At 33.9% G+C, this 68,769-nt stretch overlaps 6 protein-coding genes and 1 pseudogene across 10 annotated transcripts; 3 read left to right on the forward strand and 4 right to left on the reverse strand.

Annotated features, from left to right (window-relative positions):
• The first annotated feature begins 3,970 nt into the window (after positions 1-3,970).
• Positions 3,971-7,144, forward strand: LOC133786298 (acyl-coenzyme A thioesterase 2, chloroplastic). The gene is made up of 5 exons (XM_062225469.1): positions 3,971-4,724; positions 5,273-5,450; positions 5,944-6,416; positions 6,504-6,632; positions 6,801-7,144. Exons 1-5 carry the CDS (start codon positions 4,338-4,340, stop codon positions 6,945-6,947), a joined length of 1,314 nt encoding a protein of 437 aa, XP_062081453.1. The 5' UTR covers positions 3,971-4,337; the 3' UTR covers positions 6,948-7,144.
• A 116-nt stretch (positions 7,145-7,260) lies between these two features.
• On the reverse strand, positions 7,261-12,237 carry LOC133786282 (formin-like protein 1). Its single transcript, XM_062225468.1, has 4 exons — positions 9,577-12,237; positions 9,263-9,462; positions 8,542-8,786; positions 7,261-8,425 (listed from the first exon to the last, which is right to left on the reverse strand). Exons 1-4 carry the CDS (start codon positions 11,979-11,981, stop codon positions 7,616-7,618), a joined length of 3,660 nt encoding a protein of 1,219 aa, XP_062081452.1. The 5' UTR covers positions 11,982-12,237; the 3' UTR covers positions 7,261-7,615.
• Positions 12,238-35,412: 23,175 nt separating this feature from the next.
• LOC133786330 (mediator of RNA polymerase II transcription subunit 19a-like) lies at positions 35,413-39,689 on the reverse strand. Of its 4 annotated transcripts, XM_062225472.1 has the most exons (8): positions 39,405-39,688; positions 39,160-39,294; positions 38,054-38,118; positions 37,054-37,343; positions 36,713-36,922; positions 36,375-36,434; positions 36,075-36,217; positions 35,413-35,892 (listed from the first exon to the last, which is right to left on the reverse strand). In XM_062225472.1, exons 3-7 carry the CDS (start codon positions 38,082-38,084, stop codon positions 36,167-36,169), a joined length of 642 nt encoding a protein of 213 aa, XP_062081456.1. In that variant the 5' UTR covers positions 38,085-38,118; positions 39,160-39,294; positions 39,405-39,688; the 3' UTR covers positions 35,413-35,892; positions 36,075-36,166. The 4 variants fall into 4 exon arrangements, with proteins under 4 accessions (XP_062081456.1, XP_062081457.1, XP_062081455.1 ...); XM_062225473.1 differs by having other exon boundaries at positions 35,413-35,887; positions 39,160-39,689; XM_062225471.1 differs by having other exon boundaries at positions 39,160-39,688.
• A 2,039-nt stretch (positions 39,690-41,728) lies between these two features.
• On the forward strand, positions 41,729-45,759 carry LOC133785293 (ribonuclease 2-like; annotated as a pseudogene).
• A 116-nt stretch (positions 45,760-45,875) lies between these two features.
• Positions 45,876-47,156, reverse strand: LOC133786314 (F-box/LRR-repeat protein 12). The gene has a single exon (XM_062225470.1). It carries the CDS (start codon positions 47,154-47,156, stop codon positions 45,984-45,986), a length of 1,173 nt encoding a protein of 390 aa, XP_062081454.1. The 3' UTR covers positions 45,876-45,983.
• An 11-nt stretch (positions 47,157-47,167) lies between these two features.
• Positions 47,168-48,561, reverse strand: LOC133786376 (uncharacterized protein At4g08330, chloroplastic-like). Of its 2 annotated transcripts, XR_009871554.1 has the most exons (3): positions 48,334-48,561; positions 47,835-47,866; positions 47,337-47,510 (listed from the first exon to the last, which is right to left on the reverse strand). XR_009871554.1 is itself a non-coding variant. In XM_062225475.1 (2 exons), exons 1-2 carry the CDS (start codon positions 48,357-48,359, stop codon positions 47,168-47,170), a joined length of 369 nt encoding a protein of 122 aa, XP_062081459.1. In that variant the 5' UTR covers positions 48,360-48,556. The 2 variants fall into 2 exon arrangements, 1 of the variants encoding a protein (XP_062081459.1); XM_062225475.1 differs by lacking the exon at positions 47,835-47,866 and having other exon boundaries at positions 47,168-47,510; positions 48,334-48,556.
• A 978-nt stretch (positions 48,562-49,539) lies between these two features.
• LOC133786397 (ribonuclease 2-like) lies at positions 49,540-53,525 on the forward strand. Its single transcript, XM_062225476.1, has 9 exons — positions 49,540-49,860; positions 50,017-50,045; positions 50,515-50,588; positions 50,919-51,020; positions 51,138-51,141; positions 51,867-51,958; positions 52,178-52,339; positions 52,748-52,844; positions 53,219-53,525. Exons 1-9 carry the CDS (start codon positions 49,634-49,636, stop codon positions 53,290-53,292), a joined length of 861 nt encoding a protein of 286 aa, XP_062081460.1. The 5' UTR covers positions 49,540-49,633; the 3' UTR covers positions 53,293-53,525.
• The last annotated feature ends 15,244 nt before the right edge of the window (positions 53,526-68,769 follow it).

A 68,769-nucleotide genomic window follows, 5' to 3' on the forward strand; every position in this document is an offset into this window, starting at 1 on the left:
TGTTTGTTAATTTTCTCCATTCTCTTTATTTAAATTCTAACAATTACATTGTCAGACAAACACGTCAAATTGAGTAATTACTCATAATTACATCAAATTTCAATTAGAGGTGGCTTTCCAAACACAATCCGATGATTTAAAATAATAATATATATATATATTAGATAAAACTATATGATATATGACATCTACTAAAGCAGAGACCTCATGCTTGCCTATTTTTATTTTTTAATGGGATTTTACATTAATCTACTCATAACATATTCATTCCAATATAATAAAGCATATAACGAAAAAGCTATCATGGCCTAAAAAGTCTATTTGCAGTATTAGAAAAAAAAAATGACTATCTGTAAGCCGAAAGATGAAAATAAAGATAATATTACTTAACAAATTAGAAAATAGAAGTATACTGACCTTTGAAGACTTGTGCATTGTACGGAGGAAGAGAATCGATAGAGAAAAAAGAAAAGCTGGTAAGGGAGATCTGAGAAGGAAAGGGAAAGTGAAAGTGAAAAGACAATTTATAAATTAAAATAAATTAATAAAAATTAATATTATTTTTAGTTTGTAATTACATAGTTGAATTACACACAATTCTTATGAGAATTTAACCGTGCAATAGGGACGCTAAAATTATCTCAAATTACATAATTATTATAAAATTATTTAGTCAAACAAATACCTTAAAATTTATAATTACTCAGAATTATACTCAGTTTCATTCGGGCCTTGTTTTTCTTGCTTTTTGGAAGTTGATATTGTTGACTTCATTATGACCTGAGTCAACTAATAATAGTGATAATGTTTAATTAATTATTAAAATATTTTGTTAAAGGAAAACGTTATATATTGATTTTTGTAAATTGTGAGGTTTGGGTTGATGTGCATGACTTTGTGTCCCCTTGTGTTTTTACACAAAAACAAGAAAAACCAGATTTGCCTTTTGGTCAATAGAGGCTTGATGTGCTGAAGTTAGTCATGAGTGAAATTGATTATTAATACAACATACATTGTATGCTTAATTTAGATAGTTTTTTTTTCAAAAATAATATAAGATTATTTTATTTGTTATGCATTATAGCTCATATTATTATATGCTTAATCCGAAAGTGAAGAATTTTTTTAAAAAAAATACATATAAATATATTACAAAGATTTGAAAAAGTTTGTGAAGTATTCAAAGTACTATAGTCACCACCCCGTCTGCGAAGCTGTTTATTATTATTAGTGACTTACTTGGGATACATAAACAACATTGTATTATCAACTAATTAAAAAAACGACATGATTATTTTCAGGCAGGCCAAAAAAAATGGGCAGGTTGTTATATAATTTCATAGGTTTAAGTGTTTAACACAGAAGAAAATAATAATTAGTAACAAAACTAATTTTAACTCAACAAACTAATTTGTTTATCGAATATCGTATTTAGCACCCGTTTGGTAAAAATTTTGTTTTTGAATTTTTTAAACATAAAAATGGAAATATTATTTTATTTTTGTTTCTTTATTTTTTTAAAATAAAAAATAATAAACGTGTTTGATAATTTTTATTTTTATTTTTTGTTTAACAATATGATGTGTTGATTTGAAGAAGAGAATAAAAAAAAGAAAAATTGAAAACTATTTAAAAAAAATTTGAAAGTGAAAAAAATTATATTTTCAAAATTTTAATTAAAATTTAAAAAAATAATAAATAAAAATAAAATTACTAAACACATTTTATGTTTAATTGTCAAATAAAAATTTATTTTTTTAAGTGTTACCAATCACTACCTTGGTATGCAAACCCTTGGTTATTAAAATAAAATCTATGTATTATGACATTGTCTGGAAAATTAACCCCATATTCCTCACAAAACAATCATAAAGGCTCTAAATTTGTTGGGAAGAAAAGGCAAGGGAAAGAAAATTAAAGGAAAATAAATATTAAATAAAAATTATTTGGTAGGAGTGAAAAGTGTAAGAAAAAAAAATTGTTTTAACATAATTTAACTAAAAATAAAAGGATCATATTAAAAAAAATGTTAGATTAAAACTAATTAGAGTCGGTAGCTTCTGTAGAAAAAATAATTATTATTAAAATTTCTAAAATATAAAATTAAATATGATATTTAGTTAAAGTTAAAAAAAATCAAATAATATTTAGTTAAAATTAAAAAAAATCAAATAATATTTTATTTATTTATTTGTCTTCACAGCACTCACAATGGATTGAGGTAAACAAGCTAAATTTCTAAACTATAGAGAATAATAGTAAAAATGAGTTTTCAATGGATGAGTTAAATTTGAGTTATTTTACATATTTTTTTACCTTATTGAATAGTATTACTCTACATATAGAGACAACTATTCATTAAGTTAAAATTATCTATTATTTTTTATTTTTTTCTCTTTCAATATTAATTGTATTTTATTTTGTTTCTTTCTTTGAAAAAAATATTTAAATAATGTAAATAAAATATAGAGAATAAATACAGAAGTTTATGTATGGTATAATATAAATGTGTGATGTAAAATAAAAAAACTAAAGTTTTTGTAATGTATTTAGAAAAATAGAGTAGAACATTCATTGGGAGTATGGATGCTCTAAGAACACTCACAACAGCTTCTCTACACTATTTTCAAAATACATAACCAATTTTTTTTTTTTTTCCATTTTATCTTAAATTTTTACATTACACCACATATTAGTTTTTCTACGTTTTCTCTTTACAACATTTAAATATTATACTTCTAGATAATATTTATTTATTTAAATAAAAGAAAATGAGAGAGAAAGAAATAGAAAGAAAGAGAGAAGAATAAAAAAAATTAAATGATAAATAGTATGTAGCTAGGTGGAGAAAGATATACTTTTAATGTAGTTTAGCTAAGCATCTTACTTATTATACATTATTGAAGAATTTTAGTGATTTTAGCTTTGTAACTATTTTACATGATTTATTGTGAATGCCCTTACATATTTGTGTGTTCTTTTTTTTTTTCTTTGTCCAACAATCAAACACAAGATAATTGTTAAGAGACACTAGTGTTATTCAACACCACAAGAATGTGACTATTAATGAAATCATCCTACATATTTTAATTTATTAATTATTATGTAGTATTATTAACTAATTATAAAATGCTACTTCTTATAGTATTGTGCAATTTAAAGTATGGTTTATAATTTTTTAGACCTTGTATTTTTCTTTATTACCTGTTTGGATTTTATGTTTTGATAAATTATTTTTTAGATTATGTATTTTGTAAAATTGTTCAAATAGACCCCTAAATCTGATTTTGATGAATAAAAAATGGAATATAACAACACAGTTTTTAGGCAGAATGACTATATTTTTATTCTGAGTTGTTAGTTTGATGAATTATTTGTGATTTTAGTTCAAAAAAATTTGATCAAAATCGGGTTTATGAGTCTATTTGAACTATTTTAAAAAATATAGGGTCCAAAAGATAATTTATCAAAACACAATGTTTAAATAAATAATGAAACAAAACAAATAGACTAAAAATGTATAAACCTTTTAAATAACAAATATTAACAATCCAAAACCTAAATCTAATCTTCAAAAGAAGACCACGGAAGGTTTGTTAAAGAAAAGAAAAAGAATCCTTCCAATAAAGGAGGGAGAGTGACGTGTGTTTGAATAGGTATATTGGTCAAAAAAGGTCCAAGGCATATTACTTATTAATAATGGTTTTTTTTTTTTACAAAATTATTAATCAAACTTCATTAGAGTGAGAATAAACTAGAAAAAGTTGAACTTATTTTATGGGCTTTTGGGAATATACTTAAATCAACTCACACAACACAATATGCTAATTCAACAAAAGTGTTAAATAATAATAATAAATAAATATATAAAAAGACACGTAGATTAACTAAAATCGTTAAAGTCAAAGCAAAAAAGTATAAAAAAAGTGAAAGTCAAAACAAGAATGCTAGTGAGAGAGAGAGTGACTCCTTGGCCCTCGGCATGCCATCCGAAATGGAAATTGACGAAAAGCACCTTGCCTAATCCCACAATTGTGGAAAAAATTGGAACTTGGCGATGGCTCCAAGTGTTATCATTACAAAGACTTCTGGGTTTTTCTGATTCATTTGCAGAGAATCACTAAAAGCAAGAACTCATTCAGAAAATCCAGCTACCTTACCTGTCTTAAAGACCTCAACCAACCTCCCTACCTATACAACCTACTACATAGATACAAACACATGTAAAGAAAACCCAAGTTCGATTGAAACCCAGTTTTTGTTCTTCCATTTCACTGGGAAAAAAGGGAGCTTTTTTTGGTTAATTAGTTTTGAAAGCCCAATTCCGAGAAGCATCCATGGATTTGAGCTCTTCCCCTAATCACCCCATTACGGTGGTTTCAACCTTCGCTTCGCCGTTTGAGGGTCCTCCTTCAGTTGGGGACTCCAACTCTTCGGCCAGAAAGCCCATAAGTTTGTGGCCTGGAATGTACCATTCGCCGGTGACGAACGCACTGTGGGAAGCCCGCTGTAAGATCTTCGAGAGGCTTCTTGACCCACCTAAGGATGCTCCTCCGCAAAGTGAATTGCTTACCAAGACTCCGTCCCAGAGTAGGACTACCATACTATATAATTTCTCTACGGACTATATCTTGAGAGAGCAGTACAGAGATCCATGGAATGAGGTCAGAATTGGAAAGTTGCTCGAAGACCTTGATGCTTTAGCTGGGACTATCTCCGTTAAGGTACAGCTTTGGTCTTACATTTTTTGTCTTTGTAACAAATTTATGATTGTTTTGGGTGCTTTGTAGGAGAATTGGGTATCTGGGCAGTTGTATAGATGTGTTAATTTGAATACATAGCAAAACCCCAAAGAGAAAGAAGTCTTTTTCAGAATTGGATTATATGTTTGGTGGTGCTGAGATGTAGCTGTATGGGACTTTTTTTTCCCATTTTTTTAATGGTTTTTTTTTTTTGTGAAGGTTATATTTGGAATAGCCTGTTTATGTTTTGATCCAAAATCTTTTATTTTGACTCATAATTTCTTTGGATGGGCCTATCTGAATTGTTTCGTTGGTTTATGTTTGGTCTGGGAGGAGTTAGAAGCCAAAATTATGTGTTCTGATGATTGTTATAATTTTCTTACTTCCATTAAATTTTATTTTTGTGGCACTAACCAAAAGTGTAAACGGCATCTCATGCTAATATGTTTTGTTTTGCAACTTGATTGTGTTGAAATGAGTGTTAGTTTAATCATTTGAAATAAACTAATCTAGATTTCTTTTTTTATTAGCACTGTTCTGACGATGATAGCACAACAAGGCCGCTATTGTTGGTCACTGCTTCTGTTGACAAGATTGTCCTAAAGAAGCCGATTAGTGTTGACATTGATCTGAAAATTGTTGGTGCTGTCATCTGGGTTGGACGGTCATCAATTGAAATTCAACTAGAGGTCTCCCAGTCCACTAAAGGTAATGCTTCAATGTTCCCTGGATAAACGGATCAATGGACTTGGACCCACTTTTTTTTTTCGACAATAGGCTCCCCCGTCTAATTCTACAATATTTAGAGACCAAATAACTATAGCAATTGCTACGTAGGGGTCTAGGAAGGACTCGAATGTCAGACTTTGTAAGAACAAATCACATGCCAGACCATTGAGCTACCCCTCTTGGATGACTTGGACCTACTATATTGATTGTTTTTCTATCCAAATCTCCTTCAACTCTCTCATGCATCCTTGTGAAACTTCTATTTCTATGACCGTGCAACTGAACCTATATTATTACAATATCAATTCCAAAAGCACTATAGCACATGTTTTTGTGGAGTCAAAACAGTTCAATAAAAGCATAAGTTGGTCCAGCTGATGGGTGTTTTTTTTCCTTAATCAAACGCTGCAGTGAAAGAAAGCGGTAAAGATTGAAGAAGGAGTTGTCTAAAATTGAGCTATTTGTTTTGCAGAAGGCTCTAATGCTGCAGATGATGTAGCTCTCTCAGCCAACTTCATTTTTGTGGCTCGTGACTCAAAAACTGCAAAAGCTGCTCCTGTCAATCGACTCTCACCAGAAACCGAACAAGAAAAGTTGCTCTTCGATGAAGCAGAAGCAAGGAGCAGTATGAGGAAAAGGAAGAGAGGAGATCAAGAGAGAAGGGAATTTGAAAATGGGGAAGCAAATAGACTTCAAACACTATTAGCTGAAGGTAGGATATTCTGTGATATGCCTGCTTTAGCAGACAGAGATAGCATTCTTCTAAGGGATACCCGCCAGGAGAACTCTCTGATCTGCCAACCACAGCAGAGAAACATTCATGGTCGAATCTTCGGTGGGTTTTTGCTGCACAGAGCATTTGAACTGGCTTTCTCTACCGCTTATGCCTTTGCAGGCTTGGTGCCTTACTTTTTAGAAATCGACCATGTTGATTTCTCAAGACCTGTGAGTATACTGTATAGTAGACTACAATTATGTAACTTATGTACTACTTTAGCAATAATAACTCTGTAAACACTGTCTTATGAGCAGGTGGACGTTGGAGACTTCCTGCGATTGAAATCATGTGTGCTGTACACAGAACTTCATAATCCTGATCAGCCCCTAATTAATATAGAAGTTGTTGCTCATGTTACTAGGCCAGAGCTCCGGTCAAGTGAGGTAAGACACTATAGAGTAAATGTTCAGAGAATAAGAAAATCTTAGGTTCTTAGGCAGACAGAAAATCTACAGTACCCAGTTAGTCTTTGGTGCTTTTCTGAGTGTTCATGAATTTTCTATTTTACTTGGTTATGTATGGCTTATCTATGTGTTTTTACTATATTGTAGGTATCAAATACCTTTTATTTCACTTTCACTGTGCGACCAGAGGCAAAGGCCACAAAGAATGGCTACAGGATTCGGAATGTGGTTCCAGCAACAGAGGAAGAAGCGCGCCGCATACTGGAACGTATGGATGCTGAGGCCTGCATTTAGTTAAGGCTTTGGCAAAAATTAAATAAATAAAGAAAGCTAACAGAAAGTCTGAAACAAATGGCTTTTGCTTATAGTAAATGTATGAATTTGATCTCCATTGGGAAAGACACTAGTATCTTAAAATGTTGTAGCTTCTCTAATTTGGCTTTGTACCACCTTACTTTATTATTGAATGCAAGGCCGTGTTGCTTTAACTAGTTCGGATGAATGTCAAAAACTTGACTTGGTTCAAGCTTAAAATCCAGCTTACAATGCATTTTTCATACAAAATAATTATTAAGATAATAATAATAAGAAGAAGAAGAATAAGATGTAGTATGTTTATCTTTGGTTTCATTACTCTCGATTAATTGCAAAGCGCGCTTTAAACAATAGCAGCGTTTCTATCTATATATTCAAGTTTTCACAGGGTACATATCCGACTAGTTCCACATACAAGTACAGCTAATTCTACCAAAACAAAATCTGCTATGTATATTATCTATAGAAGGAACTCAATCTTTTACATGGGACTTTTGTACAGGTACAAATCTGGGAAGGGAAGAAAAAGGAAAAAGACAATATATAATATTTATATATAAAGACCTGGCAACATCTTTTACTACCTCAGATTTCAGGCAGTTTCTTGCTAAGCAACAAAAATGCTAACATGAAATGAGACACATATACTAAGGAGATGTGCACTCGTCGTCAGATGAACTGTGGTGCCGCCTATTGGGCGGTACAGGTACAGGTAAAACTTGCGCCAGCAATGGATTCACTGGAACTGGAAATTTATGGGCAGAACTAACGATTGTTCTCTCGTTGATCATACCCACTTCCTTGCAGACCCTATCTAAGACAGTAAGAAAATCCCTCACCACCATGAAGATTCTGAAAGGGTGAGCTTCTTCTTTAGCAGAGTTTCCATGGAAATACTCGGTGATCTCTTTAACAAGAGACAGGGCAACACTTTCTTGAGCTTGAATTCTATAAATTTCCTCCTCAGCCATTTTCATGAATCTCTCCATTGATTCGGAAAACTTTTGGCAGCTTTCATCTGACCCTGTCGTCGCATTTAGTCGCACAACCTCCCTTATGTTGCTGATTCCTCTAGAAAGCTTGGACACATCACTGCTAAGCACATCAGAATCCATGGTTGCAGATTTCTTCACATTGGCGAGCTCAGAACTGAGACTAGAAACAACTTGGAGGCCAAGCTTCCTGCACTTGGCATCTTCACTTGAAGTAGAGCTTGGAGTCTGGTTAGAACCAGAGAAACGAGCACCTTCAGTCCTTATGATTTCTTGTACAACAAAATGCAAAAGTGTGGTTTTTCCATCAGCTCCCTTTACGTCGACCAATTTGAGAAGTGTGTCGAGCTTGAATGCATGAGCCTCACCACGGTTGGTCCCAACATTCATTCTGTTTCCAGTTTTTAGTACAGCTTCTAGGAGCTTCATAAACATTCTACTGTTCCTCAGTTCTTCACAGGCAGCCTATGAAACAGAGAAACTGATGAGATAAGACACTTAAGGAGAGGAAAACAGAAAAGAATAATAAGTAAAACTTGCAATGTCGAATGGATAGAAAGATGAGAGACAATGCACTTTACCTCTAAAGTCTCGAAAGACTTCTTGAGGTAGTCAACCTCAGTCTCAAAATTAGCAATGTAAAGCATTGCATCGACCCTTTTGAATGCAAAGGGTACATCAAGCACTGCCTTCAGAAATTTCTCGGCAGGGCCAAGCTTGGCTGGTGAATCATCTTTGTAATCCTTCAGCTTACGTTCCTCTTCTTTTGTTGGAGCCATCTTCAATAAACTTTCAAGCAGCTCATTCCCGAGTGCATCAGCATTGCCTGTATTACGATCGGAACATTTTAGTTGCATGAAATGCAATTTTCTTTCCTAGAATTAGTAAAAGCATAGCTAACTATGATATTAAGCTAGTTAAGCACTGGGACCTATTCATTACCTCAGCTATTAGAGAAAGAAAAGAAAAACAATGGAAATTTCACGAAGAGAGATATAAAACAATGTATGAAGAATCAAAACAACTAACCATTAAAAAAATGAGCATAAAAAAGGATAATCAAAACATGCAAAATTAGAGCTGACTTTAATTTCATTTAAAAACAACTACTGATGAAGAATGAGCCTCGGGAGAACATATTGCTTTTCTTTTTCTTTTTTTCTCGTAATCATGAACATCAACCACCAAAGAGTACGAAAATAACTTTACGCCAACCTAATCAAGGCATTTCTCACATAATGGAGCTTAAAAAAAGAGAAAAGGAAACTTCAAAATTGTCCTAAAAGAAGTTGGCATATATACCTTCTATAAGGGCTTCACAGACTTCCTCAATTGTCACATTGAGTGCCCTCAACGAAATTGCAATATTTTGTGACTTCTTAGGATCAAGCACTCTATTTTCTGAATTTGGCGAAGGAAGAACTGAGCGTGGAGTTGTCTCCTTTGGTTTTGAGTTGGGGGTGTTCACAACAAACAATGTCTCAATCATTTCTTCATTCAACCTGAAATCAACACAGTCATATAACCGAATTAAGAATTGAAGCAATTTACCAACTAACAATAATACCACAGCAAAAATGGAAACCAGATAAAGAACAGTACAAGTTATATCTTACTTAAATGAGCTTGATCTTAGCTGATCCCACACCATTTCACGATCAGAGCTAGCTCTAACTTTATCCCAATGTAAAGGCTTCAACTTTGGCTTTGTGATCTCCTCTTCATTCTCCACGGAATTAGAAATTGGTGGCAACTCCATTGGAGAAATAGAAACATTTGATGTGTTTTGAAACACAAAAGGCCTCGAAGGTGGTGTAAGAACAGGAGGCTTAGAGATGGGTTGGCCAGTAGGAGTTGCAAGAATTGGAGCTTCCAACTGTCTAAGTGAAAATGGAGGCGGTGGTGGCAACGGGGGCGGCGGCGGCGGAACTGTAAGAGGCTGCGGCTTAAGAGTACTGATAGTTTCCACTAAAGGCTCAACAATTTTATCAGAGTCATTGGATGTTCTTGGTGATTCATCTGAATTGTGAAGGATATCTCTCTCTGGTGATGAAGAGGGAGGAGAAGAAGAAAGAGACCGCCTAGTAAGATCCAAATCGTATAACAAACCATCAGAAGCGTCAGAACTTCTTGGTGATGCATCTGGGTTATTTGGTAAGTCTCTCTCTGGAGATGAGGAAAGCGAAGTCGACGCTGAAGTAACCTGACTGTTATTATCAGAAGCGTTTGGTAATTTTGGAGAATTCTTTGCATAATTCTCCATTACTGCGTCGTCCTCAGATTCTGATAATGATAAAGAAGATAAAGATGGTGATGGAGACAGACGTTTTCGATCTGAAGCAACTGATACTCTAGGTGGTGCATCTTGATTCTTCTCCACACCTCTCATCGGAGACAAAGATGGTGAAAGAGATCCCATATGTGGATCCAAATCAAATAGAAGTGCAGCAGAAGCATCATCTGGGATTTTCGCTACTTCTCTCTCCGGCGACAGGGAAGGTGGAGACGGTGAAAGAAGCTGCCATTTCTTCTCAGAAGCATTCGATACTTTAGGAGATTCTTCTGTGTAATCCTCAACAACTCTCTCCGGTGACGATGAATATAAAGACGATGAACAAGATTGCTGTTTTCGACCCGAAACAGCCGACTCCGTTGGGGACGCAGCATCTGGGTTCTTCTCCAAGCCTCTGACTGGCGACGAAGAAGCCGAAGACAGTAATGGAGACTGTCTAATTCCATCAAAGCCACCTGGGTATTCGTTCAGAGCTATATCTGGAACAGTTGACAGTGGAGACAGCGAAGGAGACAGTACATTTTGATGGGAAACATTGGATACTCGTGGTGTCGATTCAGCTGAATTCTTCTCCACATTGGATACTCTCTCCGGGGACAACGACGGCGAAAGAACATTTGTTTCATTGACCAACGACTTCGTATAATGCAATTGCGGTGGAGGAGAAGGAGTAGCCGGCAAATCTGAAGACTCGGGCGACTTGAACGATTCTGGTCTTACGGGACTCGAGCCAAGAGGGGGAGAGTAACAAATTGAATGTGAACGATCAGGCGAAGCTGAACTCGACGATGAGCATGAGCATGAACTTGAGCCACTGGTTCTTACCGGGAATTTTTCGGAGGCCACAGCGGCGAACACTCTCCGCGAACCCGATCCAGTACCAATGGAGCTTTCACGTCCACCCAAAGACCCTCTAGGCGAGTAAAACTCTTCCTCTTCTTCATCAGCAGTGGAACCCACTTCACCATTCCCATAATTTAACGCCAAACTCTGTCGGGCCAGCGGCGGAAGCGGGTGAAGCTCCGGAGACTCCATTTTCCGGGCATCCAAACGGCTACGCTCACCGCCATTGTTACGCGAGTCCGCTCCCTCTTCGATTCTCCGCGAATCGACCAGAGTACCCAGATAAAGAAACTCAGAGCTCGAGGAGGTAGTTCGCAGCTTGTGAGCTCTATTATTTGTGGAAGTCGTAGTCGTAGTCGTTGCCAAAGTCACATTCGGTTCGGGATTCGCTGGGAACAACCTGTTACTATTCTCCGATCTGTAAGTCTTGTCGTCGGCGAAGTCACGGTTGCGCCTCCGGCGGCAGTAGAAGAAAACGACAATGGCGAGTACGAGTAGAGCAGAAACGACAGCAGCGATGGATAAAGCAACAAGCTTATGAGAAGCAGGTTTTGGAGAAGGAGTCTGGGGCAAGATCAGGGACGATATATTGGCCGGAAAAGAAGCAAAAGTGGCCGGAGAAGGAGGCGGAGGCGGAGCAACGAAAGTAGGGAAGAAAGGAGCGTCAGAGGGAGGAGTAGGGGTAGTGGAAAAAGGGTATTTAGGATTGGGATTCGAATTAGATATCAATGGGGTCGGCGGCTCCGACGGAGGGAGCGAGTCTAGAGGGACGAAAGGCTGGTGAAGAATCCTACGCCGTGAAACGACAACGGTCTCAGCACTGGAACGCAAAGAAAGCAACGAAAACGACAACAAGTAAAACAAGAAGAAAGAGAGAGTGGGCATTGTTTGCCTCCTGGACCTGGACTCCCCAGCTTGAGAGAGAGAAAGTGAAAAATGGGATTGAGATGGAGATGAAGCAGTAATGGCAGATGATTTGGTAGGGACTGTGTGTATTTGCAGATGTAGAGAGAGAGAGAGTGAGAAAGAGAGTGAAAAGGTGAAAAAGACTAATAAAAGAGAGCGTTAGTTGATAATGGAGATGAGCTTCTTCTACTTCATCTGCATCCAGCTAAGATTCTGCTGTTACTCTTTGTTTTAGTTCCCTCCACTGAACCACGCCATTTTTTTTCTTTAAATTATAATTTAAAACTCTAATTTCAATAATTATTAACTCATCAAAATTATTTTTACTTGCTACTCAAATATTTTATTTATCTATTTATTTATTTATTTTTATATTGCTTTTTGTTTTGTGGCTCTATAATACGTACACGGTTAGTGGCTTTTTCGGAGTACTTTCTTGCTCGTTAGGGAATCTATGTGTGATGCAATTTTATTGAATCTTTCTATTTTATTTTTTTTATTAATTTAAAATGGTAATTTAATTTAATGGCGTAACAAACCAACTTCTTGTCCGAAGGAAGGAATTCACAGCTTAATTTAGCACCCAACTCGCAACTCCAATTTTTTTTTTCATTAATTCCCAATAAGTTGATGAAATGAAATGAAGTTAATATTTTTTTAATATAAATTAAAAATTATTAATTAATGGTTAGTATTATATTACGGTAAAAAAGGATCTCACACCGAAAATTTAGAGGTAGATTCGGACCACCTTTTACTAAATAATTACACTAAAGTTTAAGCTTAAATTTTGGAGATAAAATAGATAGACCCTTTTACCACGCTTTATTTTAATAATAATTGGTCATCATATTCATGACCAAAATTATTGTATAAATAATAAAATCATAAAAGTATTTTTTTCAAAAAATAAAATAAAATATTCCTATAACAAATTTCTTATTTTTTAATTTTCAAACATTTTTACCGATGATTGCGATCGTTTTTTGTCAACAAAATTGACTCCCTTTTCAAACTGATCGAGTTTCAATCAATAACAGCTCACGGATTCGGAAAATATATAAATAGTAGCTACACTAGTTTGAATGATAAAAATGGATAAAATATTTTATGTTACCAATTAGAGAAAAAAAAAAGTCATGAAAATTTTCAAATAAAATTCTATTTATAATGTGATTTTGAATTTGTGTCATGTGTGTACTTTATTTATTATATTTAAAGAATTTTGATTATACATGTAATCTTATTTTGTATTTTATTAATTCAAATAAAATAATATATTTTTAAGATTTTATTTCAGTTTTTCACTATTAATTGTGCTGATTAACATGTGTTATGTTGCATGTTATTTCTCTGTTCATAGTAATAAATTTAATTCGATTATATAATTGTCTAAATTATATATTAAGACAAATTAGCTCTCAAAAACCCTCATTATGTAATAAAAAATATATAAGCACACTCGAAACTTAAATAATATAGTATTTCTTTTTATTAACCTTAATCATCATTGTTATAAATATTATTTTCTCTTGAAATACATTTAAACTAAATAGTTCTACTTTATCAAGTTAGAAAATACATTTTCTTCGCCTCACAAATTTTTAGATTAATGGCTAGATTGATTGAAGTGTTATTATTTATTAGAAGATTAAGTACATCAAACATAATCTAAAATACATTAAATATTAATCAAAGTATATAAAAATATAACAAGGTACATTCTATTTTATTTTTATTAAAAAAAAAGGTAAATATACATTTAGTATATGTGTTTTATCGAAATACACAGTTGCAACCCTGTGTTTATGATTATTTGGTACGCTCTATTTGCAATTCGTACAAATTTGGTATCCTCTTTCACTGGACTGTAGCAACTCATTTTTTAAATATGACCATATTATCCATCTTTTTAATGATTTTTTTTATTTTTGTTATTTTAAAATATTTTTTAAATTAGTAAAATAAAAAATTGATTTAACAAATGAATCAATTAAATGTAAATTTTGAAATAAAAAATAATATAAATTAATTTTAAAATAGAAAATATTTAATGAAACTATTTTAATTAATTAAATAAACATAAATATGTTTGATTCGAAATATAAATTAAAAAAATAAACCAATATTTTCAAATTAATTAAAGTAAACTAAGAACTAATAATTTTTTTTAAGTTTTAATTAAATTATTTTTGTTTGAATTTATTATTAAATTTTGACTTTTAAGTTTATGGTGTTGACTTTAATTTTTTGGTTTAAGTTTAGGGGTTAGATTTTTTTTTATTTAAATTATTTCAAAATTTTAATTATACATTTATTAATTAATTCATAAAATATTTTATAATAACAAAAATCATTAAAAGAATACCAATATAGTCATATTTAAAATATGAGTTCACTTTATAAACATAATGCACTAAATATGTATTTCGATAAAACACAATATACAAAATAAATACTTACCTTAAAAAAAATCAACAATTCTTAAAATTAGTTTTCTTAAAATATACACGTGTCCTTCAAAAATATGTATATACACGTGTGAATATATATATATATATATATACATATATATGTATGTTCGTGACATTGTCTACACAAAGTCTAGTCACCACATCAAAACCATTATGAGAAAAAGATTGTGAAAGTGAAAATTATGTCACCATATTGTTTATTGATATGGTCTATACTTCATATAAATATGGGGCTTTGTGCAAAATCAACGTTAACGAGATCTGAAAGTAATTAAATGTCAATATTCTTAGTTTTTGTAGTAAAATAGTCGAATAATTTTTTAATATTACATATTATTAAATATATCAATTAGTTTTTGTAGTAAAATAGTCTAATAATTTTTTTAATAAAGTTATTTTAATTTTTTTTGTTTTTTATTAATTGTTGAATGATATATCATACCACAAAATATATATACTGAGATTAAAAAATAATATACCAACAAAAACTTACAAAATTATTACTAAAAAATTTATATATTATACTAACAAAATTATATACTACCATTAATATAATGTATAAACCATGATATAAAATTATATTCTGTCATTATATACAATAAGATAGAAACTAAATATCATAAAAAAATGATATATTATATCACAAAAAATATATACATTAATTGAAAAATAATATACCAACAACCCATAAAAAAATTTAAAAAAAAACAATACAAATTTAAAATAAAAACTAATTAAACAAAACTAACATACACATACTAATATATTAAAGTCACAAGTTCCTAAATAAATAAAAAAAATTATAAAAAATATTAATTTAGATAATCAATTATGTAAAATGATAATTGAAGACATTAATTTCCTAATGTTATTATTTTTTATCATTTAAAAATTAATATTGATTTACCTTGTATGGAAAGAAAAATTCTAGAAGGAAGGCACGTGAGTCACGTGACATGGGAAGAGGAAGACGAGAGTAGAGGGGTAGGGTTATGTATTGTTTGGTAAGGGCACACGTAACGTAAGTACATGTTGTCACTACGACCGAGAGCGAGATCCTCCGCCCGCCCAGCCACACCCCACGGCGTGTGTACTACTACTACAACCATTTTAAACGCTGTCGTTTTGGAAAACTATGTCTATGTGCAGACACAGTAGTACTATACTAACTAACCACTAAACCCAAAGCAACCTACATTGACTATAATGACCATATGATATCCCTATTCCCTATTCTCTTTACACATTATATTATTATATATATGACCACCACCACCCACCGACGCCTCCTATCCAAAAACAAATTCATTAAATTTTGGCCTAAAAGGGACTAAGTCGGTGGGTCCAACTCTGTGTGTGTTCTTTCTGTTCTGACCAAACGTGGCTGACCTTTTGTTTTTGGGGTACCCTGTTCTCATTTTTCCACCACCAAAATTCATGATTTTGTCTCTTTATATCTAATGCTAAGTGACTCTTTTCTATTCTAAATGTTCTCCTCTTCTTTTTTCCTCAAAAAAATATATTATTATTATAATAAATATCTCACACATTTATGGATCTATATTAATTCTATAAGTATACTATGAGAGATTATATCAATATCACTTAATGTTGCATAAGATGATAGGTTAAATTTAATATCAACCTCTTAACTTTTAATCCTATATTTATATTACGAAAAATTGGTGATAATGACATCTTTTTTTAAGTAATTTTGTACTCTCTCTTACTTTTGATAATCTTTTGCAAAATGATCGCTGTCTAAAATTCGACTAGTTGTTTAAATTTTTCAATTAGGTATCTAAAATTTTCGACCGATTGTTTGAATTTTTCGACTAGGTGTCTAAATTATGAGATGTCATTTGGCTAATAATTATTAAAATTAGGCTAGAGTGCAAAATAACTTTAAAAATAAGTTATTTTGACAAATGACCTTTATATTATAATGTAGTTTATGCATTTTTTGAATTATCTTTGCTCTTTTCAGGCAACAATATTTGTTTTATGCACAAATTTATATACTCTTAGTTTAGGCTATTTTTTCGGACTCTTCTTTAGTTTTGACCATTTAAAAGATTTATTGTCTAATGTTTCGGAAGCAATTCTATTTTATATTGGTCACCTTCGTAATTAAAGTAACCCATGTGTTAGTTAAGTATTGATTTTAAGCTAAACAATAAACTTACTTGAATGGAAAAAAAAAAAACCATCCACCAATCGATAATCTATTTACTTTGCAATCTCATTAATGATTATTTTCTTTTCTTTTTTTATATAAAATATAATATTAAATTACATCAATTATGATATAATAAATTTCGGAGACCGTTATTGTCTCTCCCAACAAATTTCATATTCTATAGTCTCACGTAGCAGTACATCACCATTTGCTATTTTTAAATTATTTAATGAATACATTGTACCATATACTCATACTCGTCCAACCTTACATAAGTTTATAATCATTAATTTAATAATACTAATAATTAATAAATCCATCATTATGGTTGTGATTCTATATTATTAATATGTTGATGACCATCTAAGGTAGTTTTGCTCTGAGTGTGCTAATAATATATATATATATAAATATAAATATATATATAACATAGTAGCATTTTTTTGAGCCGACACCCACCATTTAAATATGCTCTAATAACATGTGGTTGCTATACTAACTCTCTGCTTCATTTTTATTTTTTTTATTATTATAATTATAATTATAATACGCCTCACTTATTAATGTTATAATTAAAGTTAAATATATAGTTTTGTCAAAAAAAAAAAAAAGTTAAATATATAGTCATTGGTAAATAAATGGAGTCAAATTTAGTGTTGACTGAATGTTACCGTATATCTATGTGTTTTGCAGTCAATGTTAGACACTAGACATTCGATATGATATGGTAACAATATTAAACTTATAAATATCGAACATAGTCACAACTCACACAACTTTCTATGTTTAAGGGGGAAAAAGTATTAATTAGTTCTTTAGGAGTAAATAAATATTGTACCTGTAGCATGTTTTTGTAAGAATAAACTTATATTAATCGTTATTTTTTTTTTAAATTTAACTACTACTTTGAGAAATAGTCATAGAATTTTGGAGGAGAGAATTTTATATTTAAATTTGAAACCAGTTTTTATTTTGTTAGGAGATACATTTCGTTTATTTTACAACTCTAGAATCAATTATTTTATTAACTAGTTGGTTATTAGTAATTAAAAGTCTAAATATATCAAACTAAGTTTAAAATACAATAAATTTTAATCTAATTATATATATAAAAAAAACAAAATTTGTGATATATAATGCATTTAATTTTTTACCAAAGAAGACAAAAGGTTAAAGTACATGAAAACTTGTTGTAAAAATAATGTGATATTATCTTAAAATATACATAAATAAAAAAACTATTATCTTAACTTTTTTTTTTTTAACAATGAAACATTTAATTTTTTAGTGTAATATTTGTGTGTAACGATTACTACTTTAATCAATTTATTGGAAATTGTTTAAAATTATAATTAGATTAGTATTTAATAATATTTTTTTTCGTGAATATCTAATTCTGCTATAAATTTTTGTTATCTTGACGGTGAATTTACGTGGTATTTTATTGGTATTATGTTTACGTGTAACTTTTATTATTTTTATGATAGATACTCATAATAATAATATAGAAAAATATATTTTTATGGTCTTAAATGCGCTTTTCTGAATTTTTGTTTTCAATAATATTCATAATTATTGTTACATAAACATATGTATATACGATAAAATTATTTTGTATGGGAGTTATTTTTCCCCAATATATATTTGTTTTTTCTATTATTATTTATAAATAATATAATGTCTTTGATTAGGGGAATATTAATAAAAGCCACGAAAAATATAAAATAAAAATTAAGCTCGGCTTTTAAAGAGTGTTTTATGGCATTTGTCAAAAAAAGAAAGAAAAAAAAAGATGTGTTATGCCACATATAAAAGTATAATATATTGTACTTTATATATATTAAATAAAAATAACGTGCAATATGCACGTTTAGTTTTATTTATAAAATTTATTAATTATTTTTATTAAATTTATATTAATGTTATATAAATTTTAAATAAATATAATATTTTAATTAAATAATTTTTTTTTTAATTTATATGTGTTAAAGGTTTTTAATTTAGGAGTGACAACAATAAATTATATATTATATGTTTAATGTAATATTAAATATTATACGTGAATTTTTAAATTTAAGTTTCTTGCAAATTTAAAAAAAAATTTGTTGCTAATTCATAGTAGATTATATTATATGTTTAATATGATATTATTTTAATAAGTGAGTTTAAGTTTAATTAAATTTTATTTAAGTTATAAAACGTATAATTTTATTATTTTTAAATATTTATCATTGTAAAATATCTCAAAAATATCACATTTTATTTTGTTTAATTATTTATTATTTTTAAATAATTATTATTGTAAAATATCTCAAAAATATCATATTTTAATTTTTTAATTATTTATTTTATTTTATTTAAATTTAAGTGTTTACAAACTACCGTTAAATATAAGAATATTCGGTTAAAATTAACATTAAAAAAATAAAAAACCGTTAAAACCAAAAATTTATGTTATCTACACACTTATTATATAGAAGAGATATATAATTCTGCATAATTAAAAGCAAATATTAATTTTGTTAAGACAATGATACCACAACAAGAATTATTTAACTAATGTCCAATCTAGCTTTATGAAATGGGACATGCAAAGCTTTAAATCAAATATATGCTGTTAATAAACAAATTGACAAAAATGAGATATCAGTATCACTAATAGTATATGCATATATAGCTGTGTGACATATTAGGGTTCTATTATTAAATGTCACAACATGTATATGTAAGAAAATATTGGAAGGTGCTTTTATTGATTTGTGTTATATAATATTAAATACATGCTAAATAATTAAGCATTATTTGACTAAAATGTTAGCTAAAGTGTCATACAGAAATGATATCTTTCAGATACTCATGTCATGCCCAATAATATAAGAGAATTTGAGCTATAAATTTACAATAGAATGGGAAAAGAAACATATTTAATAATATCATTGCTATTAGACATTTTAAGGTGTTACAACACCACATAAAATTGTGTTTTATAAGTGGTTAGCGATTTCTCATATTACTTATAATTAAATCAAAATATGTGGGACTCAATATTGCGCCAATAACAGTATAATATCACTGGTGGCTTTTAACAATTCTCTTTAATAAACACAATATTTGGATTATTATTTATTTTTAATATCAGTTAGCTACTATTTACTATTTTCAAAATAAGAAGATTTAAATAAACTAATTATGTTAAGAATTCATAAATGTTTATTAAGAGATGGTTGTTATTAGACTTGTTCCCTTTATTGCATGCATTAATATTCATTAGTGTTGAAAGTGTGATTTTCATTATATATCAATTTATAGTAGAAGTAGTAAATAATATGTTGTTATTATTTGTTTAAGAGAACTAATATTCTTACCAAAATAACAAGCCACTATTAAAAATTTCATTAAGTGACAATTATTTAATCACAATAAATACTTAAATGAAAAAAATATATATTGTTTGATTTTTAATGATAAAAAAAACCACCATTAATTATTTGATTATAACTTATTATATTATGGTAACATCTTTTAAAATGAATGTGATATTAATAAACATGAGTAATGATATGTGCACCCAAAATATACACTCAAACATTACATACGGTGACGTGTCAGTACTTTTTAAAACAATGGATCTCAATTTTAATAAGTATGATTGGCTAGGTTAAACTGCCACATCAATATGTATAATATTTGAATATATATTTTGAATATACATGACATTATTTTATTAATAATATCTCCCATGTATGATACTATTATTGTACACAATATTAAATAACAATGTTTTTTATTTGACTCAAAATCAATCATATATGTGACATATTCATACTTGGATACTCATAATGTATACATATTGTGCACATGTATGTATGCATATTAATAATATACAATATATATTTTAATTAATGATGGTTGTGATTTCTCTTTCTATCAAGTGTGTAGGTATATACTCCTCCAAAGTCCAAACAATATGTTAGTTAGGTAGTCTTTTATGAAGAAAAAAATGTCACACTCCTGCCAAAAGGCCAAAGCTTAGTACAATAAATATGTCAATATAAGATTAAATTAAAAAATATATATTATATATACAAAGCTTAATTAGTGTATCTTTTGTAATAATAATAATAATAATAATAATAATAACAATAACAATAACAATAATAAAGCCTTTTGGGATATCACAAGAGACCTTTACGACTTTGTCACCTGGTCTTTATATCTTTATGACTTTGATTTCTTCTTTTTAGAGTATGAAATAATTTTTGGGGACTATGATTCTTTAGAATATTAACCTTTAACTAAGCACCAAAAACAAAATTCTTAGTGGGAAAGTGGGGTTTCTTCACAAAAGTTTGTCGATATTTTGAAATTTTTTAAAAATAATAATAATAATAATAAAGCCTCAAAAGCGTGAAAACTATTTTTTTTTTTTGCTTTTTACTTATATATTTCCTAATATTCTTTAGAGAAACGTCATTAAGACAAATTAATTATCTTTTTCACACTACATAAGAATATGTTTTTTCATGTTGATTTTTATACCCAAAAAAAAAAAAATTGTACTGTGTGTCACATGTTAATGTTACAAGTTGTATGGTATATCCTAATTGGACTTTCGACCATTGAATTATTAATTGAAAGTAATTAATAAACAATTATTATATCAAGATGGAATGAAGATGCATATTTTTTTTTTTGATTGTTTATTAGCATTATCAAGCAAACTACATGCTGATAAAGAAGGAATATAACTAAACAAAATAATTTAAAATAATTAATTATCTCCAGTTTGATATTTATATTATGAGATATAATAATGATAATAATAATAATCAAAATAATAATAATAATATGGTAGATGTTTTGGAGCCATGATAAGGCATTGGCCCCCATTGTCTCTTAAAAGACACTTGAAAAAGAAAATGGGCGGTAGCTTTTTGCTTTTCTTTTTCCCCGTAAAACGGTGTCGTCCTCAAGAATCTAATAGTATATGAGAGGTGTCTCTCCCAATTTAATATTATTTCATGAATCTATTACACGTATGAGATTTTGGAGAAAGGCTTGTCTCGCACGGACTCAAGATTCTGTCTCATTTTGCTGTGCTCTTTCTTTTTTTTTTTTTTGAAAAAAAAAATGCTTTTATGCTCATTTATTAGGTCTAATTAATAATTTGAAGTGAAAATAAGTAAGCAATCTAAAAGATTGGTCTAAAGTCATTAAATAATTTATTTTATAGAAAATATCAGTAAGTAGTCTAAAATATTGTATTTAAATTACTAAGTAATTTTTTTGATGGCAAAACTCAGTAAGTAATTTGATATGTTATACTTAAGTTATAAAGTAATTTTTTCTGTTACAAAATGCACATTTTACACCAATTTTATCTCATTTTTAATTAATTAATAAAATCTTATAATTATATTTTTAATATTAAAAAATTTATTTAATTTTACTTAAACTAAGGACTTTTTATTTTTTAAAACATATTTCAAATAAACTTTCAATGTTAGACATATATTTTTTAAGATTTTATTAATTGAGACAAAATTAGTATAAAATATGAATTTTGCAATAGATAAAAAATTATTTAGTGACATAAATACAACATTTCAAACTACTTACACACTTTTGACGAAAAAAAACTTAGTGATTTAAGTGCAACTTTTCACACTAATTACTCATTTTTACAGCAAAAAAAAAAAAACTACTTAGTTATTTATGTGCAAATTTTTAGACTACTTACTAATTTTTATCATAAATTTCTCAATAAATTATAAATCATTTATTTAAATTAATAATTACTAAATTATTATTTTTATTTTATTTAAATATTTTAAATGCCGTGGCATAAATTTATTGGTAAATTAAAATTTAATTTGATTCATCTCACACCTTGATAGACAATCAAAATATTTATTAGCCTAATAAAATACTCTAGAATTACCATATTTAAGCATTGGCTAATAAGAATCAATCTTTGATAGGTTAAGATTTTTTTCAAATAGGTATCTGCCCTTAATGGAGCATGGATTTCCCTTCTAAATGGGAAACGAGGAGGGTACAGTACAGAGAGTGACACTCCCTACCCAAACCTCATACCCATTTATAATTTTTTTCTTTCTTTCAAATATTACATATATATTGTTTTTATTACCCATTATGTTTATAATATATAATGTTTTTATTTTTATTAATATGTATATATTGTTGACTCAAAATTTCTTCAACTAAATTCATAGAAAAAATGATTTATGAGTTATGGAAAACTAAAGATGAGAAAAAAATAAGCATTCCAATTATAGTAGTTTGACTCAAAAAAGCTATCTACGTCTAATGTTTTATTAATTTATCTCTAGTGCAATTTTATCAGCATTTTATTGCACTCAAAGTTGCCCTACATTTTTCACTTTGACTCTTTTATTTATAGAATGGTTGGTGAAAGTGAGTTAACTACTGATACTTATTTACCCATTTAATCAATCAGACAAAAATTAAATTTGGTTCAAGTTTAAGTGCAAGAAAAATTAAAATTAAAATTGACACAATCATTTTTACATAGTTCAACCATCACTTCTCACAATCTGCTTCATGGTACCTAGTCCAGAGATTAAACAAATTTACTAAAATAATCAGAGTTATTACAAGTATATACAACTAGAAAAACAAATTAAAACTATTTTCTAATTTATTTTACAAACAACAAATAGCTCCCTATTTTTGTGAAGATCTTCAAGCAACCAACCTTCCACTGGTTTTGTACGTTGATGGACTCCCTCCAGCTACTGCTCAAGCTCCCCTAGAGACTCAGCTTAAACTACCTTCAAGCTTTACACCAAAAATCGCAATAAGAATAATGAAGAATCACCAAAACGCCATGGATAATGAACAATGAAGCATTAAATGCTTCAGACCTTTTTCAGAGAATGTTTTTTAGAGAAAATATTTTTTAGCTGCTAAAAAAAGTAAAGGAAACACGGACAAAAAGAACATATAAGCTAGGACTCAAAATAGAAAAACCAAGTAAGCAAATCATGTGCTGAAATAGAAATCACGTGCTACTGGACACAAAAATAACACTCACAGTTGGTGCACCAAGTCTTGATACAATCAAGGAAATTGGTTACCTGATTCACATTTCACACATTCAAATTGGAGTAACCGAATCAAATGCATTTAAATATGTTAAATAACAACTTCATATTTTATAAGTTTAACTAATCAATATTAAATGAATCAATAAATACCAGTTGATAAAAATGTGGTGGATTCTACGTCGAACTAGTCACCTTATGTGCTCAAAATCTCCCTCCTGGACGAGCTCGAATGCCAAATCTCATTTGCTGTCTGAGGCACACTTTGAGCATAATCCATCTTTGCATTTTAACAAAGCCACTCACCTTCCTCGAGTTGAGTTTCCGTCCTTGTCAGGCGCATTCACACAAGTGTCGCTTTTTCTTTTTAATTGTTGAAATTCCGTTTTTAGTAATTACCAAATTAATTAAACCATGAATTAATTAAAATGCGGAATGGTAATTAATTGTTTACACAGATACCAGTTCTGTCGGAACAGAATCCGAACTTGTCACGACAGAACTGAACACAATAAATAGACAGTGCAAAAATTAAAGAACACAGCGAATTTTTACAAGGTTCAGAAACCCTTTCGGATAACCTACTCCTTGGGGCCACGCCCAGAGAATAAACCAATTAGTAAAGAAACAAAGTGTACAAAAGCATGGACTTAAACAATGTAAGACTCCCTCTTAAACTATTGCCGCAATCTTGTTGTACTCTTCTCTACGAATCTGGTTTGATGAAACACTGATTCTCTTGAACTCACTTCAAAGAATAGCGAGTGCACACTTCCTCCCGAAGTGAGACTTAGATAGAATCCTCTCCCGAAGATCCTTATGAACACGTTCACAATAGACACTATCTGTTTACAATGGACTAGATAGATATCCACAAGTACACTCAGCACTCTCACAAAGATTAAGGTGAACAAACTTAATCTCTACAAATAAAGACACTCTTCAAAATAATTTTTACAAATATTGAAAATGGAAGAGGTAAAAAATCCAAGGGCCTTGGCAAGGTATTTATAGGAAGGGAAAACGTCCAAGGCCATGATTTTCTGGAATCTTTGAAATCAATTTGCGAATTCCTTTGATTTAGGAAAACAGCCAGCCAGATGGATTCTGAGTCGACAGAAAAGGAAACTGATGAGTCAGCAACGTGATCCGTTTGATCTGGCAGAACGAATATGGTCATTTCTCTTGACCATGTTCATTTTCGACACCTTCTTTATTTCCAGGATAACCATAATCTCATATAATCCCTGAAAATAATCTCAAGATATTTGCACAAATATATTGTTACCAAAAATTGATTATTTGAGATAAAAAAGGTAACAAATATATTCACATGTAGAGATTTTTTCACATTACAAAATCAGCTGAGAATATTGCCAAATAAAACCGAAAATCAATATGGAGATACTACTGATTTTCCTTAATAACTAAAAAATATTTTGTCTAAAATAAAGTTAGCCAAAAAAGGACTTTACAATCTCCCCCTTTGGCAACTTGATAGACAAAAATATTTTAAGAGTTTATTTTGAAAGATCCTGCAAAGACAAACCAGATTAAAGCAAATAGTAATGTTACATTACTCCCCCTGCGAAAAGCATCTCAAAAGTAACAAGGATCAAAACATAAAACAAGATAAACCGATCAAAATGAACCTTTTACTCCCCCTTGTTGTCTATCAATAAGCCAACGGAGTAAAACCAACACAAAACACAATCCAAAGAGTCAAACTACTACTCCCCCTCTTTGTCTAAAAAAAAAACAAAAGACAATGACAACCCAATTTTTCAAGCCTTCTTTGTGTGATCGAGACGGTTGTTACCAATGGGAAATGCATGTACTCCACTGCCTCGAGTTTACACCATAGATGCAACAAGCAAAAACAAAGAGATTTTTTTTTTTTTTTTTTTAAAAGAATGAGAAAATGAGTCTCTCTTTGACCGAATATAAAGAGAAGAAAATGACACTCAGGGATTTGATTTTATTCCTTTTCAAGACAAAATTAATGAATTGATATCCCAAAGAAAAAAAAACTTTGCACAGTCAAGAAAAATAAACCAAAAATAGAAACTTTTGATGTCAAATAATATAATAAGTGACAAAAACAATCAAGATACAACTTACCCTTTTTGACACACGCAGATTTGATTTCCCTCAAAAAGAAATATATATATTTTTTTATTTTTTTTATTATTTTAAGTAGTAAAAACGAATGTACCCAAAAAAATAAAAATATCCCATTTTGATTAGTGTCCAATGTCTTCGTGCCCTTGCATGTGGAGAAAGAAACAATCATTATATCAAAACACATCTTTACTATAAGGTTTAGAAAATATATTTAATATAAATCATGCTTTTAATTTTCAAAATAAAATATCACCAAACATTTATTCCAATCACAAAAAATATTTCACTCAAATCAATCAGTGTGTATGAGACTTACAAATTTTGCCCAACAGTATATCTCAAGCATTTGTGTGTGATTGTGAAAGCAGAGATCATTGCCCTGTATGGCAATTTTTAGCCTTTTTTCAGGGACATTGCCCTATGTGGCAATTATTAGCTTTTTTCTCAATGAGTAACCAAATTAGATGCTTTCACACTACACTGAAGGCTTGTTTTTAATAGTGGTAGAGTATCTTCTACATAATTGTTAGTTACATAGTTCCAACTTACTCAAGGTTAAGCAATTTACACAACAATGTAGGTAGCTCTATTCTAAGATGGAGCTTGAAATATTTTTCGAGGAACAAAAGCTCACACACAAAACCACAGATTGAATTGAAGAAATATTAATTGGAGGGACTATTTGTTTTTTAATTTATTTTGAAGAAAAATAGCATGAGTTATATTAACTATAATTTCTAACCTGAAGTAAAAATATATTTTGACATAATGATTGAAACTTTTTCGATGAGCAAGGACAAGGAGACATCACACAACTTTTTCAAGCACAGGGATATGGTACAGCACAAAACAAATTAATTGGGACAAACCCCCAAGGATTTCCTGAGGGAATCAAACCTGACTGTATCAAGGGCTTTTGTAAAAATATCTGCAATCTGTTTGTCACACTTAGTATATTCTAAGACCAAAGTTTTATTTTCAACAAGATTCTCAGTGTGTCGAGACACATCATCAACACAAAAACATTTTTCATGAGAAATTTTCAAATGTTTTCCCAATCGACCTGGTTCACATTTACCAAAAGAATATTTACTTCAAATCGGTAAATCATGAACATGACTCATACATCCAATTTTTCTCAAATTTTCACAATCCACATGATCATATTTTTCATGACACAAATTAGTATCACTCCTTGTAATTGTGTGACAATTGTGTGATTGAGATAATGTGTAACAATTATCGACAGATTTATAACCCTTCAAAACACAATTTTCATCTTGATCAAGCACAAAACAATTATCAAGAGAAAAATTTACAAACAAGTCTTGGTCACAAATTTGACTTATACTAATTAGATTAGTATTAAGTCCATCAACCAAAAGAACATTTTGCAACTTTGGTAGTCCTTCAGAATTTAGAGTGCCACTACCAAGTACCTTACAAGACTTACCATCTCCAAATGTGACTTCCCCATTTTTCAAAGTCTTGAAGTCAGTGAGTATGCTTTTGTTACCTGTCATATGCCTTGAACAACCACTATCAAAAAACCAAGAGTTAGAAGCACATGTTCTAAGACAAGTAAATGCAGCAAGACATTTGAATTTATTTTTCTTCACCCAAACTTTCTTAGGTGGAGACCTTTTCTTCAAAGGCATTTGTCTCAAATTACCATGATGATTAAAGTAATTTTTGTGAAGAAAATTCATCAAGGTAAAACATTTAGGTCGAATATGACCTTTCACTCCACAGAAATTGCAAATTTGAATAAAATGAGCAGATTTTTTATTCTCGAGAACTTTGTTATTGTTTGCCATCAAACGATTATCTGAACATACTTTCAACCATTGATCATACATGTTTTTGTATGATTCTTTCAAAGAATCCTCATCCAAATCGGATTCATTTGAATCACCATGGGAACCCTCATCTGTTGAAATAGTATTATTTAAACAAACAAGATTCTCATTCACTTGCATAGAAGGAGGTAAGCAAGAAAAAACAGAAGTTAAGGCAAGATTAGACTTTTCTTCCTCATCACTACTTTCAGAGTCTTGGTCACTCCAAGTGACTGCCATGACCTTCTTATTTTTCTTTAAGGTATTGGCACATTCAGTTTGAATATGTCCAAAACCTTCACACTCCCTGCATTGAATACCTTTTTTATTAGTAGATTCAAAAGGTTTTGAAAAATTATTACTTTTGGAGGATTTAGACATGTTTTTCTTGTTACCAATCTTTTTCATAAACTTCTTAAATTTTTCCGATAACAAGATCATTTCATCATCATCTTCCTCATCTGAGCTTTCCATTTTCTCTTTGGAAGATTTCAAGGCAATCGATTTCGCATTCACATCAATTGGTTTCTCTTGGCGAATCTTTTGATTAAGTTCAAAAGTTCGAAGAGATCCCATTAATTCCTCAACTTTCAAGGTGTCAAGGTTCTTTACCTCCTCAATGGCTGTGATCTTGGATTGAAACCTGTCAGGAAGAGATCTAACAATTTTCCTAACCAAAACAGAGTCAGACAACTTTTCTCCTAAAGCAAAATATTCATTAGCAATGTCAGACAATTCTTCATAAAACTCAGTGATGGTTTCTTTTTCAGACATGCGAAGGTTTTCAAATCTTGTGGTCAACATTACAAGCCTAGATTGCTTAACATCAGTGGTTCCTTCAAATTGAGTTTGAAGGATTTCCCAAGCATCTTTGGCAGACTCACAAGATGAAATCAATTTTATATAACTCTCACCAACACCATTAAAAATTGCATGTAAAGCTTTATTATTATAAATTGACAATTTTTCTTCTTCATTAGACCATTCAAGTTCAGATTTTACCTGTGTCTTACCAGATTTCGAATTTATCTCGACAGGTGGTGTCCAACCAGATAATATTGATCTCCAAGCCCTTTCATCCTTACTTTCCAGTATGGATAATTTGTATCATTCAGCAATGGAGGGCGAGTTATAGATCTACCTTCTGCAAAGATAGACATTTCACAAGGCACAAAACAAACGGAAAAATACAAGATCGCACTAAGAGTTTAGTGACCCGCTCTGATACCAATTGAAATTCCGTTTTTAGTAATTACCAAATTAATTAAACCATGAATTAATTAAAATGCGGAATGGTAATTAATTGTTTACACAGATACCAGTTCTGTCGGAACAGAATCCGAACTTGTCACGACAGAACTGAACACAATAAATAGACAGTGCAAAAATTAAAGAACACAGCGAATTTTTACAAGGTTCAGAAACCCTTTCGGATAACCTACTCCTTGGGGCCACGCCCAGAGAATAAACCAATTAGTAAAGAAACAAAGTGTACAAAAGCATTGACTTAAACAATGTAAGACTCCCTCTTAAACTATTGCCGCAATCTTGTTGTACTCTTCTCTACGAATCTGGTTTGATGAAACGCTGATTCTCTTGAACTCACTTCAAAGAATAGCGAGTGCACACTTCCTCCCGAAGTGAGACTTAGATAGAATCCTCTCCCGAAGATCCTTATGAACACGTTCACAATAGACACTATCTGTTTACAATGGACTAGATAGATATCCACAAGTACACTCAGCACTCTCACAAAGATTAAGGTGAACAAACTTAATCTCTACAAATAAAGACACTCTTCAAAATAATTTTTACAAATATTGAAAATGGAAGAGGTAAAAAATCCAAGGGCCTTGGCAAGGTATTTATAGGAAGGGAAAACGTCCAAGGCCATGATTTTCTGGAATCTTTGAAATCAATTTGCGAATTCCTTTGATTTAGGAAAACAGCCAGCCAGATGGATTCTGAGTCGACAGAAAAGGAAACTGATGAGTCAGCAACGTGATCCGTTTGATCTGGCAGAACGAATATGGTCATTTCTCTTGACCATGTTCATTTTCGACACCTTCTTTATTTCCAGGATAACCATAATCTCATATAATCCCTGAAAATAATCTCAAGATATTTGCACAAATATATTGTTACCAAAAATTGATTATTTGAGATAAAAAAGGTAACAAATATATTCACATGTAGAGATTTTTTCACATTACAAAATCAGCTGAGAATATTGCCAAATAAAACCGAAAATCAATATGGAGATACTACTGATTTTCCTTAATAACTTTAAAATATTTTGTCTAAAATAAAGTTAGCCAAAAAAGGACTTTACAATTGTCGTACACAAGTTATTGATATATATGCATATTTTGTTTAGGGGTTTGGATGTTATGTTTTAAAAATTTATTTTTTGGACGTTGTATTTTCTAAATAGTTCAAATAGACCCTTAAATTCGATTTTGATCAAAAAAATTTGAACTAAAATCACAAATAATTCATCAAACTAACAACTCAGAACAAAAATACAGTCATTCTGCCTAAGAACTGTGTTGTTATATTTAATTTTTTGTTCATCAAAATCATGTTTAGGAGTCTATTTGAACCATTTTACAAAATATAGGGTCTAAAAAATAATTTATCAAAACACAGAGTCCAAACAAGTAATGAGACAAAACACAATTTTCTTTTTTTAGTGAAAGTATTTACATATAGATTAATTTTTTTTAATATATAAGGGTCTCTTCTTAGTTCCAACAAATTTGTAAAAAAATTAAATGGAGAGGTGAGACAGGGATAACAAAGGTATTTTCCGTCTTGTTTCCATTCTAAATATATGGAGAACTAATAAAAAAGCAATGGTAAGGTTTTTTTTTTTTTTTTTTTTTTTTTAACTTTTGCTTTTGGTACCATTTTTGTATCATAAATCATATATATTCTTTTTCTTAACCAGACACATAACTGTGTGCTTTACAAAGTGCACACATACACTTTCTAGGATGCCCAAAAAATAAAGGATAAAAGGGTAAAGTTAAGAACCCAACCAGCCCCATTAAAAGGTAGCACAAAATAAATATAAAAAAGGTAATGAAAATATTGAAGCAAATGAGGTTCCTTTACATATTAATTCTTGTTATAGAATCAACAATTTATTCTTCTTCTTTTTTCAAAGTTCCTTATAATTTTGATTATTATTTGAGTTTATAGATTATATAATAGAGAAATTTACATTTCATGTGAGTTTTTGAATTTTAATTCTAAATTTTACCTACAACTTTTTATTTATAATTTTTTTTCACGCAATTTAAAAAATAATATACCTCTAAAGAAAAATTTACAGAATTCGGTAAACTTTTTCATTTTAGGTATATTATTTTTAAAAAGGCTCATTAGTAAAATGACCCATTTTTTAAAGTTATTTTGTACTTTAGCCTAGTTTTAATAATTATTTGCAAAATAACCTCTCATAATTTATAATTTAGACAGCTAGTCGAAAATTTAGATAAGTGGTCGAAAAATTTAAACAGCTGGTCGAAAAATTTAGACAACTGGTCGAATTTTAGACAGATTACAAAAAAAAAAAATACAAAAAATAGGCCAGGGTGCAGAATCACTAAAAAAAAAAAGGTTATTTTCACCAATTTTTCTTTTTAAAATCTATATTTTTTCCCATTACATGACAATGTATTTTTGTAAATAAAAAATTGTAGGTGATTTTTGTAATTATTTTATATTATATGTATTTAAATAAAAAAAAATCCCTTTATAATATTACTCATGGCTAGGCATTAATAATCATCTCAAATTTTATAATTAGCATATTTGGAACCATAATTATTTATATGTACAACCACACAATAAAAATTTATTATAGTTATAAATATATATATTTATTTTTATTATTTTAAATTGAAGGCATTTATTTTATTTTATTTTGTTTTATGCCAATAAAAAAACAATTATGATTAATTAGTAGAATTATTACATTGACTTGGATAATTTTAACATAATGATGAATTATGATTTTCTCACTTAACTATTAGCTAATAATATTAAAATGTATTCAAGATAAGATTATATATAACCCAAAGAACTAGAAGTCAAGAAATCATATGATTTTGTTGGCGTATGTATCTTCATTCATACTCTCCAAAAAATTACCTTTATGATCATAACCCAAAATGAAAGAAAGAAAGAAATATATAAATAAATAAGTAGAGAAATGAGGAGGAAAATGACAAGAGAATAGGGCAAGTTGCTGTCTCAAAGTTTTAGAAAGTGAACCCAATCTTGGTTAATCACAAGAGTAGTTATTAAGCAAAAAAATCTTAATAAGAGTGGGACACACCAAATCTTCCCTAAGACCACACCACATACATATTTGATCAACTACCTACGTACGTATAATAGTGGTTGGGAATCCCTTAACTCATGTAAGTTTGGTTCATATTTCCTAGGTATTTTTTTAGTAGAGAATTGCTAATTAGTGGGGCACCAATGGTATTCAATATTATTTAATATAGTAAATTGTTATTGATGTAATTTAATATCGAGTCTCACATATTTTAATTTAAAATATAATAAGTGAGACTCCATACTAAATTGTATCATTCAATGCTAGACGGTGTTGGGCATTATGGGTGTCTTATAGCAAAATTTTATTTTTAGTAGATAAAAAATATAGCATATTTTAAGACATGGTTATTTAAATTAAATCGTTCCAATCTAATCTATGCTTGTGAATTGTATTAGTCACTTTAATAAGTTTTGTAATCTTAAATTATTTATGAATTTTAATTTATTATCACTAAATAAACTAATAATTTATTTTAATAAAAAAAATTGGCAAAACACTCAAATTTATTAAAACATAACACTTATTTTTAAATTTGATTTATATATATTTTTTTAAAAATTGTAGATTAGGCTAGGTTTTAGATTAATTAAGATTTAAGTTATTTTACTTGTTTTTTAATAATTGAATTATAATAGTCATTTTATGGTCTACCACTTTTTTTTTTTCTTTAAATGTATTAAATATTAAAATATTATTTTTATATATTACTATATAAATAAAGTGTGAACAAAATTAGATGGATTACATAATGTAATTTACATTGACCATAGTACATTCAATCAACACAAGTGTAGATTTTAAATTTTCAATCTAATCTACATAAATGGGGGTGTTCACACTTTGCAAATTGCATCTTGTGAATTGATTTGAGATTTGATAAATTTTTAACACTTCTAACTTTTAATACGGGAATAATTTTTTTATCCTACTAAAAGCATTATTATCTCTAATACATAAAAATTAAAATTTTATATTTAACTACATAATTTTAAAGTATTGCTAAATTATGTTGCGAGACCCATATTGGGACTACAATATCAACGTACCACAAGACTAAACTATTTCTATATATATGCAAATATGTTTTGACCGTTGAGCACCTTGTAATAATTAGAACCTACCCAACTCTTATAGGAAAAGAAAAAAATTAAATCATATTGTTTCAGAGCTAGAACTCTAGGCACTTGCAATAGAGTTTAATTGAGTGGTCCTTATAAGTTCTAATAAAGCAAATTTGGGGTGGCGATAATTATTATACTCAAGGTAATAAATTAGTGCTATTTCTTACTCTTTTTGATTATATATTGACTATATTCATAATCTTGTAATAGAATCAATTAGTAATGATCTTGATCATCATCATCTTTAACTAGGTACAACCTCAAACTCTCTTCCTTCACATGGGAACAACTAACTGATGTTGTATTATGCAATAAAATTGCATTTGATTCCATATATGAGTTTGTCTTTATGTGTTTTCTTTGGATTTAATATCATATGGTATGCTTCCTATATTCAAGACACACATAGCTAAGAGTTTGTATTGATGAGGTAAAATTATATATATATGTATCTATGTATGTACATGATTCCAAACATGGTATGGTTTGGTTTTGGCAAGGGCAAAAGAACCTACCATCTCTATGGTGCTGGACTCAAATTCTCATGGGGCCATAATTAAAAAAATACTTAAATTTTGGAGGCTCACGTGGTAGTGAACATTCACCCCTGGCTTTTAAACATTAGATCATATTCTATTTTTATGTACAATGATAATGCTAATAATGAGTGACTATATAGTATTATGCTTTTTTTAGATAAGGATTGGAGAGAAAAACAACCAAAAGTACTCTATTATTGTTATAGAATAAACATTAACAATGTATGTACATATTTATCAATTGAAATAATCTCTACTTGAATTTATTAAATTATATCAAATTGTAACTTAATCAATAAAAAATGTTAATGTTATGAGATCCATTTGATGGTGGAAGCCCAAAATTTTGGACAACATATGATTAGATTTTTTTTTGCATAAGGGGTACTTATTTTGTTTTATATTGAAAGCTCAGATGTCCTAATGGGGTAATTTGTGTTGTACAAGTAGTCCCTATTTTGTGGTAGATGTTCCTGTTGATAGTTTTGGATTTTAGGGTTTTGAATGGCAAATTGGAAGATAACTAGATTGTTGTGATAGTGCAATGGTCCCCTTTCCCTTCTTCCAACATAAAAGGGTTTGTGATTGCTTGTGATGATACCATGACGACGACGTTTAGGACCAAAGTGACTCCAAAAGAAATTCTCCAATATGGTAATCCTATTATAGATAACTTTATATGGTCAAGAAGATAGAGTGACAAAATATGAGAGGCAAAAAAATCTTTTTGTTTTGATTTTTATAAGGTTCGCAGGTGGAAAAGGAGCTTCATGACTATTTATCCAATTTAGAGGACCAAACTCCATAGTGTTTTTTTCTTTAGGTTCTTTTGGTGGCTTTATTTTTATTTTTTAAGAGGGCATTGTTGTTATTATGTTTATTATTGAAATAAATTTGGTGGCTTTATTAAGAACTTGTATGAATGAATACCAGTCCTCCAATTACTATGTTATTATCCATCTATGACTGCCTGTTTCAGTGTAACGCCAAATGATTACAAGTTAACGAAATTCATGATATTTTTAATAAAGACAGAAAAAAGGTAACTGCCAAAACCCAGAGGACCCTCTACAAAAGAAGATTATAATTCTTCATTAAACATTATAACCCTAATCGTCTCATCATCATCAATATTATTTCACTGTTCGTCCTGACCAAATTGCAATTTTCCATTCTTTGTAAGGATTTGAATCCATGATTGTAGTTGTGCACACACAGGTGCAATGAGAACGATTGGGTATTTTATAGTATAAGTATGGCCCTTGATTGTAATTCACATGCAATTGTGCTTGAGAATAAGTATTCTGTGAATAATAATTTTAAGTGGATGTGGACTACTAAGATTTATAAAAAGAAACCCAACAGAGTGTAGATAAATTTAAAGGAAACTAAAAAGGAAAGAAAGACCCATAAGGCTACAAATATGCCCAGAAACCGAGGCCCAATCTTGACACACATGGCTCCAAAATACTTTTCCTTTTTTGTATTTTCTTCCCGAGTACATGTGCATGGCACTTTGCTCCATTTATTAAAGAGCTTACTTTAAAACATTCCCGAGTCAATTAATTACAAAGGCATAGGGGACGGGAGAGAGAGGGTGGGGAAGAGAGATTTCATGGCTCTGTGATCTGTTAAAAACATTTGAAGAGCCTTCTATACATAGGCTTGAGAGAGAGAGAGAGAGAGCCGAGAATTACAACAGAGTCAAGGTAAAATCTAAGTACCAGGAATAATGAATGTCCCAATGACCTCACAATAACTTAGGACCAGTTCAGCTATAGGTGAATCACTTGTTAATCATACAAAAAACCAAGCCTTCAAAAAACCCTTTTGGACAAACTACCAATAATCTTAGTCATTAATACAATATAAAGAGGATAAAAAGATCATAATACCATCCCTTTATCACCTATTTCTCTACAACTGAAAGCTGCAACTTCTAAGGACAAGTTACGACTCAAATTCTAAAGGGAGGGGAAAATAAGAAAAGCCAGAAAGTCATTTGTGTACATATGACATAAAGTGAAATTAGAGTTCCTTCCAATACAAGCAAATCATATGGGACAACTGTTATTTTACAAAGAGGTTCATTTCTGTCAACTTTTACCTTGACTCCACATACCTCTCAAGAGGTGAATTCACCTTCACAATCTTTAGTCAGTTCAAAGCTACTCTGCACGAAATACAAAGAGGTATAATGTCATTATGGATTCTTGACGAGCCATAATGATGAGAACAAGCTTGGTCCACCGGCCCAACCAAAGAGATACCATTTGCCGTCAAGAGGCATTCCTTTTATACGCACACAACACATTAATAGAAACCAAAGAATATGGTGAAGACGTAGGTTTGTACCTCAAGAAACTTCATAATGAAAATAATAGACCCCTCCCAACTCTAAACGACAAGCATCTGAAGAAAATGAAATACGTATTGGATGCCTCATTTCAGCCTGCTACCTTAATTGCACCGACTTCATCAATTTTTGAGCTCTTATGCTGTGCAAGAGTAAACAGGGACTAGTTAGGAGATAAAATGACCTGAATTAAAGTACTTGTAATAAGTCATAAAAGATCATATAGAAAAAGACTAAATTTAAATGGATATGGAACACCCAATAAGATCTTCAAAAAGAAAGATATCATATCTCATTACCTTACTTTTTTTGTGTCTGTGAATATCGTTAACATCTTCATCTCCGTCATGCTTCCTTTTCTGCAATCATAAAACAGAGAAATATTCATCTATGGCTAGTATTAGTGTAATTAATACCTTTATCTGTCCAAATGGCTTCTTCCAATTCATTGAAAAAACATCACTTAAAATTCAGGAAACGTGATATTTTCAAGCATAGAAACAAAATTTGGCTTATTGCCAATGTTACAAATTAAATAGACATAATAATTATTCTATCAAAATCAATAAAATTTCTTCTTTTTGTTAAAATTTACAAACTAATAGAGAAATATAAAAACAGAAGAGTATTTCCCAACCTTTTCATGGTGTTTCTTAGAGTGGTCAGCACCAGATTCATGATGTCCACTTTTATCCTTCTTTTTATCCTTGTCTTTACTTCGATCCTTGTGGCGATGTTTGTGCTTCTTATGCTCTTTATCCCTGTCCTTGTGCTTTTTATGTTTCCTCTCCTTATCCTTTGACTCGCTCTTTGACTTCCCTGGAATCGTCGGAGTTCCCTTCTCTGACTGAAGAGAAAGAAGCAAATTTAAGACTTTTGAGGAATGCGTGATAAAAGAAAACATAGCAAGATCTCTCTTCAATAATAAGAAAATATCAATAATGCAAAGTCAAGGACTCAAGGTAACAAATATCTTACTGGTGGCAATTCAACAGGACCAGTTTCCCTAAGCTGGAAGGCCTCTTGGAGAACATCTAGGTCAAAAGGCTGTATACGTGCATTAGTGTCTCTTGAGTACGATGTACTCTGAATAAGTTGATCCAATTGCATTCCTTCTCCTTTCCTAATTTCTGTGTCTCCCACCACATTGTGAAGATAGTGTGTATCCGCGATTGATAAAGGAAGTGGCTTCTTGCAAAAAAAATCGTGTTGGGCCTGCAACTTGAAGTGACTTATAAGATCTACAGCGCCAGTCAGCTCCCTCGGTCCTAAAAGTTAAAACGTAAAATTAGGAGATTATCTTAAACAGCATCAAGCTCATACAAATTCACAAAATCACTAATAAGCCTAACATGAAAATACAAGAGCCCACAAAACAACAATACTATAATGGAACACAATTTGAACATGAAATAAATAAATAAATAAAAGATTGAAGACAAAGAGCTGTGTGCATCCACTCTTCCATAAAAAGATTTTTAAGTCTTTCTACCATAACCAAAAACACACAAACGCACATCTTTTCATGTTGTTAACAGCTTCAACCAAATCCCAGTCCAAGAACAAGGGTTTCATTCAAGAGGAAAATCTAAAATGCAAACAATATACATAAACATATCGAACAGTATATAATATTCAACACGTAGAAATTTCTGCAATAGAATTAATTGTCAAATTCTTTGTATTACTACACTTATCTTACAGTGCAAATTTTTAGTTTTTTCCTTTGTTTTTTAAAAAATAATTTAAAGTTCACAGCATAACTGCAAGATGCTTCTGATAAAATTTTAATAATGCAACAATAAAAGAACATACACTTAACGGGATAAGTAATTAAGTATCACTGAATCAGAATGGCAGGTAAAGGATATTCTGTCAGTAATTTAATAACTTTTAACAATAGCTACAAGAAAGCAGGAAACCAACAAGCAATATCAAGATAACTTGAAATGAAATAAATATGCCATAAATATTATACCTCTTCCAAACTTCTTGTATTCAGAGTCCATTGGTCTATCTCATAAAACAGGGAGATTTTATCAACTGCAGTTCCAAGACACGGGAACAATTACAAAACATCAAGCATCAACAGATTTAAAATTTCACAATTACATCAAGCACATCGTAAACTAGGTCTGCAATTTCTTCTCAAGTAGAATACACTTATAGAAAGAAAAGCATATCCCCAAAAAAGGTCCAAAATGCGGAAAAAATAAAAACTTCAACTAGATGCAACACACGTAGTTCTTGATTAAAAAATCCATAATCACTTATGAGTTTAACATTCTTAGTAAATTAGTAATGTGGTATAAAAGCATATTAGTCTTGGCATGGTGTCGAAATCAGTAAGGAACATGTTAGTGGTGGTCGAAAAATTCATGCAGCATGCATCATAAAAAGACAGTATATTTTTTTTAATTCCTTTAGCAATAGGCTGATTCCCAAAACCGCACTTTCTCATTGACGACTTAATTTCCTGTCATGCAAGTAATTATAAGCCCATTTACATTCCAAAATATACCACCAGCACATTTTTGTATGATACTGCTATTGCCTTGACAAGACTTGGGCATGTGTGTTGGAGATCCTATCTGAGCTCTAGTGCCATGCCACGAAAAATTGAATAACCCCTACGTTCCTTTTAATCCTTAGAACTATACCAGGCTTCTAACTTGAAAACCAACACTGTCCACTATCTGAACTTGCTCAACCTCTCCACTAAATCTTTTTCGCCTGAAACATAACCTTACAAATTTCCTTTGAAGCCATAGTTTAAACATTTCCTTACAAGATTGTATTTCAATATATGACTACCGAGTATGAAAGTAAAATCATAGAAACAAATCTGCAACGAAATACAAGGACTTCCAAAAACACCCACAAGAAAACACTCGGGCTTTAGCCATTAAGGTAAAGTTGTCAACTTTTTTTTTCGCGCAAACATTAAGGTTTGATTTTTAAACGTTAAATATTTAAATAATGAAGCAAACTCTCGTGTTTATTCACTCATTTGCGACATGAGCAATCAAAGCAAATAAACACAAAAAAATCCAGAAATAAATAAAAAGTGAGTTAAGCACTTACCTCTGACATGGATCCTGAATTCTACTTCCTCTACTGCTTCAGATCACAAGAAATAAATAGTAAATTCCAGTCTACGGCTTCGTCTTCCTCTCTCTTCCACACGCCAAAAGGGTCTCAAACTCCCAACTCAACTAGCTATAAAATTAAAATCCCAACAGAAATGGGTCACCGAAAAAACAATTAACCCCGAATAAATCAAAGCCCTCGGCTAAAATCTGGACAGAGAGTTAGCCAAAGAATTTGACCTTACGAATTGCGAAAGTCCGGGACGGAGTAAGGAAAAATTATTGGGTTAGGAGATTTTCCGGTAGAAAAAAAAAAGCGCAGAATTGGATAACCGGAGAGAAATCAGAGACGAAACCCTAGACGGAATTCACAGATCAAAGAAGGTTCTAGATAGTTTGCAGTGAAGGGTAATAATAGTACAGACAGAATAGAACTAGGGTTTGGACTTGGGAGGGTTTCGGTTTATTCTTCAGCCTCTCCTCTCTCTCTCTCTTATTTTTGATTTATTTATTTATGTCTTAATATAACCACATTCGTTTCATCCTTGACTTTATATACTCATCGTTAAATGAGTGATGGAAAAACGTGCTCTTCACGTGACCTTGAAAAAAAAATACAAACAAAAGCAATTATTTTTTTATGGTATTAGTCTCTTCTACACACATTAATTAAGGTTTGTTCCTCAAATTTTCATTAGTAACTATTGAATCATTGAATTTTTTTAATTTTTTCTCAATTAAGCTTTTTTTTTTTTGTTTTCTACAAAAAGTCAAGATCTTCACGTGATCAACATATTAGAACACTTTTTTTTTTGTAATTTTTAACTATTGTTGTATAAAATAAAGAAAAATTCTAGAATTATATAAATAAGAGTTTTTTTTTTTTGAAAGAGTATATAAATAAGAGTTTGATTGCTCAAATGTAAACTTTGAGAACTTGTGATTACTTTTGGGATTTTAAAATGAGTGTTTTCTTTTTGGCAATTTTTGTTAATTATGTTCTATATATATATAAAAAAAAATATTTGGACATTTTTTAGTATATATATATTTATAGATTTCTATGTTTTTGTTTGCATTCTGATTTGGTTGATTTGTTTGACATGAACTGGGATTAGGTATTTTTAAGGGTGATTTATTAATAAATTGTAATAATATTTTCATTCATACAAATATACCAACTTTGACTGTATAATTTAAAATGAAAAATAAAGTGATAAATCACAGTCAATTAAGCTAATGAAAAAAAATTAAGCTTTGTACTAATTATAACAATATTTGACATTATGAATTAATATATATTGTAGAGTAAATAAGACACATATTAATTAAACATTCAGATAACATGAATTAGATATTTTGATAATGACATATTTCCTTTACAGTTTTATTAATATTTTTTTTATCAACACTATTTCTCCTAAAAATAAACAAACAGAAGAAAGAAAGAAATGATTTAGACTGAGAGTTGAATTGAACTAATGCAAGTTTCAAAAGACAACTCAATGACAAGTCCTTAAGCTTTCTGTCAGTTGTTTCATATTTTTCTATCTACTTTTTCAATGTGCATATAACAAGATAATTATTTTACAAAACGATATTATAATATATAAAATTAAAAATATATGTAGAAAAATAAATAAATAAATAAACAAAAATGACTTTAACTTTTCTAATTTTTTTTTTGCTGAAGAACTTTTCTAATTTAAGTGTTCATCTAACAAAAATCTACACATGCTATAGAGAATGTTGTGAAATTTATCTAACAACATTATATATATAATTGCAAAAACACTTTTGAGCATTGTTTAAACATGAGATTATTGTGACATTTTGAAGAGCATATTTTTTTTCTTCATATAAACTAAACTTTTAAAAATTATATTTTTGTATGTAAGATTATTCATGAAAAATAAAATTATTTTTTGATCTACTAGTTAAACATGCAAAAATACATTATTTATGACAACGAATCTCATGTACTGTTTTTTATGAGTTGTCTAGTCCCCTAACATTTGAGTGTTTTACCCACATGTTTATTTATAAAATATTCATCATTAATTTGTATTTTTTATTCATTTAATTATAGACAAATGATTTAAAAAAATAAAAATTAAATAAATAAATAATTACTTAACAAAATAATTTATATTTTTTAAAATTATTTTGCACGGTAATCTAATTTTAATAATTTTTTATAAAATAACATTTGATAATTTAGATAGGTTGAAAGAAAGATAACTGATTAAAAAATTCAAATAATTAATAAAATATTTAGATAAATATAATTTTACAAAATATTAATAAAAATAAAACGGAGGACAAAATCACTTAAAATAAATAAAATAATCCAGAAAAATAGAACATAGGCCATAATAAGCAAATGTAGATTTATATTTTTTTAGTTTGTTTTTTCTCAAATTTATATTTTGTTAGTTGATAAGGTCAACTTCATATTTTTTTGGTAGTTGAAACTTGAAACTGTGCTTCGCAGATACCGAGGTAGTTGGTGGTTGGTAGTTACTGATTAATAATTAGAACAATGAGATATTGATTGCTTTGCCATGGAGATCGCAAAGCGGCGCATGCCCATATTGGCTTGTATAACAATGGCTTCCTTGGCCATGGCTACCAGTGCCATCATGGAGATGGAGACCAAACCCAATGGACTCCGAATCTCCGTAAGTAAAAGCACAGAGAGAGTTCGATTACTTTGCCTAGGCTCTGCAATGGCCCGCCACCTACTGTCGCCATTGCTGCTCCTCCAATGCTTGCTGCCGAGGGTTCTTTATGTATCTCTTTCTATCTTTTTCTTTATTTTTTTTCAGAGCGGATGATGAGTGTGCTAAAACCCTTTTGTTTTGTTGGGTTTTTTTCTATTTCTCTAGGTTAAATTCTCCTATTGTGTTATGTGTTATAGAATGTGTAAAGTGGTCTAAAAGTATAATAGGTGCACGAAAGAAGTACGAGGTTTACGTCTCAAAACTAATTGAGGATGAATGGAGTAATTCATGTTCTTATTGAATTAGCCATGTACTTTCCTATGAGATATTTTTCTCTAATAATTTACAATACGTAAGTATGTATAATATATGACATATGTAATTTTCATTATTTTCAAGCTTATTTTCACGTACACTTATATAATTGGTGCATGTAAGGTGACTTACTTATTTGCCTGCAAATGTGTCCATGCCCAAGGTTAACAAAAAAAAATGCTATCGGAAAGGTCACTTCTTTACTTGAGATTCCTCCCATTAGGGAAATGTTTAAAGAGATTATCTTTTTTTCAAAGAAAAAGAAGAAGAAACATCAATCTTGTCATTAATGAAAATAGGGTTGGGTGTGAATAATATCATCTTTGTACTTATATGGCAGATGGGTTGTGGCCTGACTACAATGATGGAAGCTGGCCTGCCTGCTGCACCAAGAAGAGATTTAATGAGAAAGAGGTCTGTATTTGTAATTTTTATTTACTCTTCTAATAGCTATGGTGTGTAAGAAAATAGCTTATAGAAAAGGCTCTTTTCTTTCTATACTTTGGATGTTAATGTTCTTTGTTGTAAATACATCTTGTAACTGTACTATAGTTCAGCAGTTATAATTACTTTCACAACATAATTGTTTTCATATCTCAACTGCTGCCTCAATCTATATCTTAATACAAGTATTTTGCTTTTCATTTTGTAGATTTCAACATTGCTTGATGCTCTAGAGAATTACTGGCCATCCCTAAGTTGTGGTTCACCATCAACCTGCCACGGCTTTGTGCTTGTCATTGTGCATATTGTTGTATAGAACTGACAATGATCCATTTTATGTTTCCATGATGGCTGAATTGGACGTACCTACACTGGCAGTGGGGTAATCCTCCTCATTTGGTTTTTTCTTTCTTTATTGCTATCATTTGTGGCAGAAATTATAGTTTTAATTGGTTTGAATTAAGTCTAATGCCAGTTCATAAACTATTTGTTAGTATACTTTATTGAAATGCTTGTTTTCAAACCTTTATATCTGAAAATTTGATCTCTGTTTCCATTTTTCTGCTTTGTTTCAAACAGACAAATCAAAGTGCACAAGAGTTTGAGAACCATTTCCTCATGAAATTACAACAGAAATTAGATGCATGTTTATGAATATTAATATGATCATTAGCTTTAAATGATTTTTACGCAGATTTTTCTGATATATCTGCCCTTTTTATACTTTTATGAGAGCAACCACTACCAGTAGTCTTACTAGCCTTTTCCTTTGTTCTATTGTATTTGGAGGCTATTCCAGGGGAACACCTTTTCCTATTAGTATTTTTGGTACATGTCGAGTTGAACCTATTAGGCCATTGTGGTGGGTGGTGGCATAGCATCCTCAAATTCATAGGCTGAAAAATGATTCAAGTTGAATGTAGGGACTACTTTTTTGCAAAGCATATAAGCATGTATTCTTTCATACTTTAGCTAATTTTTTATTCTCTTGTATTGTTACTTGCAGAGAAGCATGGGACTTGTTCCTCTCCTGTCACTTGGGATGAATATAGCTACCTTTCAACAGCTCTAAATGTGTATTTCAAATAACTATTGGGCCTAAACTCTTCAACCCTAAGTTCAGAAGTATTTTTTTTTTGTAGCAGGTTATTAGTTTTCTTTAATTCGCATCCAAACTGAGCTTTTATTTCGGATGTCTAGTTAACCCTTTGAGGCTCACTAATCTGCATCATGAAATGTAATAGCCATTACCATTTAAATTCAGTAAGGCATAGAAAACTCTTGATTTGTAGAGTCTAGTTAAAACTTCTAAGTTCACTATTATACTTTCTGAGATCTAGTAGCTCTCATCACTTCAGGATCTTTGTGTGAATTGAATACAATGGAAGCTTACAGGGCCATGGGCTACATTGACAGCTCCAAGCTACTCTAGTGGTGTTAAAAGCTATTGATGTGTCATCTCCTAATTATTTTATTACGTTTTAACATTCTCCAATTACTGCATAGCTCTTATAATTGAGTTTTCTTAATACTGTGTACTCGGAGAGTCCTCTACGAAGCAGGATTTGTGCCTTCAAACAGTGAAAAATATCCTCTTGGAGGCATCATTTCTGCCATTCAGAATGCTTTTCATGCAACCCCATTATTAACTTGCAAAAATGGAGCGCTACAAGAACTTCAATTGTGCTTTTACAAGAATTTTTGAGGTAAATCACACCATTCTACCACCGTTTATGCTTAAGATTCTGTCATAGATTTATATGCATACTACTTAAGAATCAGGCCTGACAATTATGCCATTCAGCCACCATTTGTAATTTGTTTCTCAGGTCTAGTTTTGCTTCTTGTCTAGTGACGTATTTCCATGTTTCATAGAAATAACTTTTTGTATTAAATGCATTCTGAATTTTCTATTCTTGTGCAGCCTCGGGACTGCGAGACTGAATCAACAAGAAAAATTGGCATGGTTTCTTCAAGAAGCTCAGGTCCTCATTATGCTAGCTTACCAGCAGATGTATCATGGGGTAAGTTCCTTTCTGCTGTAGTTTATCTAACTGTTAATTTACTCATCAGGCAACTCCTACTTTTGTCAATCCACTTATAACCTGTGATGTAGTTTGTTTTTTTAAGGAATTTTTTCGGTTGCTTTCAAGTGTTTCTGGTTGTGGACTTGTGGTTGTTGCTCTCATCTATTGGATTATAATGCACTGACCCATTTTGTTCCTTTTAATGTAAATCTCTCTCTCACAAAACCGAAACTTAATCTGTTTCATGTCAAGTGGTAGTTAAATTATCTTGATCTCACTACCAGGGAATCAGTTATACAATGAAACAAGGACTGTGAGACATGAAACTGTTGAAAAAAGGAATAGATCATCTTGATTCATGCAACAAATTATCATGGCATTGCATCATAATATTTCATCGGCTAAACTCAGGGACCAACGGTGCTGAAACTACAACTCCAAGGGCTCCTGTGAAAGAAGCTATTCAAGAACATGGGAGCATGTAAATATTGTGAACCAGTCCACATAATGAAACGTTCTTAGTCAATCTGTAAGGTAAAATGTTGATACATAAGTTGTTTTAGATTAATGCTCCATTGTTCTCTTCTATCATTGACATTATGCAAACACAAATGGAGGCATAAACACTTTATTTTGTTACTTCAGTCTTTTAAAGGAGTAAAAATTAGATTTTCTGAGGAAATCTTTAGCTGAACTGGCAAGTGCTTGCTTGGCAAAATCTTCTATTAGGATTGTTAACAATTCCTAATTGAGTTTGTTAAGTTAGTTGAACACTTCCACAAATTTGTCTCACTCAAATTCCTAGTTTTGGTTCACTATATTAGAGCTCGTGACTTTCCTCAATGTCGGTCTTAACTGGTCTTTAGCAGTTTTTAACCCATCACCTGGTTCTGGATTAGTGGTTTGCAGTCTCGTCTGGAAATGGAGTGATTCAAAATTTGTCATTTTTGTCCTTGTTGGGGATTCTCTTGCTCTAAAACTGGATCCAAACAGCTATGCATTATGGTGATCTTTCATATGGTTTTTTTTTTTACCAAATTGAATAGTTAGCTAAGTGGTTCTGTTGCTGCTTCTATATAGAGATAGTAATTGGTCATGTCATGCATTTATTTCGCCTTCCCAAAATTTGCTCCGGCGTAACTTATTTGACCAAAATCTCATGGAAGAACAATCTATATACAATTAATATATATATATATATATAATACAATTCAATTCTAACATATTAAGTAAATCCCAAGTTTAAACAATTAATCAGAAAGAGAGAGAAGCAACAAAACACAAGTAAAGAAAGTTTGCAAAAGAGCTAGTCAAACAAAATATTGATGCCCTGTACTCATAGTCATAATCTCTTCATGCTTGATAATAACATCTCCTCTATAACATTTGAACATCTCTATTGCTGTAGAAGTGATCTTCCCTCCGCGGCTCATGTACAAAACAGAGAGCCTTCTGCACCCATTTCGCAAAGCCAGCAACCCGTCGTCACATAGGTTCCGACATCGGTTCACATGAAGTTTCTCCAAGTTATGACAGTTCATCCCAATAGAAACCCATCCAGAGATCTTCACCTCATTGCACAATGCTAAGTTCCACTCTTGAAGTAGGGGACACCCTTTTGAAATTGCTAAAATAGACTGATCGCCCACAGTTTTGCACAACCGAAGGTTAAGGATTTTCAGGTTTGAGCCAAGTCCTGCTCCTATAGCTACCAATCCATCTCTGCCTACATGCCAGCTTAGAGAAGAAACATCCAAATACTCTAATCCACCTCCACTCACTATTCCACCCATGCCTTGTGGGTCAAGATCACAAGACTCGGCTTCTACATAAGCTAAAGTTGAAGAACAACCTCTGAAGCCAACACCAGTTATACGGCTACAGAAAGATATTCTGACGGCTTGAAGTTGATGGCATGCATTTACAAGAGCCCTTAATCCATGGTCAGAAATGTATGAGCAGTGTGAGAGGTTTACTTGTTTTAGACCAGAGCAAGCTTTGGCCAAATTTGCTAACCCAACATCAGTAACATTGCATCGGTAAAGACTAACTAGTGTTAGTGAGGGGCAAGCAATGGCGGCCATGGAAAATCCATTATCAGTGATACTAAAACAACAGTCAAAATGAATAGCTTGCAAGTTTGAACCATAATACTGTAGTGGTACCAAGCCTGAATCATTTAGGTATATGCAACCAGCTAAGGATAAAGACTGTAAATTCTGAAAGCGGGTGAGCACCCTATTGAGATGGAAGGAATTGAAGTTAAAATTGGGGTGTCCTAATGAAGAAAGACTCAAATGGGTGAATGAACATGCAAACTGTAAAGAGCGTCGGCTATGGTTTTGAATTTGGAGCCATCGTTGGCAAGTCAGGCCAAAGGATTCACGATCTGTGAAACAATCAAGTCCTCGGAAAATGAAGTAAAGACAATCATCAGGAAGGTGCATGATGGAGGTTAGACCAATATTGGAATGATCCTCCATGTCAACCTTCTTTAACACTCTTCAGAAGGCTGCAGAGCTCGAATCTTTACAGCAAATTTTTTATAAACTGAGCTTGATGAATTGGGAGAGTCAAAACCACAAAGGGCAGGAGAGTCACTGTATGCATAGCCAACATGAACTCCACATTTACGGCACAAGAGTTTTGTTTTTGAACGATAACGACCCCAAGTCAGAGGAAAACAATTTACCTCATCAACCTGTGTGAATCGACTGAGATCAACCGAAATGAAGGAGATTAAACCTTTCTTTATGGATTTGCGGTATTCAGAGTCTATGCCAGAAGTGATTCGATTAGAAGATATCAAATTCAGAGGGTATCCACAAGACCCACAGCTGCAAACCAAGAAAGCAAAATAAACATCATATAACGCAAAACCAAACCAATAGTCTCCATTGCAACAGTTTATTGAGCAAAATAATAGAAAAGTTGTATGTCATAAACGTCTTCTAACTGCTTATATGCTATAACATAATTTAGTTCTTATTAGAAGAGTATGTGACTCTAATAAGCATACTACCTGTATAACAGTTGAAAGTTCAATAAATCTAATGTCCCAAATTCAAGACACAAGCAACAAGGCCTATGCTATATGCTAAACAAGCATAAATGGTAAATACTAGCGTTTCAACTCAGAGAAACATAAACCATAGGCTCACCCAAATGATGGCAATCCTCAGCTCTTTCAAATCTACAAAATACAACATTAGTTATTGCTGGGAAGAAGTATACTTTATGGGGACTCTGATTCACAAAATAAATTCTGAAACTATGTACATCCTACAGTTATACTCACAAATGAAAGAAAGAGAGAATAAAAAATACCATTACCCTTTTATCAAACATCAAAGGTACTAACTTTACTTCCTTAATCCTTAGTTAAAATTCAAAGAGTTTACTACAACAACCACCACCTAATTGTTTATATAAGAGCAATCAGCTAACATGTGAAACCTATTTCTTGCCTTTAAAAGAGTGAATATTATAAGCAGCTAGTGACATTCAAAGAAGACAAAAACCTTTCAATCAAATGGTATATATAATAAGATCAAATTCGATGATTAAATCCAATTGCAGCAATACCCAGAAAAAGTTTTAACCACAAAACTTAAAAGAAAATGAAGAAGCAGATTATTCAAACTTTGTATCTGTTTGTACCTGTAAGAGACGTCAGCTTGTGACATCGTCTCCAGTTAACGGACAAAACTGGTCGATTCCATGATAACCCAGATGAAAGATTGCCTGTGTCAGCCAATCAGATCAATGGTTATTGTATTACCAAAAGTTTTTCAGTTGAAATATCAATATTCGTTGCTTCCTCAGTCAGAACTCAGAAGTACTCACATCTCTCTCTCTCTCTCACCTCCTTAAGGACTAAGTTAAAGTCGTTTAACTACTACTGTTGTGCGTTGAAAACAAGAGTAAAGTAAAACTAAATTGTTGTGGGCCCCTTCATTACTGCAGAAAAAAAGATGTGGGCCCCATTATCTTTGAAGATATTATGGGCCTGGCCCGTTTATGCAACTGGGCCAAATTTGGGACCTACCTCAACTTGTTCCCACTAATTTACAACTTTGCCACTTCAAATATGATTGGATTTTATAGGTACTATTTATTCTATGAGATTTAGCTAGATACTAGATATTTAATATCTTAAAAACTATATAAGATGTAAATGTTATATTTGGTATAAAAAATTAATATGTAATATATTATACACAATTTTTAGTAGAAGAGTGCTAATGAGATTCTCTTTGTTACTCTTTTTTGCACTTTCTCTATATTTTGATAACACGTGTCATTTTTAAAATCAAAACTTTCTATTTATAACCTTAATTTTGATTTTTTAATAAATTAGGTGTATAATTTTATTTTGTTGTGTTGTAATAGAATATAACTTCAATATTCTCTGTTTTTTATAGTACTCATCAAGTATCTTAAATTTATAAAATTAGAATAAAATAATATATTAAACTCAAATTGATCAACGAATTTTGTATATATTAAAAAATTATCATCATTTATAAATAATTAAAATATTATCTACGAAGTATGACATGTGTTAAAGTGTTTTTAAAACACTTTAATGTTTTAACTTTGATTCTTGATAACTTATCAATTTAAATTATGAGTTTACTTGGTTGGATTTATTTTTTTTAATTCTATATTGAACTTTTATACATGGTGGTTCTTATATAAGTCATTGCTCTCTTGTCAAAAAAAAAAATAAACCTTATCCTTACTAATTCAATAATAATTTTTAACCTTCTCATAGGGATTAAATAGTAAATAAGTAAGACTTTAGGGATAATATTGCAAAAACATATTTATTTCCGAAAAGTATATTCGTAAATTGTACGAAAATGTCAAATTTGGGTAGTTGGTCGTTTCGGGGCACCTGATACAGGAGATAGAATCTTTTTTGGGAGATCGGAAAGACCAAACCTCGGCTACTCCGATGGCTCTGCTTTTCCCCAAATGGGCTTCTTTAGCCATCTTAGCATTATCAGTGGCTTCCTTCCTCACCACGGAGGCCAAACCTAATGGACTCGGACTTGGAATCTTTCCAAGAGGAAAACCTCAGACTCAGAGAGAGTTCGATTACTTCGCCTTGGCTCTGCAATGGCCCGCCACCTACTGTCGCCGCAGCCGCCATTGCTGTACTTCCAATGCTTGCTGCCGAGGGTTCTATTCCTTCTCTTTACCCCCTTCTTTGTTTAAAAAAAATATTTTTTTTAATTGCGGAAGATGACATTTTTGGTTAAAAGTTATATTTCAGCATATACTTGACATAATTTTTATTGTGCTCTAATTATGAGTTGTTGGGCTTTTTTTTTTCAGTTCAAATGCCCCTGCCGAGTTTACAATACGTAAGTATATAATATTATTTTTAATTTGACATTTTTTGTTTGGTATATATGATATTCTTTGGTCATATTAATATAATATTGTAACCCACTTGACTGTGTATATGTCCTAGCTCAAATAGTCACTTGAATTTGCTTTTGCAAGAGTTATTTTTTGGGATTTTTCCTATTATGAAATGTTAAATGAATTGTGGAAGAAGAAGAAACATCAATGTTGTTGTTGTAAACAAATCTGAATAAATGATGCATAATTGTATTTTCCAATTTGGGAACTATGATCAATCTAATAAACAGTGAAACTAAAGTTATTAAAATTTACTACTGACTCATGATTCAAGTGGGTCACTTGATCTTTTTGTTGTGATTGTAGTTGTCACATTTATTTTATATAAATACACATGTGTGTGTGTGTATCACACACAGAGGGTAGGGTGAGGGGGAGAGTAATCTGATTTTTGTACTTGTATGGCAGATGGGTTGTGGCCTGATTACAATGATGGAAGCTGGCCTTCCTGCTGCACGAATAAGAGGTTTAATGAGAAAGAGGTATGTGTTTGTAAATTGTATTACTTCTTTTGAAGATGACATAAATAAATAAAGTTTCGGTGAGTTGATTAGGTGGTAGTTACTTATCATAATAAAAAAGAAAAATATTATCAACACTGTGTTATGAACTTCTATACGTTGAATGTTTATGTCGTTTTGTGGGTAAGTATAACTCTTTACTCGTTCATGTTCTCTGTTTTAAATTCATCTTGTACTTGTATTTTACTATGGCAGTTAAAATTTATTTTCCTAAAATAATTGTTAACATATCTCAAGTGCTGCCTCAATCTATATGACCAATCACCATACAAGTATTCTGCTTCATTGTAGATTTCTACATTGCTTGGCGATCTAGAAAAGTATTGGCCGTCTTTAAGCTGTGGTTCACCATCAACCTGCCATGGTGGTAAAGGGTCCTTTTGGGGTCATGAGGTGATCATTTAATTATAAATTGACTTTGTGCCTAATATCTTGTTTTGTGTTGTACATAACTGACAATTATTCATCTTATATGTCATGATGGCTGAACTGGACACACTACACTTGCAGTGGGGTAATCCTCTTAATCTATTCTTTATTTTTATTTTTACTTGAACTCATGGTTTAATACATATGTGCATCGTTTGTCTAGATTTAGGGCTTGTATATGATACTAAGTTAATTCATCTCTTTGGAACTTTCGAGTCTTGTGATTGACGTAAATTGTGATACCATACCAGTTATAGGTTTTAATTGGTTTGAACAGAGCTCCTGCTAATTCACTTCATTGTTAGTACGATTTCTTGAAATGTTTGTTTCATGAACCTTCAGATCTGAAATTTTATCTTTTCCATTTTTATTGCATAAGATTTTGGGTGTCATTGCTACAGGAAATGATTATGAGATAAGAGGCATGCATTATAAATATTTGAGGAATGTCAGATATGTCTATGCTTTGTTTTTTCTTTTTCTTTTTCTAGATATATAATCTTTGTATACCTTCATGATAGAAACCAATGGTCTTGCTAGTTACTTTCTTTGCTCTGTTGTAATTTGTGTGCTTCCTATCATTGGTGCATTTTCCTCGGTTTTGAGGTCATTCCATAGGTACACGTTCCTATTTTAGGTGTGTTTTGTTTAATATAATTTTGACCATGTCGTGGCATGGCATCCATAAAGTCACAGGGTTGAATAAGGGTGCAAGTTGAGTGTAGTTATCATCTTCTTGCTACTCATGTAAACATGTTTCCCTTCTTTCACTACCATAGCTATTATTCATTTTTGCATTCTTACTTGCAGAGAAGCATGGAACTTGTTCTGCTCCTGTCACTGGTGATGAATACAATTACTTTTCAACGGTCCTAAATATCTACTTCAAATACAATGTCTCAGTAAGTTTTTGAGGAACCGAATCTTTACATGGACCTAGAGCCCTTCACTCCTATAGATGGTATCACAGCATTATAATGAATTATACTGATGAATTACGTAATTGTTAATTGGTGACAAAGTTTATTGTTTGTTTAATCGTCCTTCTAAGTTGCATAATTTATATGTTATTCAATCAATTTACACCTCTCATAATTGAGTTTTTGTAAAATTGTGCGCAGAGAGTCCTCTCCGAAGAAGGATATGTGCCTTCTGACAGTGAAAAATATCCTATTGGAGGCATCATTTCTGCCATTCAAAATGCTTTTCACACAACCCCATTGATAGTTTGCAAAAATGGAGCTATAGAGGAACTTCGGTTATGCTTTTACAAGAACTTTGAGGTAAAACTCCAACAAGGAATTTACGTTAGATTCTATCATAGATTAATATATAGGCTGCTCAAGGATCCATATAAGCCACGCTTGTAGGGCATTGAGTCTGACCTGACAATTCTGGTGTCAGTTCTCCACACCATATCAATGTATTTTGCCTGTCATTTGCGGCTCCCAATTTGATGGTCGAAGTACTCTCTAGTTCTATTAGTGTAAGCCAAATGTATTTTTATTAAAATTAGCTAAGAACGAAGCTGGATATTGTATTTATCTACTTTTAGACTAGAAATTTCAGAGAATAATAAAGCCTTTAGTTGGATGATTAGTCCAGTTCTGTTTCTGATCCTGTGATATTCTTTCATTTCACACAGTAAAGATTTTTTTTTAACATAATTTTGATGTTCAATTTTTTTGCAGCCTCGGGACTGTGTGACACAAGTTACCAATGACAACATGGTTTCTTCAAGAAACTCATGTCCCAAGTATGTCAGCTTACCAGCGCACACGTCAAGGGGTAAGTTCCTTTGTGTTGTAGTCTTCCTAATTGTAGATCCACTTATAAGAACACTTGGACTTGTATGCCTAACCTGCTATGTAGTTGCTTGTTAGGATTTTTTTTTTCATTTGCTTTCAAGTGTGTTGATGGTTTTTCCATTTTGGCTCTTGCTCTCACATGCTTGACTATCTATGCAATGAACTATGTGCATTTTATTGATTTCGAATTGAGAATCAGTTATAAAAGTAAACAAGTGACAATAAATGAATAATTCACCTTGATTCATGCAATAAATAAATAATTCTTGTATTGCATTGGAAAAAAAAAAGTAAAGTTCTTCTACGAAATTACATCATTGTATTGTAACCAAATGTTTCATCTGCTATATTCAGGGGTCAATGGTGCCGAGACAAAAATTCCATGGATTCCTGCAAAAGAAGCTATTCAAGAACATGAAAGCATGTAAATATTGTGAACCAACCAGTCCACATAATGGAACTTTCTTAATTTAATCTGTATAATAAAGTGTTGCATGAATTCAGACTCCATGAAATATTGATGCACAAATTGTTGTAGATTACAGTTCCATTGTTCTCATCTATCATTGAAAAATATGCAAACATTTAGTGCTAAATGGATGTATAAATACATTAATTTGTCAAATCTGAAAACAGAGGAGTAAAACATAGCTTTCTGCCATGGAGTTTTATTAGTACTACTTTATTGTTAATAATGCCGAAGTTTGTATAGTTAGTTTCAATTGATCTTTTTATGTTATTGTTTTGTAACTATTATTCCTACATATAACCATTAAAGAAGTCAGAAGCTTAGTGGAGATATTCCACAACTTAAAGTCTCATAAAAGATTCTCTATGTTTTCCTTCACTCCAAAGTTATTAAAACAAACAAAAAATAAAAAGCAAAAACAAAAACAAAAACGTCACCCAAAAAAGTAGTTTAAAATTATTGAGGCTTTAGCTATTTTATTGTTATCCATTTCCAAAAAAAGAAGAAGCTATTTTATTGTTATAGATTTTTGTTCCTCAACTAGACGTGCAGTTTAGAATCAAAGTTACCAAATTTTACTTTTAGGGGTGTTAATTCCATCCTCATTTCCTTCAGTTATATTAAAAGCTAAGCGAACATCTAATTTCTCCTAATGAATATTATTTACCAAAATAAGGGATATATAACTAAAAAAAATTCAATCAAATTTTACTTTTTTTTTAATGAATTATGTAATAAAAAAATATAAATTTATTAAAATAATCTATTATTATAATAAGAGACTAAATTTCTTATAATGATTTTTTTTTTTACTTTTTTTTATGAATTATTGTTTACAGAAGTTTTCAGAAACTATACTAATGAATATTAGCTAAGATTTAAGATATGGAATTTAGAAGATTAACACAGGATTTTTACGTGGTTGAGGTGTTAATAAGCCTTAGTCCACGAGTCAGTTGTATTAGAGCTTAGAAAGTCTTTTACAATGGAGTTTCTCTCTATGTTTTGACAGAGTAACTGTATACAAGTCGAAGAGAGATCTTTTTTCCAGTGTTCTATCGCCTGTATTTATAGGCTCATAGGAACACTGGACCTGAGCCGGGTATGACCCGGGCCCATCAAAGATGTGGATACTCTTGGCTTCTCTGGCGGAAGCCCAATACAAAAGATAAAAATACACAAGCCCCAGAATAATTAAGGCCCAAAGGGAGCGGCCCAAGAACTATACTTCGCCCGACAAAACGGTGTTTTTGGGTCAGGGCACTCCGAGTTACGAGACAGATTCAGGGGACAAAACCAGTCAGTGTACTTGGCAGCGCAGGTTTGAAACAGCGGCGTGCAATCGCGAGGTGGCCTTTTCAGCAGGTGAAAAGTGGGGACAACCCCCACGCGTCGTGGGGCGGCTTCAGGGTCACGGATGCTTTTCCTTACCAAACCGGGAGGACCTGATCCAGGTTCGTTTACCTCTGTCCCTCTTCGTTTACCATAGGCCCGAACTGTTTACCAGGCTCCGAGATCGATTTACGTATGCTTCAACTATAATCCCAACTGTCTATACGTCTCCTGGACGTCAGTCCTGGATCACCATCCCGGACGCCATCCGGGTCCAGAATCACGCTTACTCCCTGTACCAAGCGGGCTTGGGCCGGGCCCATATCAGAACACCCCAGACCATGGACCTGGACCATCGTCCCGGGCCCACGCCAGGAAATGGGGATAACATTTACCCCCCAAGCCTTTGCCTGGGGCCGCCAGGTGGAGGCTTGCCTTGTTCCCGGACAATCCACGGTTGCCTTCCCAGTTCTTACTTGGAATCGTGGGTCCGTGACAAAGGGCAGTGATGCTGGCCGTATACCGGGCCCGAACCATTTGCCAGTGTCCGGGTACGTTTACCTAAGTCCCGCTTCGTGGCAGGGGCACACGTGTCGCCAGGCGACTGCTGCATGGATGGATCTTGACCTCGAAAGGTCACCTAACCACCTCAAGGGTCGCTAGGCCTAGGCTAGTGCGTCAGCACAGATTTCGAAGCGTCCCATCCGCACAGGGGTCCTTCATTAATGCTCCTATGCTGATGTGGGTCGTCGGATGGGATGACCTTTGACATTCGCCTCTCCTGGGCCGTTAGATCTGAGATGGCGAGGATCCAGCTTTATAGTGCTCATAAATGCCCCTGCACGATCTTGGACCGTTCGATGGGGAGATTTCTATCCGTTGGATCAGAGGCCAGGATTCGGGCCTTTATAAATACTCCTCAGACATTCATTTGACATTTTTACACTCTCGAGCCATTTCAAGAACTGATAAGCCTTGCATGTCCGATATCGCCGACGACATCCTTCATTGCCTGCTTACTTTACGTCGTCATCTATTTCCGACTGTCCCAGCGTCTGCCCATCCGCCTGAGAGTACATCCTGGGTCTGCTCTATCGACGAGTTGCTGAACCGGCTTCACCAGTTCAAGAACGAAGTTCTGCCGTTCTTACCGTCGAACAACTACCATCTTCTACGACCAACAATTCACAGTAAGTCCTTCTGACCTTCTTGATGAATATATGAACTTAGGTTGTTCTTTTAATTCGTGTGCTTAGGCTGCTAGAATCAGATTGCACTTAGTTACACTGTTAGGAAGGCCGCCTGGTCCGGGTTGCTCCGGGTCCGGATGCTCCCCGGGCAGACGGTGGAGCCTACTTAGTAGCCCTTTTTCCGTTCCCGATCTGAGTTTTGTGGTTCCTTGGTGATCCCGGACCCGATCCGAAGGGGACTCCAAGCAGTCCTTAGGAGACCCCCCGTACCTTAACCAACTTTCTTGGGTTTAGGTACTGACTGCTTGGCTTTCTTTCTTTGTTCCCAGATCATCAACTATGGCAACGGGTGTCACCCTTCACTCCGAGGAAGAAGTCAACAGGGCCCATGTCGTCCTCTCCGGGTCCCGGACCCCCAAGGGCAATAGATGGGAGATGGACGTGGTTACCAACTTGTTCTGGAACTACCAGATGATGTACATCCTGGAGAAGTGCCTGGGCATAGAGTCCACTCCCGGACTCTTCCACAACCGCATGGCTAGGATTGAGGAGCAGGCGCACACGTCCGTAGAAGGGTTCGGGGCCTGGAGCGCCGACCACATCAGTGCGGGAGCCACACTCCCGCTCCACGATTACTTCGTGTGGTTCCTGACGTATGTGGGGATCGCGCCATTCCAGCTCCTGCCACAAGCGTACCAGCTACTCGTGGGATGGCGAGTGTTCTGCATCGCAAAGGAGATCGCGGAGCCGACCCCTGTAGAGATCTTGTATTTCTACAAGATGGAGCCGCAGGTAAATGCCAAGGACAGGACCTTGGACGGCTTCTACAGACTAAAGCTGCGAGGTAGCTATCCCGCTCCCACCAGCTCCTGGAAGCATCCCCCGGACGTCCGTCACTACTGGTTTATGACGTCCGGGTTCCTCGTGGAGAAGAACCTCACGCTGATGCTAGACTTCCAGCGAGTGGGTAAGTGCCTCCCCGAACCTTGTCCCTTTTTTTGTTTTGTTTTTTCTTTCTTTTTCTTCGTTTCTCATCATATTCCTCCGGGTGGCAGGACCTTTCGCTCAAACTCCCCTCACCCTGTTCATCATGGAACAGAGGAAGTTCTACTCCGGGCTGAGCATGGAGGACCTGGATGTAGGAGGCTACGTCACCACGGACAACCTCCGACTGGTCGGGATGCTTGCAGCCACCCAAACTATTGTCATCCCGAACCTTCGGGGAATCAGCTGCGAGAAGAGCGTCGCCATCTAGGAACAGCTGGCCTTGGACCACATTGCAGAAGTGGAGAAGGCGGCGCGAGCTGACGCGACCAAGCGAAAAAGGGACCAGGCCCAGACGGAGGCGGCCACTTCGGAGGATCTGGAGGAGCTCTTCGAGGACGCCCTACCTAACACGGGGACTCTCGGGGCTAGCGTATCAGGGCGAGCTAACTCCTCTTTAATCTTGACTTATGCTCCCCAAGTTGGGGACTTAGCTAGGGATAGGCTAGTACTCCAAGGCCCCGCGTTCGGGGCTGACGGGGAGATGAGACCTTCGTCTCCCATCCCCGTAGGCTCGGAGGTTCTTATGTTCTTATCCAGGTTCTTTCAGTACGGGAATCATCTGAACCCGGACGACAAGGGGGATCGAGTCCATTCCTTCGCTTTAGAGGAGTTGAGTCGCGCCCGGGGCATAGATGAGGGTTCATCCCGGGTCATTATTAGTTTGATGTTGATTCTTTTGGTTTGCCATACTAATTCTCTTTTCTGTGCTTTTGCAGGAGACTCCGGCATGTCTACCCCCGCAAGCGAAATGAGGCAGCTTCTCAAGGACAGGCCGGCCAGGAAAGCTGCCAGGAAGGCAAACGAGACGGCAGGCCCGGACACAAACCTCAACAAGGAAGCGCCCGGGGCGGAACTTCGACCCGGCGGGGGAGCCCTTGCCGTGGTCCCCATTCAGGCTGTGGACCCGGCTGCAGTCTCCGGCCCCGCCCAACACCCAGTGATTGACTTGGAGACGGGTGCAGCGGCCAGCCAAAGTTCTTGGAAAAAGGGCCTGGACGCTGGCGCTGAGGAGGCCAACACCGGGAAGAAGAGGCCCTGGACGAGGCGGGTTGGTGATGGACCCAAAACGGGCATGTTTTAAAAATTTATACTCGCAAGCGCACGAATCGTATATGGAATATAGTGTTCGTGTAAGCACAAGATCGAACCCAAAGGAGTTGTCTAAAATCGAAAAGAAAACTATTTTAAATCAAAATTAATAAATTCTAACCTAGTTCCAAAGATTGATGAGATTTTTTTATAATAAAAATAAAATAAAATACAATAATATAGAAATTAAAGACAATATATATTACTAAATTAATAATTGTAAACAAGATGGTAAAATAAGATTATTAAGATAATAGAATCCACAAAATATAAGTTTAATAATATTTAAAAGTACATTGATTCTCAAGTTTTAGTGATAGTTAAGATAAATCAAACTATCATTTTCTAAATAAATTTGTAATTTTAAGCACCAATTACTTCTAAAAAGATAGGATTTTTCTTCACTTTTCAAAATTATAATTTCAAAGCATTTAGTGTAAATCAATCTAATGAAATAACATATAAATCAATGAACATTACTTATAAGGCAAAACATAATATTTTTGTTCTAAGCATGGATGTGTACAATTTAATAACACGTCTTACACAAAGAATATTATGTTTTTGCACTAATGAAGAACAAAGTGTAAATATGTGCTAACAATCCAAAATACATGATATTTAAGATGAAAGAAGATATTTGAAGAAGAAAATTCCATAAACTTTGTTGCACAAAATGGGAAATCAACATATAAAATAAACACTATCTAGTTACATATTGTTTCATCATCACCTTAATAATCTTAAAAAGATTAGAAACTCATAACTAGAATAGAAAATACAAACATAGATAGGAAAATTTGGAGGAGAAACCCCCAAATTGTTCCTCTAAAAATACATAGAAAAATAACCAAAAAGAAGAAGAAGATGAAGAGAATGGAAATGTTTTGAAATGTGTAGAATTTTGTGTAGTGTAGTAACCTCCTCCCCCAAATTGATACCCTAATTCCCTTATTTATAGCCAAAAAAAATGTGTTTAAAATAATCAATTTAAATTGATTAAATTAAATTTGAAATGATGAATAATATGACATATAGGGGTAAATTTTTAGGGGTGATGATGAGTTTGGGTAAAATGTATAGAAAATGGGGTAAAAATGTGGTATTTTTGGCAAAGGAGACAAGGGCACAAAAGTGAGCCCTTGTTGGGCTCAAGGAGAAAATGGCATGCATATGGGTGGCTATTGGAGGCTCATGGCAGTCTTGGGCGTGGGTGCATCAAGTGGCAGCTGGAATGGGCAGGCGCACGACTGAGAGGATTGGGCCAGGCGCAGAAAGGCAGGCCCATAGTGGGCTGGGCTTTAGTGCAACAGGCGACCCAGATGGATTTGTTGCTGGGAGCAACGTGGATTGGTGGTTGGCTGGAGAAACAATGATCAGCAGCTGTTGGAGAGTTTGGGGATTGCTTGGAGGCGTGACTTGAGGAGAGACCGCTGAAGTCTTGTGAGGTGATTACAGCTGGCAGCATTGCTGAAGGAGCTGGGACCGAAAGGTGGGAAGAAGGGTCTGCTGGAGGAAGGCTGGAGCTTGGGCAGGCGTGGGCTTCGGCTGGGCAGGAGGCCCAATTAGGCTGGCTGGTGGAAGTAGGCGCGGGCCCAGATGGCTGAAGAGAGGCTTCGGGCCCATGGGGCTGGATGGAGGCAGCTAGGTCTCTACTTTAAAGATTTACCATTTCTTCTCCTTTCTTTTCCAACTCTACTTATTTTCCTTTCCTTGCTTTTCAACTCAAAAGAAAATACAACATATTCCCTAAAATAAAAATAAATTAAACCTCAATCAAATATTTTCAATTATAAAATAAATCATATTAATTCTTTGAAAATATTAATTAAAACTTAATTAAATTTAACATTTAGTTTCAATAAAACACACATTTTTTTACTTTTAACTAAACACAATAATTTAAATTAAACTACAACAAAATAACTATAAAAACACACAAAAATATATAAAATCATGATAAGACTAATAAATTCAAAATTACTTAAAAACTTAATAAATTTCTTAAAAACTCAAGAATTAAGCAACAATTAGCACATAAAAAGTGGTAAAATAACTCTATTTTTTAGAGTTATCAGCTGGCTCGGCCGACGAATCGCATGGCGAGAGTTGGCTTGCCGCGAAAGAGATTCCCGCACCGCCGGTTCTCCCCATACGTTCGGCACTACTCGAGGAGGGTGAAGCCGTTGTGCGGGATGAGCAGTCCCGCCTGATTAACCGGACCTGGGAGAATGGTCGGGGCTGGAGGGACGAAACATACAAGGCCCTGACAATTCGCCGCTAGGTCGAGTTCGCGGAGCGTCTGGCGGCGTTCAGCGCCCCTCAGCCAATCGTGGATCGGCTAGTCGCCGAGACGGGCTTTCCGCCCTAAGCTTGGGCAAGACACAGCCCCCTTGGCAGCGGACCTGTTGGACCAGGTGGGGAACACCATGTCCAACCTCCAACTCAAACGGTACGCCACAATAGCCAATCCGGACGTGCTGTTCATCTCCCAGGCTCTCCGTCACCAGGCCATCACGGTAAGTTTTACTTGTCTTTTTCTTCCCTCTTCTTATTTGTTAATAAGGATTTCTCCTAACTTTTCTTTGCTCCAGGTTGATTTGCTATCTCATCGGAGTGTCGATCTGGTGATCGAGCTGGCCATGAAGATGGAGACATTTAAGCTGGAGCTGGAGGCGGCCGTGAATTAGAGGGAGGCCGCCAAGGAGGCCCTTGCCAGGGAGACGGCCCAGGCTCGGGCGGACCGTGAGGAGTTCGACCGCGTCAAGGCCGGGCTGGAAGAGGCTTTTTCCCGGAAGGGAAACGAGGCCAATGAGAGGGCAACCCTTCTGGAGGCGGCCGCGGCTCAGTCTGCCCGGGACAAGGAGGAGATCCAGACCTTGATGACACGGGTCCGCGAGCTGGACGATTCTCTCTGCGAGGAGAAGACGGCGCACGAAGAGGCCCGTCGCGAGAAGGAGGAGGCAGACGGCATGCTGGAGGTCACCTTCGAGGAGGCCATTTACATGGCTTGGCGCAAGGACAAGAGCATGAACCTCCTGGTCTTCCCCGATCCGGAATCGAAAAGGGTCGAGTTTGAGGCCAAGGAAAAGGAAGACGCGGAGCTTCTGGGGGATGAAGCCTAGGCCTGGATCTTCACCTTGTCTCTTCTCTATCCTTTTGTTGTAATTTTGTAATAACTTTTCCGGACGCGTATGCGTCCAAAACACTTTGTATTGCTTTCTCTGGTATCTATATATATATATTTTTTGGTATTCCTTGAGTAGAAATTTCATTTTATTACCGTGTCTGACTGATTCAGAGGGTTTGGTCCCGGTTCCAACGGCCTGGACTAGACAAACTGACTAGCTTGTCGAGTTTTCAGACCTAACCGCCCAATTTCCAATCCCGGCTCCAACGGCCCGGGCCAACTTGGCTGATAGTTTATTTTGGAACCTTGTTTTCCCTTTACCAGTTGTAGGCCACGGCTTTGCCCTGAGGCATACCGGATGCTTCTCTCTCCCGGACATCGCTCGTCCGGAGTGGGACCAGCCTTGGGCTCGGTCCTTTTAACTTTATACCCCCGGAAATCGCTCGTCCAGGGTGGGACCAGCCTCGGGCTTGGTCCTCTTTAATGTATATCCCCGGACATCGTTCGTCCGGGGTGGGACCGGCCTTAGGCTTGGTCCCTTTAATTTATATCCCCCGGACATAGTTCGTCCGGGGTAAGACCGGCCTTAAGCTCGGTCTGCATTGATTTATACCCCGGACATCGTTCGTCTGAGATGGGACCGGCCTTGGGCTCAGTCCTCTTTAATGTATACCTCTGGACATCGCTCGTCCGGGGTGGGACCAGCCTTGGGCTTGGTCCACATTGATTTGTACCTCTGGACATCGTTCGTTCGGGGTGGGACCGGCCTTGGGCTCGGTCCTCTTTAATGTATACCTTCGGACATCGCTCGTCCAGGGTGGGACCATCCTTGGGCTTGGTCCGCATTGATTTGTACCCACGGACATCGTTCGTCCGGGGAGGGACCGACCTTAGGCTCGGTCCTCTTTAATGTATACCCCCGGACATCGCTCGTCCGGGGTGGGACCAGCGTTGGGCTTGGTCCGCATTGATTTGTACCCCCGGACATCGTTCGTCTGGGGTGGGACCGGCAGGGCTCGGTCCGCGTTGATTTATACCTCCGGACATCGTTCGTCCTGGGTGGGACCGGCCTTGGGCTCGGCCCACAGGGTTTGTATCACCTGGACATCTGATTAGTGCTCAAAAATGCAAATTTATTAGTTTTAAAGTGTAAAATAAATTAAGTTTTAATTAATATTTTCATGAATTTATTGTAATATATTTTATAATTGAAAATATTAATTTTAATTTAATTTATGTTTAATTTTCAGGAAATAAATTGCATTTGGACACTAATAAAAAGGGAGAATAGAGAAATAGTTAAAACTGAAAAAGAAAATGAAGAAAGTGGCATTTTTGAAGACTTGAAGCCCAAAATAGGCCCAGGCCCGCCAGCCTCTTTGCACTCCACAGCTGCCACCTGTCTGCATCATCTCCTCCAAGGCAGCAAACTCTCAAGACCCAACATGCTTATTTCTTACATATATGCATATTTCCTTCAGATTTCACCAAGTGCAACGTGACCATTCCCTTCACCTCCCATGCATTGACTCAAATGCATTGACCCAAATGCACCCAACTCTTCATTCCAACATGACCTCCTTTTCTCCTTCAGCAAAGGCCCAAGTCAAGCCATTCATCACCAAAGGCCCAAAGCACCCAACAACCCAGTCAAGGCTCAAGGCATTTTCTTCAGCCAAGGCTACCTACGTGGCACTCTCTCATTGGTTGAAAATGGGTCAAAACCCTCTTGTGTCACCAGCCATGTTTTGTGGGTATTGGGCTTTGTAAATTGCTATTTTGAGCTTTATAGATTATGTTTTTGTGGTATTTTAGAAAAAGAGCATTTTGACTATACACAAAAATAGCTAGGGTAATATTGATAATAAGATTTGATTTTTCAAAATCATATTTTATTATTAATATTTCAGATTTATTTTGTAAACCCCATTTTGTTGTTTAATTTCTTTTTAGTCATTTTCCCCATCTATAAATAGGGACACTTTCTTCACATTTGGTATGTAATTTTTAGAGTAGAGAAACTATAGCAAAATTTCCACTTACTTTCTTCTCATATTTTCTTCTTAGAATTTTGTGAGAATCATGAGCATAATGGCCTAATCTTCCTAGGAAGGTTAGGGATGATTCCATATGCAAGTGATGTTATTTTGCTACTTTGATTTACTATGTTCTTAATGTAATATATTTGAGTTATTTATGTTCTTTCATCTCTATCTTTATTTTGTTATCTCTATTTACTTATGCTAATAGTATATAGGATTAGTCATGCTCTTTCTATGTGCTTCTAATTAGTAAAAGTAATATTGATACATAATTTTATGTCTAATATTCTATTGCATTATTGCCCTTGGGTATTTTGTCATTTTTAGATTTTTCATAAGATTAACATTGTGCTTTTAAAGTAAAGAACTTTATAACTCAAATGAACTTTTGTTAGAAAAACTATGGACTTTAATGTTAGATTTTCCAAGTAAATGTTGGGATGTGAACTATTTACTTGTGTATTTTTGTAAATCAAGTAACCAAGTAACTAAACAAGCATGTGGATGATTCTTGAAACCTTTCATTTTCTCAAACTCTTGATTACATCTTACCTTTATTTCACTTATCTCATTTCATCACTTTATCAAAATACAATACCAAAATCTCAAACATCTTTCCATTTACAATTTTATTTACTTCTTGTTACTAACTTTTTGTGCTATTTTCTACTAACCTTTTGATTTTAGGTTACCTCCTTGTGGATCGACCGCCCGATCTTACTACAACTACCGGTTAGTGTAGTCACATTTTGGGCGTTAAACAACATCGTTGGTCCGAGCTGGGACTAGCCTGAGCTTGTGCCCCACCGGGTATTTGCTCATACCTAGGACACCCCACGCAAGTGAGCAGAGACTGGTCTGGGTTCACTTGAGGAAGATTCTCATTGTTCACAATATTTCTTTATGACGTTTTGTACACGCCATTTTTTTTATTCGAAGGGGGTCGCCCTGAGGCGTACATTTTTTACAATGAAAATAATAAATTGGAACACGCTCTCCTGACTACTGATAGTATTGACGGAGATGCTCCGCATTCCAGGCTCGCGGGACTTCCGAGCCATCGAGCCGCTTCAAGCGGTATGTCCTGGGGCACACTTCATGCTGGATTTCGTACGACCCTTCCCAATTCGGGCCCAGAACCCCCACTCCTGGATCTTGAGTAGCAGGGAAGACTCTTCGCAAGACCAAGTTGTCGGTTCCAAACTTTCGGCTTTTTACTTTGGAGTTGAAATGCCGCGCGATCTTGCCTTGGTACATCTTCAGCTGCACTTGCAACTCCTCGATGAGATCCAACGATTCCTGGAGTAAGGCGTGGTTCTGGGCGGGATCATACGTGTCTCTTCGGTGAGACGGGATGGTCGTTTCGATAGGGATGACGGCTTTGCATCCATAGATCATGGAGTAAGGAGTGTGGCCGGTCGATGTCCTCTCGGTCGTCCGGTAAGCCCACAGCACGCAGGGCAGCTCTTCAGGCCATTTGCTCTTGCAAGCTTGGAGCTTTTTCTTCAGCGTCCCTTTTAGGATTTTGTTCACGGCTTCTGCCTGCCCGTTTGCTTGGGGCCTGGCGACCGCGGAGAAGCTCTTGACGATACCATGCCTCTCGCAAAAGTCCGTGAAGTGGGCGCTATCGAACTGCTTCCCGTTATCAGATACAATTTTGTAGGGGAGGCCGTACCGACACACTATGTTGTTGATGATGAAATCCAAGGCCTTCTTCGAAGTGATTGTGTTCATGGGCTCCGCCTCCACCCACTTGGTGTAGTAGTCCACGGCCACGATGGCATACTTCACTCCTCCTTTCCCGGTTGGGAGTGATCCTACCAGATCGATCCCCCACACTGCGAAGGGCCAAGGGCTAGTCATCAAGGTTATTTCTGTCGGAGGGGCCCGCGAGACCTTTGCATACCTCTGGCACTGTTCGCATTTGCGGACGTAATCAATACAATCTTTCTTCATGGTCGGCCAGAAGTATCCTTGGCGCAAGATCTTTTTGGATAGACTAGGCCCGGTTGTATGATCTCCGCAAAAGCCTTCGTGCACTTTATGCATGATGGTGCTTAGCTCTGTCCCAGACACACACCTGAGGTAAGGCATGGATAACCCGCGACGATAGAGTTTTCCGTCCATCATGACATATCGGTGGACCTGGTACTAAAGCTTCCTGGCCGCGGCCCTGTCGGCTGGTACCTCCCCAGCTGTAAGATAGCGGATAAGCGGTCCCATCCAGGACGCGAAGTGGCCGATGGTGTGGACCGCGGGGGCTCTGATGCTTGGGACAAAGAGATGATTGACGGGGACTAGCCCGGCCAGCTTTGCTAGTGTGTCCGCGAAGACATTTTGCTCTCTGGGGATCTGGCGGATGGAGTGCTTTGCGAACGCCTGCAGCATCTCCCTCGTCTGGGTCACATAAGCCGCCATTCTCTCTCCTTTAGTTTGATATTCCCCCGAGATCTGCCTGACAACTAGCTGGGAATCGCTGTAGATTTCCAGGTTCGCGGCTCTTACTTCCCGGGCCAAACGTAGCTCGGCTAAGACAGCTTCGTGCTCAACTTCGTTGTTCGATGCCTTGAACTGGAAACAAAGGGAATTTTGTAGCTGGTGTCCCTGTGGTGATACCAAGATGATCCCGGCCCCGGCCCCGTTCTCATTCGAGGCCCCGTCCACGAAAACCTTCCATACGACTCGGGACCATCGTCTTCCTGAGATATCCCGGAACACTCAACGATGAAATCGGCCAGGGCTTGCCCCTTGATGGACACTCTAGGTATGTAGGATATGTCGAACTGACTTAGTTCCATGGCCCACTTTAGAAGTTTTGATGGACCCAAAACGGGTATGTTTAAAAATTTATATATCGCAAGCGCACGAATCGTCCATATAGAATAGTGATCGTGTAAGCAAGGATGTCGAACCCAAGGGAGTTGTCTAAAATCGAAAATGAAACTATTTTAAATCAAAAATAATAAATTCTAACCTAGCTCCAAAGATTGATGAGTTTTAATAATATGAACATAAAATAAAAGATTGAAAAATAAAGCTATTTAAGAGAATAAAAATAAAGCAATAATGAGTTGAAAATAAGTGTTAAAAGAAAATATTATTAAGATACTAGAATCCACAAAATGTAAGTTTAATAATATTTATTAGTATATTGATTCCCAAGTTTTAGTGATAGTTAAAATAATTTAAACTATCATTTTCCAAAAATATTTATAATTTTAAGCACAAATTTCTTATAAAAAGATAGGATTTTTCTTCACTTTGCAAAGTTATAATTTCAAAGCATTTAGTGTAAATCAATCTAATGAAATAACAAATAAATCAATGAACATTATTTATAAGGCAAAACATAATATTTTTGTTCTAAGCATGGATGTGTACAATTTAATGACACATCTTACACAAAGAATATTATGTATTTGCACTAATGAAGAACAAAGTGTAAATATGTGCTAACAATCCAAAATACAAGATATTTAAGATGAAAGAAATATATGTAGAAGAAAAATCCATAAACTTTGTTGTATTACAAGGGAAATCAACATACAACATAAATATTACCTAGTTACAAGTTGCTTCATCATGATCTTAATAATCTTATGAAAAAGATTAGAAGCACATAACTAGAGTAGAAATTACAAAATAAAAGACATACATACTTGCAAAATGCTCTTGAAAAACCCAAATGGAAGAGAGAATGGTAGAGAGAAAATGAGAGAAAAAGATGGTAACCAAAAACCTTAAGCACCCCTAAAATGGTCTTCAAAACCCTTATTTATAGCCAAAATGAGATTATTAAAATAATCAATTTAAATTAAGTAAATTGATTAAATTAATAATAATATGGTAAATAGGGGTAAATTGTAGGAGTGATGATGATTTTGGGGTAAAAAGTGTATAGAAAATGGGTAAAAAGTGGCATTTTGAGCCTAGGGGACAATTGGTACACTTATGCATTTTTAGGCTCAAAAATGACAAAATGCAGCATTAGGCTGCTGGTGGCAGGCGGCTGGCACGCGTGGGCTTGTGGGCTGGGCCAAGATGCTGGCAGCTGAGGAAAAGGCCAGGCGGGCCGGGCCTGGTGCAGAGGCACAAGAGACAGCCCACGTTTGGCTGAATGTTGGCCCAAACTTGGTTTGAAGTCTCGGCTGGGGATGAAGAGAGCTTGCTGCGTGAAGAGGCTGGGAGGCTGATTCGGGTGACAGCTGGCGACAAGGAAGCATGCAGCTTGGTGTAGAAAAGCTTCAGCTATGACCATTGAAAAAGGTCCCACGGCTGGCAGGAGGATTGGTTGGGCCTGGTGGGCTTGTGAAGGAAGGCTGACTTGGGCCACGGCTGAGTGCATGAAGTGGAGGAGCTTCTTGGTGCTGTAGCAGGCGGGCCTGGGCTAGGAGATGGGCCATGGTTAAGGCCTTTCAAGAATGCCACTTTTATCATAGATTTCCTTTAAACAAAAAAAAAATGCAAATAAATTTCTATAAAATAGTATAAATTAACTTCAAATAAATATTTTCAACATACAAATACATCTCATTAATTCAAAGAAAATATTAATTTAAACTTAATTTGTTTTGACACTTAAGTTGAATAAATATGCATTTATTTTTACCACTAAACACACAATAATAATTCAAATAATTAAATTACAACACATTATAATATAATAACTATAAAAACATACAAATATATATAAAATCAAAATAAGCCCAATAAATTCAAAATTACTTTAAAATTTAATAAATCAATTAAAAACTCAAGAATTAAGCAACAATTAGCACATAAAAAGTGGTAAAATAACTCTATTTTGTAGAGTTATCAAGTTTTCCCGAGGACTCGGGCTTCTGTAGCACTTTCCGCAGGGGGTGGTTGGTCAGGACCTTTATGGCGTGGGCCTGGAAGTAAGTCCAGAGCTTCCGGGATGCCATCAGCAGGCAAAAGGTCAGCTTTTCGATTAGTGGATACCGAGATTCAGCTTCCAACAATCGCTTACTCACGTAGTACACCGGGAGCTGCGTCCTTTCCTCCTCCCGTACCAGCGCGGCGCTGATGGCGTGCTCGGTCACTGCCAGATAGAGATACAGAGGCTCCCCGTCCACCGGCTTTGCTAGGATCGGAGCCTGGGCCAGGTGTTCTTTCAGTTTCCGAAAGGCTTCTTTGTAGGAAAAACTCTTTGCAGGATCTTTATTTACTATCATGCAATTTACATATTATCAAACAAACATGCAAATTCCTAGAACATGCTCCTATGAAATTGATACAAATACAAAGTAAAGTAAAAACTTACATTACGCAGCGGAACTGGAACAACTCCATCCTTCAATCTCTCTAACCCTTGATTCCTTTCTGTAGCAGAGTATTATCAAGAGATTGAACAAGATCAGCAACACAGTCTTCCTCACCAAGCCTTTTGAAATTTCGTTTTTAGTAATTACCAAATTAATTAAACCATGAATTAATTAAAATGCGGAATGGTAATTAATTGTTTACACAGAAAGCAGTTCTGTCGGAACAGAATCTGAACTTGTCACGACAGAACTGAACACAATAAATAGACAGTGCAAAAAATAAAGAACACAGCGAATTTTTACAAGGTTCAGAAACCCTTT

Source organism: Humulus lupulus, chromosome 1, assembly GCF_963169125.1.
Source record: "Humulus lupulus chromosome 1, drHumLupu1.1, whole genome shotgun sequence".
NCBI classification, from domain to species: domain Eukaryota; kingdom Viridiplantae; phylum Streptophyta; class Magnoliopsida; order Rosales; family Cannabaceae; genus Humulus; species Humulus lupulus.

What these genes read in the sequence shown, in the direction of transcription:
- LOC133786330 (XM_062225473.1), bottom strand. Translation starts at nt 38,084, where the DNA reads ATGGACTCTGAATACAAGAAGTTTGGAAGAG. An exon ending in ATACAAGAAGTTTGGAAGAG is followed by an intron (nt 37,344 to 38,053) that starts GTATAATATTTA and finishes TTTAACTTTTAG; the next exon opens with GACCGAGGGAGCTGACTGGC. An exon ending in CTAAGAAACACCATGAAAAG is followed by an intron (nt 36,435 to 36,712) that starts GTTGGGAAATAC and finishes TTATGATTGCAG; the next exon opens with AAAAGGAAGCATGACGGAGA.
- LOC133786282 (XM_062225468.1), bottom strand. Translation starts at nt 11,981, where the DNA reads ATGCCCACTCTCTCTTTCTTCTTGTTTTACTTGTTGTCGTTTTCGTTG. An exon ending in CTAAGATCAAGCTCATTTAA is followed by an intron (nt 9,463 to 9,576) that starts GTAAGATATAAC and finishes TGTTGATTTCAG; the next exon opens with GTTGAATGAAGAAATGATTG. An exon ending in CTGTGAAGCCCTTATAGAAG is followed by an intron (nt 8,787 to 9,262) that starts GTATATATGCCA and finishes ATCGTAATACAG; the next exon opens with GCAATGCTGATGCACTCGGG.
- LOC133786314 (XM_062225470.1), bottom strand. Translation starts at nt 47,156, where the DNA reads ATGGAGGATCATTCCAATATTGGTCTAACCTCCATCATGCACCTTCCT.
- LOC133786298 (XM_062225469.1), top strand. Translation starts at nt 4,338, where the DNA reads ATGGATTTGAGCTCTTCCCCTAATCACCCCATTACGGTGGTTTCAACC. An exon ending in CTGGGACTATCTCCGTTAAG is followed by an intron (nt 4,725 to 5,272) that starts GTACAGCTTTGG and finishes TTTTTTTATTAG; the next exon opens with CACTGTTCTGACGATGATAG. An exon ending in ATGTTGATTTCTCAAGACCT is followed by an intron (nt 6,417 to 6,503) that starts GTGAGTATACTG and finishes TCTTATGAGCAG; the next exon opens with GTGGACGTTGGAGACTTCCT.
- LOC133786397 (XM_062225476.1), top strand. Translation starts at nt 49,634, where the DNA reads ATGGCTCTGCTTTTCCCCAAATGGGCTTCTTTAGCCATCTTAGCATTA. An exon ending in TCCAATGCTTGCTGCCGAGG is followed by an intron (nt 49,861 to 50,016) that starts GTTCTATTCCTT and finishes TTTTTTTTTCAG; the next exon opens with TTCAAATGCCCCTGCCGAGT. An exon ending in ACCAGCGCACACGTCAAGGG is followed by an intron (nt 52,845 to 53,218) that starts GTAAGTTCCTTT and finishes TGCTATATTCAG; the next exon opens with GGGTCAATGGTGCCGAGACA.
- LOC133786376 (XM_062225475.1), bottom strand. Translation starts at nt 48,359, where the DNA reads ATGTCACAAGCTGACGTCTCTTACAG. An exon ending in CAAGCTGACGTCTCTTACAG is followed by an intron (nt 47,511 to 48,333) that starts GTACAAACAGAT and finishes CTTGGTTTGCAG; the next exon opens with CTGTGGGTCTTGTGGATACC.